This window comes from Lepidochelys kempii, chromosome 20, assembly GCF_965140265.1.
Source record: "Lepidochelys kempii isolate rLepKem1 chromosome 20, rLepKem1.hap2, whole genome shotgun sequence".
In the NCBI taxonomy this organism is placed as follows: Eukaryota; Metazoa; Chordata; order Testudines; family Cheloniidae; genus Lepidochelys; species Lepidochelys kempii.
The window spans coordinates 3,779,558-3,847,384 of record NC_133275.1 but is presented as its reverse complement, the minus strand read 5'-3'; the positions used below and the strand labels follow the sequence as shown (position 1 = coordinate 3,847,384).

Genomic DNA, 67,827 nt, shown 5'->3' with positions numbered 1-67,827 from the left:
GTCCTCGCTCCCACTCCCTTTACCCAGAGGCCTGCCTGACCTCGAGGGCTCCCGGTCCACTCTCCTGTGCGGCTGAGTCCTCGTAACCCCAACAAGTCTGGGCCCAGATTCCTGGGGGACTCGACCCCCAACCTTGTAGTGGTCACTCAGGGCAGGGGCTATGGAGTCCCCACTCCGGGGGGCTCTCGCCGCTCTGGACGCTTCACTGACCCACTGATCATCACACACAGTTCAAAGCAAATACAATTTATTAAACAGCAATCGATTTAAAAAATAAGGGAAAAACAGGAAAGGTGAAAGGAAAATGCGTCACCCCGCTCTGTGGCATGGGGACGTTACACCCAGCGTCTCTGGAACATCAGGGCAGTTCAGTCTGATCCTCACACGTCCCAGCCCCTGCAGGGATGCTGCGGGCCAGATACCTGCCCTGGCGGTGGCCACACGCCCTCAGGCTCTAGGTGGCAGGACCCTTCTTCCCAGCGTCGCCCCTGTCGGGGTTACGATCCCCCTGGCCTGCAGAGCCTCTTGGCTGGGGCATCTCTCTGCGCTGGGCCCGCTGCCCAGGGTCCCCCTCGCTCTCCCCAGCTCACCGCACCCAGCTCCGGACTGCTCCAGCTCCACTCTGCCCCAGCACGGCTACTGCTGGGCTGCTTCTCTGGCCCCCCTGGCTCTGGGGCTACAGCTCTGCTCCCAGCACAGGTCTGCTCCCTGGGCTGCTTCTCTGGCCCCTCTGGCTGGCCCGGCTCTGCTCCCAGCTTAGCTCGGGCCCCTGCTGTCTCCTTAGCTCGGCCCCACCCTGTCTGATCCAGGCAACTCCGGCTCATATGAAGGAGGGGACCCCCCCGCCCCAGCCCCCTGACTCCCTCATTACCCTGCCCGCTCTGTCAATCAGGCTGACCTGGAGCGTTGACCTCTCCCCATTGCCCCTGGGGACAATCTCAGGGGCCTGATTTCCCATCGTTCCTTCCCCTTTCTTTTGGGACTGGGAGCTAGCCAACCGAAACCCCCCACTGAGTGTTAGTAAGGGGACAACAGTCCCCTGACATCGAGATGGGCCCGAACCCCCTTGCCCGGACCCTAAATGTAACCACCTGGCCAGGTGGGTCCAGAGGCAGCCGACGGCAGGGAGAGGTCTGAGCTCCAGACCGGTCCATCCCCCAGACACTCTTCCGCCCCCATCCTGCCGACCGTGGGACCGCGCCTTCCGAAAGCCTGGCATGCGCTGGGTGACATCACAGCTGGTTGCCGCGACAACGGCTGTGATGTCACAAGCAGCGGGGCATCTGACATCATGCGGGGAACTCGGCCGTCGCTGAGCCGGCCAAGCCCTTCGTGGCAAGTTCTGCCCACCCCCCTCCCCCCCGCCTCCTTTCCTGCCCCTCTCCCCACACGCCCCGCCGACGTGTCCCAGATCTCCGGCCCACGCCATGGCCCCTGGCTGGGCTGAACTTTCAGGAGGGGCAGCAAGGCCGCAGCCCAAAGGATCCTGCCGGGGGTCTGGATGGGACCGTGCCGCCGTGTGCATTGCTCGGAGCACCCCGGCCGCAGCGTGTCCTGGGAGGGGCTGGGGGTGCCAAGGCCCCGCTGCGTAAGCAGAACCCGGCCGGGGCCCTCCCGGGCGAGATCTGGGGGGACCTAGCATCCCTCAGCTAGGTCCCGGCCCGCCCCAGCAGGAGGCATCTCAGCAGACTGGCTCCTGCAGCCGGCAGCCCTTTGGGGGACTTGACCCCAGGCTCGGGGTGGGCTCTCAGGCTGGAGGCAGCTGGCCCGCTGGTGCCTCCGGTGCCCGCGGTTTCGGGGAGGCTGTGCAGGGCTCTCGGGAACCAACCCCCAAAGGGGAGCCGCATGCCAGGCACACAGAGCCTGTCTCCCGCGGTGGGGGTCTTGCCAAGTGCCCGCTCTGCCGGGCCCAGGCCCGCCCCTCTCTGCTGAGCCGAGCCCCAGGGACGGGCACCCTGGTGAGCCCCGGCCGGCCCCGCCAGCTGCTCCGCCCATGGCCGGGTCCCCTGTCGCTCGGCCGTGGGCTGGCGCGGGGAGAGGGCGCTCCTTGCCTCTGGCGCTGGGGTGCTCCGACAGATGCCCGGTGCCACGTGGAGGGGGGCATCTCTATGGGCAGCCCGGCCCCGGGATGCCCGAGTCACGGTCCCGGCTGCCCTGGGGCATGCTGGAGACAGGGGGTGAACTCGCCCCCACCCCCCAGCGCAGGCTGCGGTTTGGGGGGGGCGCAGGGGGAACGAGCGGGGATTCAGCAGCAGCACAGGCCGTGGGTGGATCTCCATGGTGATGCACGCAGCTCTGTCACGAGCTGGGGTGGGGGGGCTGCTCCTGGCTCCCCAGAGTCTCCGGGGGCGGGGGGCACCCTGCGCTTTACCACACATGGCCGGCTGCTGCTGCAAGGCAGGGCGCCGGCCCAGCCCCCACCCCCAAAGGCAGAGCCTGGGCTGTAGCATGCTGGCCCAGTGGGGCCACACTGAGCAGCTTTGGGGGGGGCATACCCCAGTTTGCATGGCGGGGGGGGGCACCGTGCATTTCAGAGCATGCCCGCGACCCACTTTCCCCCCGATTTGGGAAGGGTCGGGAGGGATCGGGGGGAGGAAGGGCAATCGTGGGGGGGGGAATCATACCCAATTCTACCCCAGGACATGGATGCAGCAGGGAAGGGCGGGAGTTCAGGGTGGGGGTAGCCGCCCCCCCTCATGCCAGGACTTAGTGCAGTGTGGGGGTTGTGGAATCAGGGTGGGGGGGTCATGCCCCACTCTTCCCCAGACCTTGGATGCAGTGGGGAGGGGGGAGGGGTTTGGCGGGATCTGGGGGCACCATGCCCCATTCTCCCCCAACACTTGGGGTGCAGCGGGGAGGAGGGGGCCCCCTCCTCTCTGGGGACGAGCGCAGCGGGGAGCGGATGGACCCGGGAGAGTCCCCTTTGCTGCAAACACCCTGCCGGGAAGCCAACATCTTATCTCCGCTTCCCCTGTGTAACTGCGGCCCTGCCTCCCCGAAAGCCGCCTACGGACGAGTTTATTATAGCCCTGCCGGGGCATAGGGGGACTACTACTGCTGCCTGGCTGGGTTTGCGGAGTACAAGGCACGGGAGGCTGGGGGCTGGCAAACCGAATGGGGGGCAGGTGGGTGGGTGGGGCTAGCGGTCGGGGTGTTGGTGGGGGAGCAGTGGGGGTGTGGAGGCTGGGGGGGGGCTGAAGGAGGAAGTGGGGTGTTGGCGGGGCTGGTGGGGGTGGCAGTGGGACAGTGGATGAAGCCGCCCCCCCGACTTTGCCGTCTGTTCACTCCCCACGACCCATTGGGGTGGAGAATCCCGGGTGATCTCACGCCAGCGCGAGCTGAGCTTGTGCCCACCCGGCACCACCCCGGGGCGGGCGCTGGGCTCCCATAGTCACAGCTGGGTGAACCCCGTGAGAGCCGGCACCGCACGCCGCTGGCTGAGATCAGAGCCTCCGGGCTTCCCCCCCAGAACCCCCCCGCAGGGTCCTGCCTGCTGCCTTAGCAGCTGGGAAGGGGCTTCGGGCCCAGCCCTGCCCAGACAGCAGCTGTGGGGGACGACTGACCCAGCTCCTGCCACCCATCAGCCCCTGCACGCCCGTCCTGGAGCCTCCGCTGTGCTCGGCTCCACGGTCAAGTTGAGTCACCATCGCCAGGCAGGCCGGGGCTGCGTCAGGGACGGCTGGGAAGAGGCGGGCATGGGGGAAGGCGACCCCCACAGGGTCCGCTATCCCCCAACCCCTCCCCTGCATGCCCGGCGCCCCTGGCTGGCAACGGGCAGACCCCTGCGCAGTCGTAGCAGCTCCTCGCCAGTGTCTGCGGCTCAGGCAGGAGATGCCAGGCGGCTGCCGGTGCCAGACTGGCACCGCTCCCTGGGGGCCCCTGGCTGCTCCCGGCGCTGGGTGTGAGAGGCAGAGACGTGGTCCCAGGTCCCGGGAAGCGGCTCACGCCGTGGCGGTCGCCGCATGGACCCGTTCCGGGCGTGACTGGGGCTTTGTGCTGTAATTCAGTAAATGGGGTCCTGTCTAGCGTGTATCGGGGAGAGCTGCGGCATGAGCCCAGCCCGGCGGGAGTGGGAGGTGGGCAAATTTGTTCCCCATGCTGCTCTGCTGATGCCCCTCAATCCCGACCCACAGCCCCTGCCTGTCCCAGGCATGGCTCCCCGATCCCCCCCAGCTCTGCCAATGCCCCTCAATCCCGACCCACAGCCCCTGGCTGTCCCAGGCATAGCTTCCTGCCCCCCCCAGCTCTACCAATGCCCCCCAATCCCAACCCAGCTGTCCCAGGCATGGCTCCCCGATCCCTCCCCAGTTCTGCCAATGCCCCTCAATCCCGACCCACAGCCCCTGCCTGTCCCAGGCATGGCTCCCCGATCCCCCCCCAGCTCTGCCAATGCCCCTCAATCCCGACCCACAGCCCCTGGCTGTCCCAGGCATAGCTTCCTGCCCCCCCCAGCTCTACCAATGCCCCCCAATCCCAACCCAGCTGTCTCAGGCATGGCTCTCCGATCCCCCCCCAGTTCTGCCAATGCCCCTCAATCCCGACCCACAGCCCCCAGCTGTCCCAGGCATGGCTCCCTGCCTGCCCCCAGCTCTGCCAATACCCCTCAATCCCGATCCACAGCCCCCGGCTGTCCCAGGCATGGCTTCCTGCCCCCCCCAGCTCTACCAATGCCCCCCAATCCCGACCCACAGCCTCCGGCTGTCCCAGCCCTGAGCTCCCCACCTCCAGCCAGGAGCGCCCCCCCTCTACAGCTATCGCTGGCCTAGGCCTGTCTATGGTGAATTGCCGGGCTGCAGCTCTGCCGAGGCCCCACTTTCTCCATGTGGTGGGTTTAAAGAACAAGCAGCTCCCGGCGCTGTCCGCGGCTGGGCTCTCTCTCTGCCAAGGGCCCGCTCCGGGCTGGCAGTTTGGTGAGTCGACTCCAGTGGATCCGCTGAGACTCATTCAGATCCTGGGGCGACTCTTGCCCAGAGCTGTTCCCAGCCCCGGGTGTGTTGTCGGGTGCGGGGCTGGGCTCTCCCGCCGGCCTGCTGGCACCAGAACCGTGGCCCTTTAAGGGGAGCCGGTGTCCTGTGGGGTTTCGCGGGGTTGCGATGCCTCCCCGATCCATTGTGTTCGCTCCCTGCAAGGTCTGCTGTGCCAGCCGGGCACGGGAGGCTGCTGCTATAAATAGCTCCCCAAGGAGGAACAAACCGGCTCGTTAGGAGCAGGGATCAGAGCACGGTCAAAGGCAGAGCTGGGCCTTTCCCTGTGACAGGGACCTGGGTCGTTCTTGTCTCCCGGGTTAAAGAGAGGGAACCGCCGTGTGAAGGGACCCCAGGGCTGGGCGGGCAGGGGGCTGTGGGTCGGGAGTAAGGGGCACCGGCAGAGCTGGGGGGGAGCCCAGGGCTGGGCTGGCAGGGGGCTGTGGGTCAGGAGCGAGGGGCACCAGCAGAGCTGGGGGGGAGCCCAGGGCTGGGCTGGCAGGGGGCTGTGGGTCGGGAGCGAGGGGCACCAGCAGAGCTGGGGGGGAGCCCAGGGCTGGGCTGGCAGGGGGCTGTGGGTCGGGAGCGAGGGGCACCAGCAGAGCTGCGGGGGAGCCCAGGGCTGGGCTGGCAGGGGGCTGTGGGTCAGGAGTGAGGGGCACTGGCAGAGCTGGGGGAGGGGGCCCAGCTGCTCATGGGACAGGCACCCACAGCTCTGCGGCTGGCCCTGACTGGAGCCTTGTCAGCCGCCTTAGTGGAGGGGGCAGGGGGGGCGTGTTTTGTGGGGCTGAGCTTCTTGGGCCCCAGCCTGGGTGGGGTGGAAGAATGCTGCTGGGGGAATGGGGGCAGCTCGCCGTGCACCTCCCGGGGCTGGGCCTGCTCTGGAGTTTCACAGCGGCCACAGCTCACGGGGCCGGGATGCCATCCCCATCCCCCCAGGCTGAATTCATAGGCAGTGTTTTGCAAAGGGGAAATAAACCCTTCTCTGCCCCGCAGCAAACGGCACTGAGTTCGAGGATCAGCCGCTCTCTGCAGGAAAGGAACCGCGCCTGGGGTGGAGGCAGCTCCTCACCATGCTGGCAAATTCAGCCCTGGCCCGAGGGACCCGGATCCCCCGGAGCAGCTGGCTCCGGGCCTCTCCTGGGGGGGGGTCAAGGGGTGGGCGAACCGAGGGAGATGTGCCACTGTCACGTGATGTGCTTCTGATCCACCTGGGCCTGTGAGAGCCCCCCCCGCCGAGCTGGCTGTTCCCGGCTAGAGCCCGGGCATCTGCCAAGATGGCAGTCATGGCCCTGGGCAGCCAGCAGCCATATTGCCCAGCCTGCAGGACCAGGGGGGGCTGGGTTAGTGACACACCCATGCTCCCCGGCTCGACCCTTGGCACTAGGGTTGCCAACCTTCCCGGTGTCGCCGGGAGTCTCCCGGAATCAGGCCCTATCTCCTGGAGGCTAGTGAAGCCAAACCGGGAGATTTGATGTTGCTAAAAGTCTGGCAGCGCAGCGGGGCTAAGGCAGGCTCCCTGCCTGCCCTGGCCCTGCGCCGCTCCCAGAAATGGCTGGCATGTCCCTGTGGCCCCTGGAGAGGGGGCCAGGCGACTCTGCACGCTACCTCCGCCCCCCGCGCTGACTCCAGCCAATGGGAGCTGTGGGTGTGGCACTTGTAGGCGTGGTCTGTGCGCGGAGCCCCCTGCCCCCCCCAGGGGCCTCACGGACGTGCTGGCTGCTTCTGGGATTGGCGTGGGGCCAGGGGATTTAGCTCCGCTGTGCCGTCACCTGGAAGCCGCCTGCAGTAAGCGCGTTCAGGCCGGAGCCTGCATCCCGCACCCTCTCCTGCACCCCCAGCCCCCTGCCCCAGCCCAGTGAAAGTGAATGACGGTGCGGGAGAGCGAGCGACAGAGGGAGGGGGGATGGAGTGAACAGGGGTGGGGCCTTGGAGAAAGGGCAGGGCATGGGGCGTGGCCTCGGGGCAGGGGGCGGGGCAAAGGTGTTTGGTTTTGTGTGATTAGACAGTTGGGAACCCTACTCAGCGCAGGGGCGAGTGCTCCCCCCCGCTCACGGCAAGGCACAGGGGAGCCGGTTTCCCGCAATGGCGCCCCGAGGAGGGCGGGGGCCTAAGGGGGGTTTAAGTGCTAACGTGGCAGAGAGGTACCACGCAGGGCGGCTCGGAGAGGCTGCTGCTGAGAATAACTCCGGCTTGGAGTGGGGAGCGGCTGTTTGCGTCTGGAGCAGAGCAGAGCGCGGGGCGGGGTGGGGATAGAGATTTAGATTTCCTGAAATAACCTGGGGGTTATTCAGCCTGAAAGGCCAGCGGAGAGTGTCCCAGGGCGTCTGCTGGGGACCTCATCGTGGTGCTTCCCACAGCGACCGATTGTGTTGTCACAGACAGGACCTCAGACGGGGTGGGAGGGGCAGGTGGGATGGGGCTTTAGGCCCTCTTGGCACGCCCCATGTTTCAGTGGCAATTACAGCCACCCCGAGGCTGCTCTGCGTTACCCGCTGCTCCCCGCGGGCTCCAGAAGGCGCGCGGCGCCCTCTGGGGAGGGCAGAAGGGGGGCGCAGGGTCTCCCAGGAAAAGCTGCGTGTGGAGGGGGCTATGCAGGGTCAGAGCTCAGGGGGCTGGCAACAGAGCTCGTGTCCTAGGGGTCCTCTGCTTGATCCTGCCTGGGCCACTGCCCTGATCAGCTGTTTGCCCCTTAACATCTCCCCAGGGAAAGCAGGGGGGGGGAACCCCCTCTGAGAACTCACCCTACCCCCCCAGCAGGAGCCCTGTTCTCACAGGAGGGGATGGGGGGCACCCTTCATTTCAGCTCCATGCATTTTTTCCAGTCCACTTCCAGCAGTGGCCCCACGCCCTGAGCTCCCACTGGCCTGTTGCCCCTGACCGGGAGGGGCGTGGGGGGGCACGGCACCCTGTGTCTCCAGCTGATGCCAACTGTCCCGCCTGCGAGAGCGCAGCAGAGAGGGTCGGGCCGGGGTCCTTCTGCAGCCCATCTGGCCTGGTGGAGGAAATGCCATGAGGGGGCCTGGCAGGGCAAAGGAAGGAGGCTGGGGCAGGTGGAGGGGGTAGACAGAGCATACCCCCATACCCTGCCAGACCGGGGCCACGCTGCGGTCTGGAGGGAGCTGACAGCAGGGGTGTGAGTGGCAATGCTGCAGTTAAAGCAACGAATGCAGGGAGTGACTCTTTGGCTTGTGTTTGTACAGCACCTAGCGCCAGGCGGGCCGGCTCCACGCCCAACACCATGGCCCCGCGGCGGGTGCCGATCGACGCCAGGATCCGCCCCCTCCCCGGGGCAGAAAGCTGGGCCAAGCGCAAGCGAAGGTCTAGAGAGAGGGACGTTGGGTCGTCCAGCATTTCAGGCCCTGGCTTTGTGGGGCAGTGTGGCTACCGGGACCCATCTGGATGCAGCCAATGGAGGCTGCGTCCCCGATCCAGCCTTTCTACGCCGCCTGGTTTTGCCTTTGCCTCCTGCTCCCCCCTCTCTCCGCCGCACCCACTCGCTCGTTTCTCTGCCCCCCCCACCCCGAGATGTCTTTCCTGAGGGGCTTTTTAACCATTCCCCTGAACGCTGATTTCCCCCCACTTAGCTTAATTACGCCTGCTGGTTTTGCTGCATTTTCAGGGCTTCCGTTGCCATAACAACCAAATGTGGATTTTTTGGATACATATATTTCTTTTAAATCTCGGAAATTTTTGTTGTCAGCTCTTCTGACTCAGAGCGGCAGCCGGATTGGATCGGATCCTTTTACAGATCTATTCCTGTCGGCTCCGGAGGGGGGGAGGGAGGAAGCATCCAGAATCCAGCAGCAGTGGATGGGGGTTGTTATTTTCTAGCGAAAACTGGGCTTGTCGCTAAGAATCGGGGTCTGTGGTCGGCAGCTTTCTCTCCAGCCGTCTGGTCTCTCCCTCCTGATCCGGCTGGGCAATGGAGCCACGGATTACACTCTGCGGCGGGGACCGAGCTCGCGGTTGGTCTGTGCTGGCAGAATCGGGGTGGCTCTTCGCCGGCCCATTTGTCTCATCCACCTGCTAGGCCTTGGCTTTTGGGCCCCGCTCCTGCTTAACCCAGGGCTACTCACGGAGTGGGAGAGGAAGCCCGTAGGAACACAGAGATTGCCAGAGTGGGTTGGACCCACAGTCCCTCTAGTCCGATGTCCAGCACTAGATGCATCAGAGGAAGAGGATGTCAGCATGGGTGGGATAAACTCCCCTCCCCCAGCATTAGATCTCCCCCGATCTCTAATCGTTAGAGTGGCTTAAAGCATGACACCTGAGGATTAATATCCCTTCCAAACAGTAAGTCAGAGAGGAAGGACGGTCCAGTGGTTAGGGCACCAGGGCTAGGACTTGGGAGACGGGCAATTAGCCTCTCTGTGCCACGGTTCCCCCTTTGGCGAACTGCGGGTAATGAATATCCCTACCTCACAGGGGGAGTTGTGAGGAGAAATACAGGAAAGATGGATGATTTAGTTGGTGTTGGTCCTGCTTTGAGCAGGGGGTTGGACTAGATGACCTCCTGAGGTCCCTTCCAACCCTGATAGTCCATGATTCCATGGTGCAGCGCTTTGCGATCCTTGTGCCACAAGGCAAGGAGAATGGAAGCGCCTGATCTCCCTTCTCTGGACTACTCGATATTTTATAGGTTTCTATCATACCCCCGCTTATGCCTCTCCCAAGGGAAACAACCCTGATCTTTTCAATCTCTCTCCACGGGAGAGTTTTTCCAGGCCCTGGACACAAGCTTCGTGCTTGGGACAACCCTAAATCTCTGACTGCCGGAAGCCAGGAGGGGAAGATGGGTGGATTTCTCAGTACGTGCAAAATAATGAAGATGGCCTCCCGAATCTTTAAAGATACAAACAGGGGTAACAGTCTCTCATTTCCTTCCTGACCTGCAGGAGATAGCATTTGTTAAGCGCAATGGATTCTATTGTTTGGCGGGGGTGTGCGTGGGAGCTCGCTCTGCGTGAAGATCATACGGGAAGGGAGCTGGGGTTTTGTATTTAGCTCTGATCGTGCCAAGGCCTGAGGTTCCTTATCTCTTGTGGCAGCGAGTTCCCCAGGTCCAGCTCCTCAGACAGCTCTGTTTCTCACTTGGACTCCTCCCCCCGCTGTTGGCTGACAGTTTCAGCATCCAGATGATATGGGAGCATGGTCATAATTAAAAATAATAATTAACTTGTCGCCAGTAGCTCTCCAAGCGCTGTGCAAAGGAAGCCAGGATCCACAGACCCATTTGGCAGATGGGGAAACTGAGGCATGAGGCATGAAAATGACTTGCCCAAAGTCATCCAGCAGGCCAGTGGCAGAGCCCAGATCTCTTCAGTCCTGGTCTGGATCTCTGGCCACTAGCCAGACTTCACAGTCACGAGGGGGCTCAGCTGGCCTTTTGGCTCAGTGGAGAGCTAGTGCTCAGATCCAGGCACTGGGGTGGCATGTTGCCAGCGAGCCATGTTCTGCCCCAGCTAGGTCACACAGTGAGATGCACTGGGCACACAGGGAAAGGGGCCACTGTGGCCAGGACTGTGTCCAACGGGGCTTGGGGCGGGGGGGGGGGCAGTCTTCCAGCCAGCTGGAGTTCGGCATGGGTGCCTCTGCTCCTGCAGGACCCCAGGGCGGGAGAGTGAGTTGGCAGGTGGCAGCATTGGTCCAGGGGGATACCAGGGGGTCTGTGAGCTCCCGCTTCCTACTGATCAGTCTGGGCTCAGCGGCTCTGATCCCTGGGGTGTGCGGCAGCTGACACTGGGGGCCGAGAAGGTGCGAGTGGGGTGTCGCCCCCCAGCCCCTGCTGTCTCACCTTTGGCCGTGCTGCAATGGGAATCAGGCCACATGACGAAGCGGGACTGTTCTTAATGTTTCCTCTGAATATTGTAGGGGTGCCTCAGTTTCCCCTAGGCATTTCTTAAGTCTCTAGGTAAGTGAGAATCATAGCCCTAGTAAGAACAGTCCCACTTTGTCACAGGCCACACGTGTGCCTAAGCAGCTGGCTGCTTTTGAGGCCTCTAACTAAGAATTTAAGGGGGCTGATTTTTAGCACTGCCCCCCACCCCCTCAAGATTTGCAGATATTGCCTTTGAGTTTCCTGCCTCGGTTTCTCTATCGGTACATTGGGATGACCATACTGGCCCGCTGTGCCTTTATGAAACACCCTCCGAGCCTTGCCTGGGGCTGTGGCCATTGCAGTGAACCCTGGGCTAATCACCTCCCTGCTCTGTGCCTCGGTTTCCCCATCTGTAACACAGGGCTAACGATCGCTGGGTGGTGTTATTCTGTGACTGCAGAATGCGTTGTTATTACCGGGAATACAAAAGGCTTCATTCAGTCCCTGGATCCACTAATAACAGGGCATCAGCGATTGCTAGGCCCTGCACGGGTGCTTCCCCCAGTGACTGGGGCGCGGGGGGAACACTGGTACCGCTCATATAAGGGCAGGGCAGGGTTAGATCTACTCCCACCCCACCCCTTCAAGGATTGACAGTCACAGGGGGGTGACTCGGAGTGGGGGCGAGGCTGCCCATTGGCAGGAGACAGTGCTGGAAAGGAAGCGGGGTGGGGGGGGGGAGGTGGCTCATGGAGCACCCGGGGTCTGAATGTGAATCATTTGTAACAGCCCCCGTCAGTGGGGATATTCAGGAGCAATTAGCATTAATTAGCCCCTGTCACCGGCAGCCTCGGTGGAGAAGGCTGGGTGGGCCGTGGGGACTGAAAAGCGTGCGTGGGTGTGTGTGGGGGGTGCTTTTACCTCCTCCTGTTCTGTGCCTGTGCTCAGAATAGAGAGAGCCCCCCCACTCCTGTGCTGTCAATCACCCCCCACCCCTTAGGCCGCTGAACCGTGGGGAGAGGTTTCCTCTCATTTAAAAATTGCTTAAGTTCCAATTCCTCTGCCCGCCCCCCCAGTCCCGTGGGATCCCAGGCAGGGCTGGCTGGTTCAAGGCCCTATTCCAGCTGATTTGGCGAAGGGATTCGAACCCGCCGCTCCCCCCATCTGGCTGCACAGTCAGAATCTGTCCTGCCCCAGCGGGTCCATTGGGTACAAAGCATTGAATGGCTGCCAGGCCTGAGGCGGGAGACCCAGCCGTACATCCCTGAGCTGGACTGGAAGCCAGATCTCTTGCTGCACATCAGGCAGAGCAGGGGTTTGAACCCAGGTCTCCCAGCTGAAGGCCTCGGCTCCCGGGGGAGGGTTTCGGGTTTCCAAACTTCCTGCCCAGCTCTGAGCTCAGGGTGGGGGGAGTTGCGGAGCTCACTGCTGGGGCATCTGGGGCCGGGGTGGGTAGGCCCTACTCGAGTGGCGTGCCAGAGACGAGGGCCGCGCAGATGGATGGAGAGAGGGAGGCGTGTTTGGGGACAGACAGATCAGTGAGCACTTTAGAGACTTAAAACACGTCGGTTGTAAGAATTCTTTTGGTTCTGTTTGCACAGCGCCTGGCACTACGGGAGCCATCACTGTAATACAGCTAATAATGTACAGCGCCTGGCACCATGGGAGCCATTACCGTAATACAGCTAATAGTGTACAGCGCCTGGCCCCATGGGAGCCATTACCGTAATACAGCTAATAGTGTACAGCGCCTGGCCCCATGGGAGCCATTACCGTAATACAGCTAATAGTGTACAGCGCCTGGCCCCATGGGAGCCATTACCGTAATACAGCTAATAGTGTACAGCGCCTGGCCCCATGGGAGCCATTACCGTAATACAGCTAATAATGTACAGCACCTGGCACCATGGGAGCCATTACCGTAATACAGCTAATAATGTACAGCGCCTGGCCCCATGGGAGCCATTACCGTAATACAGCTAATAATGTACAGCGCCTGGCACCATGGGAGCCATTAACATAATACAGCTAATAGTGTACAGCGCCTGGCACAACAGGATCCATTACCGTAATACACCTAATAGTGTGCAGCGCCTGGCCCCATGGGAGCCGCTACCGTAATACACCTAATAGTGTGCAGCGCCTGGCCCCATGGGAGCCACTACCATTATACAACTAGCAGTGCACAGCGCCTGGCAGAATGGGGTCCTGGTCTGTGACTGGGGCTCCTGGGAGCTACCGTAATACACCTAATAAATAATGTACAGCCCCTAGCACAGTGGGGTCCTGGCCCATTGGTTACCGTAACGCAAATAAACATTAGTAATAAGAAGAGCAGGCTAACAGGTAGCTGGGTGGGAGGTGCTGGTGGGCTGGACAGCCAGAGCCCGAGACGGGTAGGCAGAGGGGTGGGTGGCTGTTCAGCAGGCAGGCTTCCGATCTGCTAGGGCCGCTCCCCTGGGTGCTACGTCCTGCCCCACAGATTTCCCTTCAGCCCCCCCCCCCCACCCTCCGCCCCGCTCCCCCAGACGCGGTGCCCCCCTCCAGCTGCTCCTCTGAGCTTGGCCCAGCGCTGTCACCCTACTGGGTCACCCCCCTCCCCGGGGGTGCCCTCTTTGCCAGGCTATCACATAGGCGCCCCCACTGACTCCTCGGGGCGGGCGGGGAAGGGGGCCAGGGATTCCCGAGCCGGGGAATCCAGCCCAGGTTTTCCCCGCGCCTCTGCAGCCGGCAGCCTCACGCCTCGGCTGTTGGATTTTCCAAGGTGCCAACTCTCAGATGCTCCTTCGCTTCCCCCGGGTCCCCATCGGCGGCTGGCGGCTCCCTCGGCGGGGGTGGGGGCTTGAGTCTCCGGACCGACGACCCGCGAGGGCGCGGCCGCCCCGCTCCGCCCGGGGGGCCCCCTCCGCTGGCCCCGCGGTTCTGCGGACACCCCCGCCCCCGCCCCCGCGCCCGCCCCCACCCCGCACCCCCGCCGCCTTCTGCAAGCAGCGGGGGACGCGGCATTGGCTCCGACAGCGCGCCCCGAAAGCGCTCCCGCAGGGGGAGGCGGGGGCTGGGTCCTGGCTTCGGCGCCCGGCCGGCGCCATGGCCGATTCCTGACGGGGGGCACCTGCCGCTGCGCGCCGGAGGAGGAGGACGCATGGGGGGGCCCCGGAGCAGCGCCAGAGCCAGGAGCCCCCCGCGGGGTCGGCCGCTCCGAGGCTGCCCGGGCGCCGCTCGCCGGGGGCTGCTCTGAGCCCCGCTGCGCCCCGAGGCGGGGCCGGGCCGCGAGTGGCTGCGGCCGGAGGGGGATGCCCGGACTTGCGCGTCTCTCCTGCGCTCGCCGCCTCCCAGCTCGCCGGGCCGCGCGGAGCGGCCGGGCCCGGGAATCGACGCCCCGCTAGGGGCTCTCGGCGCAGCCGGCCCGGTGGCCGCGAAGGCGAGGAGCGCCGGGCGCAGATGCGCTCCCCCGGGCACCCATGAGCAGAGGGGCCAGCCTGCAGCGGAGAACCACCTACCTCATCTCCCTGACCCTGGTCAAGCTCGAGTCCGTGCAGCCGCCGGAGGAGCAGGCCAAGGCGGGGGCGGGAGATGGAGCCCCCCAGCCCGGCTCCAGCCCGGCCGCCCCCGGCCTCTCCGGGGTGACGGCGCGCCGGGAGGGCGAGGGGCCCCGGGCGGAGGAAAGCGCCAAGAGCAAGCGGCAGGAGCGGAGCTTCCACCGGCAGGATGCGCTTTGGATCAGCACCAGCAGCTCCGGCCCCGGGGACTATTTCCTGCAGCTGTCGCCCAGCAGCCCCCGGACCCCGGTTCCCTCGCCCTCCCCTTCCCCGGAGAGCGCCGGCCGGCTGCTTGCCCTCTGGGCCGGCCCGGGGCTGGCCTCGCCCAGCGCCCCGGGCCCGGGTGCCCCGGCTGAAGACCCCAGAGCTCCGGATCCCAAAGCGGAGGCTCCTCTGACCCTGACGCCACCGGCGGTGCCCCCCAAGCCGGGCACCAGTCTGCACCCAGCAGCCCCAGCTGTGCCCCCCAAGCCGGGCACCAGTCTGCACCCAGCAGCCCCAGCTGTGCCCCCCAAGCCGGGTACCGCTCTGCACGCAACAACCCCAGCTGTGCCCCCCAAGCCGGACACTGCACTGCTCCCAGCGGTGCCCCCTAAGCCGGACACTGCACTGCACCCAGCTGTGCCCCCCAAGCCGGACACTGCACTGCTCCCAGCTCTGCCCTCTAGGCCGGACACTGCAGTGCACCCAGCTGTGCCCCCTAAACCGGAGGCTGCACTGCATCCAGCTGTGCCCCCTAAGCCAGACACTGCACTGCACCCAGCTGTGCCCCCTAAACCGGACGCTGCACTGCATCCAGCTGTGCCCCCTAAGCCAGACACTGCACTGCACCCAGCTCTGCCCCCTAAGCCAGACACTGCACTGCACCCAGCTCTGCCCCCTAAGCCGGATGCTGCACTGCTCCCAGCTGCCCCGGTTGTGCCCCCAAAGCCAGAAGCCATTGTGGCCCCAGAGACTCCGGGGGTGAATGAGACCCTGGAGGTGCCAGGCGAGAGGAGCCAGACCTCCCGGGAAGATCTGCCAGCCCTCACCACCAGCTGCTCCTCCAGTGCGGTGGCTCCAGACCGGAGGCTGCTGCTGAGCCATGCCAGCTGGGGCTGCCCCGAAGTGCGGGCGCCCGGAGCACCCGAGGGCAGCGGTGGCGGGCGAGCCGGGGGCTCCTCGTTGTCCTCCCACCTGGGCTCTGGCGCCTCCTCGCCTCACCCAGCGGCCGGGAGCCGGCGCCTACGGCTGGTCAGCAACAAGCCTTTCAAAACTGTGACCACCAGCGGTGTCAAGATGGGCTCCGAGCCCAAGGCCAGCAAAAGTGCCCACAAGGGGGGCCCAGGCAACCGGCTGTCGTGGCCGGAGAGTGAGGCCAAGGGCCGCATGAAAGGGGCCCCTAAGGGCGGTGGGGAGGCGGCCCCCCGGGCCACCGCCAGGGTGAAGCTGTCCCCGCGCAAAGGCAAGAGCAAGACCCTGGACAACAGCGACCTGCTCCTGGACTCTGAGGGCCCGGCGGCCTCGGGCTTCTGCCCCTCGGAGGCCGGCGTGGGGCTGAAGCGGGGCCGCGAGGGCGGCCGGGCCTCCACCCGGGACCGCAAGATGCTCAAGTTCATCAGCGGCATCTTCACAAAAAGCCCGGCCTCCACCCCCACCCACCCCGGGCCCGGGTTGGGCCTGGGCAGCCGGGAACTGCTGAGCCCCGAGCGAGCCAAGGAGTCCTCGCCCAGTAAGTATGGCTGCAGGCCTGGGGAGGGGGCAGTGGAGGGGAGGGGGTACGGTGAGGAGTTTGGGGGGGATGCCTTGAAAGCCGAGGAGCAGGGAGTGGATCGGGGGGCTGAATTATTTCTGCAGTTGTGGGAGTGGTTGGGATGGGGGTAGGTTTGGAAGCCAGGACTCCTGAGTTCTATTCTGAGCTCTGGGAGAGGAGGTGGGGGGGGGGTCTAGTGGTTAGAGCAGGAGGGGCTGGGAAGCCAGGGTTCTGTCACATTTCCCTAATGAGCGCAGGTGAGTCACATCCCTCCATTGTGCCTCAGTTTCCTTTTTGGTAAAATGGGGGTGACAGTCCCCACTTGGGGAGGTGCCACTGATGAGGGTTCGGCACTCGGAGATCCATGGCGAAGGAGGCTCTTGATGGGCAAAGTAAAACCACAGCTCCGCCGAGAATGACGCAGACCCGTCCCTTAGGCAATGGGGTAGGGGGGCTACCGGAAAATCTGTGTTATGGAACTTTGCGTGTCCAGTCCCAAATGCGAGCCTGGGCACGGACCCCCAGAAGCTCCGCTCTGGGGTGTGATGGAGCCCGGAGCCTTCACTCTGGGTGTGTCAGTCATGGAGATGGGGGGTTCTGGTTAAGGATGCACCCCCTTAGAAAGCCTGGTCCTCCCACAGTTTCTCCAGGGGAATCTGCCTAGAAGAGGAGGACGCTTTGACCGGTATCATGCAGGCGGGTTTCTGAGACTGTGGAAATCCAAGAGCCACCACATTAGGTGTCTCAGGGGGTCACCAAGCGGGGACGTGAACTCAGAAACTGCCGCTTACGGGGGCCTTTGGAGTCAAGGCACTGCTGCTAAAGGGTTAATAAAGGCCAATGTGGGGCGAGTCTTGCAGCTGCGAGACCAGGGCCCCGCTGTGCAGGGCGCTGCACAAACACATGCCAACGAGCTGGTCCCTACGTGGTTAGCATGAGCAGCGCGGGTTAGGGGTGGTGAGACACCCAGCAGGGCGGATTCTAGGTGGGCCTTTGACCCAGTGGACTCTACGACAATGGATTAGCCATTTATTGAAACATCTGCTCAGCATTTATTAACCCTTGATTAATGCAACTGTCCCAGACAGTGGGACCTGCTGCTTTTTGACGAATATGTGACCCTCCCCAGGGTTTTAGCCTGTGGCTGTGCTGTCCCCCCGGAGACTCTGGTGCTAGGATTTCGGGGTATGGAACGGCTTCCGTATGAGGAGAAATGAATAGAACTGGGACTTTTCAGCTTGGAAAAGAGGTGACTAAGGGGGGATGTGATAGAGGTCTATAAAATCATGACTGGAGTGGAGAAAGTGAAGAAGGAAGTGTTATTTACTCCCTCTCATAACACGAGAACAAGGGGCCACCAAATGAAATAAATAGGCAACAGGTTTACAACAAACACAAGAAAGTATTTTTTCACGCAATGCACTGTCAACCTCTGGAACGCCTTGCCAGAGGGTGTTGCGAAGGCCAAGACTATCACGGAGTTCAAAAGGGAGCTAGATAAATTCGTGGAGGATTGGTCCATCAATGGCTATGAGCCAGGATGGGCAGGGATGGTGTCCCTAGCCTCTGTTTGCCAGCAGCTGGGATTGGGTGACAGGGCATGGATCACTTGATGATAACCTGTCTGTCCATTCCCTTTGGGGCACCTGCCATTGGCCACTGTCAGAGGACAGGATACTGGGCTTGATGGACCTTTGGTCTGACCCAGTATGGCCGTTCTTATGATTTTGCGGCTTTGATTGCTCAGAGATGCTTCTCAAAACCAGGAGCGTTCTCCCCACATCCTCCACCGCCCCCCCTCCCCCCCCGTCCGTGTTTGCCACTGAAAATTTCCACGGTGAAATGGCGAGGGATCACCTAGGAAACGCTCCGTTGGCAGGGAGGTGGGTACCGAGCATCCGTTCCCCTTGCCGAGCGTCTCCCGTGGGAAAGGGACGCAGAATCAGCTCCCAGGAGCAAGGTGGGAATTGCCAGGGCTGGAAGGGGCAGCCTGGATTGACCCTCTGAACGTCTGTGATGGGAGCCAAGTGGGGTCCTAGCCCGGCCTGTATGACATGGGATACGGCCGGAGGCAGAGGGCAGGGAAAGGACTTTCCAGCGGCGAGGCGGGGCTGCGCTTGTAATGATCCTTTTTGCAACATGAAGGATGAATCCGGCCAGGAAGCTGATTGGCGGGTGCGTTTTAGCAACCGGGAATCGCGGGCCGCTCTGCCGGGTGAGCCCAAGGCCACTCCTGCCGCATCAGGGTTAGAGTGCTACAGAGCCGCAGGGCCTTGGGGTAGCACAAAGGGTTAACCAGCACGCAACCGTTTCTCTGTTGTGGAGGAGCAAAGGGTTAATACACACACACACACTCATCCTCCAGGCAACAACCCAGTTGGCCGCAGGTCGCTCAAGCAGCACAGGGATGCGGCATGTCCGTGTGGGCCTCCTTGCTAGACTTTAATTCCACAACCCAGCCCTACATCCGTAAAGGAGAAGCCCCAGCGCAGGGCAGCACTGGTCCAGAGCTTGTCTTGTACTTAGTTCCTTTCCTCTGATGATGCAGCCCCGCCGGCTCCTGGATCTCTGACCGCTAGGCCCCACTCCTCTCCCAGAACTGGGGACAGAACCCAGGCGTCCTGATTCCCTGTCCCTTGGACAGCCTGCCTGAAACACTGAAAAAAACCCTATAAAACAGCTTTATAAAACGTGTATTTGCAAATTTTGTTTTTCAAATATTTCAGGAGCCTTTATCTGTGGGGTAGAGAGATGGGCTTGGCTGGGAAGAACCGCAGTGTGGAAGAGGAACAGAAAAGCCTGTTTTCCAGGACAGCAAGCTGGGATATAGAAAGGGGGAGGAAAAGCTAAACAGAGATGTAATTTCATTAAAATATTCCCTATGTCTGTGGTTCTGGTGGGATAAAGGAGGCCCCTTGTCAGACTCAGAGGCCAGGGTGATGGGCATGGGCTGGCATATGGACCGAATAGAATGATTTTCTATTATTATGAGCTTCTGAAGTGGAGCACTTACTCCAGATTAAAGCCACTGTCGAGGGTTCACACGGGGAGTTATGCCGGCAGAGTTGGAGCAGCCCATGGCTCCTTGTAGACAAGCCCTGAGTCTTTCTGGCTCAGATCCCGAAAGGTCGGAGAACTCCATGCCTTAGAAACACGTGAGAGATCTAGAACAGATCCCCAGTCTCTGGTGTGTAACAGACAGGAGCTCAGGTAGGAAATGACCGAGCTGCTGGTGCCCGGGAGAAGGAATTGCATGAACGGACGCTGGCAGGAGCGGGTCCCAGACATCTCCATTTTCCCTCCGGCTGCAATGGCTGAATCAGCCTGGCTCTGATGGAGCCAGATCCCTCCTCTGGGGAGCTGTCTTGAAGACTTGTTCATCCTCTGGAATTGCAAAGCCGTTCCCGGAGGATTGTACCCACCCCCCGCCCCTGCCCTGGCAGTGAGCTGGAAAAGCCCAGCGGCCTGGGGCTGCCCAGAGCGGGGAATGCCCTCCCCTCCGAGGACTGGAGGGGCTGTGGTTCTCAGCCAAATGCCAAGTGCCATGTCAAGGCTCATGCATCCCGCCTCCGCCCCGCCGTCGGGCAGGCCGGGAGGTGAGCCAGGTTGGGACGTGGGCCTGATCTAGCCCTGCCGGAGAGCATGTTCTCCGCCATGGATCAGGGGTGTGTGTGTGTGTGAGGGGGTGTCACCGAAGGCAGCAGCAGGCAAAGCGCTAGGTAGCTGCAAAGCTGTCTTGGCTGGCAGCCAGGCTCTGAGCAAATGTGAGATGCTCATGTAATGCTGGTTTCTGCGAACACGCACCCCTGGCTGTAACGGGGGTTCTGCACCTTCTCACTCCCTTTGTTCCCCGTTTTCCTGGATCCCCCAACGTGGCCCCCTCCCTCGCTGCGTTCTCTGGGCGATTAGCAGAAGTGGGAGGTGGGCACGGGGCCAGCGGAGCCGTCACACAATTTGCTGAGCTCCTCGCGTGCGAACACAGTAGTCTCAGACCAGGGTTCGAGTCCCGGGAGGGCAGCCGGACTGCTCCCTGGAGAGCATCCCTAGGGAGCAGGGAAATACCTAACACTGAAATGGGTAGAAGCCGAGATAGCTTCTTCCTCCTCCCAAGGTGACACTGTGGAGTGGCGGCCGCCATCTGGGAGGTGGGTTGGGAATTTTCCAACGGAATGTCTTTCCAGCGGAAAATACCTTTGTAGATTCCCAGATTCCAAGGCCTCCTGGATGCCACAGGCCATGGCCCATCCCTAGAAGAATTCCTAGAGCCAATATTATACTTGGTTCCTGTCTGCCGATAATGCAGCCCCCCTACCTCTGGATCTCTGACCACTAGGCCCCACTCTCCTCCCAGAGCTGGGGACAGAACCCAGGCGTCCTGACTCCCTGTCCCTTGGACAGTCTTCCCGAAACACTGAAAAAAACCTCCACAAAACAGCTTTATAAAAAGCATATTTGTAAATTTGCAAAGACATCCCGCCTTGGTTTTAAAATCGCCGCTCACGGCAAATCCACCAGGAGCGAGCCCTGGTGAATTGTTCTAACAGCTATTTGCCCTCCCTCTTCGAAAGGAATGGGGTCCCTCCCACCTGAGTTTGGCTCCTGACGGCTTCCGAGCAGAACGGTCGGCGATGAAACGTTGCACAGAAACGTGTCGATTTCCTTGGCGGGGGAGGAAAGGGCAAACCTGCCGTTTGACGAGATCGGAACATTTTGTTTCGACGTTTTTCGGACGGGCGGGTTGGAATTTTCCCTTCCAAATGGCTCGGTGCTGTGGAGAGATTTCTTTTGCCTTGTAAACATTTGAGCAGGAAGCTTTCCCGTGATGATGTCGAAATGAAACATTTTGATTCGAGTGGGATGTTTTGCTCGGCCCAAAACACAGGGTTTGGGGGGTTGGTGTTTTGGGATTGTCTTACAGAAGGAATTTCTGAATGGTTTTGCTTTCCCGGAGTGGAATTTCCCCCCCCCCAAAGCCGTGGAATTTAATTCAACCCCCTGGCTATTTCTCCGTGACCCCTGGGGCGGCGTCCCGGGGCGGCTTAGTGCCCACCGCTCTGGAGTGTCGAAGACAGCTGTTTGCAGCAACAGGAGCTGTGGATGGCTGTAGCCCCCTCAGCCCTCGCAGTTGTGGGGACCCCCTTTGCGGGGACCCGTCGCTGGGTAAGGAGCTGGGTTGTCAGACCAGAGACCAGGCTCCTTGGCTGGATGGGGTTAAATTGGGGAAGCTTTGGTGGAAGCCGGGAGAGCCATGGCCGGCCTCAATCCAGCATCTCTGACAGCTGCCTTGCCCGAGCGCCAGCCGAAGCAGGGGAACCTGCTGCTGAGCCGCATCTGTAACGTGTGAAGCGCCCCGGGGGCATTTTCCATGGGCGTCGCGGGCTCTCGAGGAGGTTGGGCTTGAGGAGGAAGCCGCTTGGCAGCTCACGGGAGCTGAGCCAAGCTCTTGGCATGAAATCTGGCACCAGACAGAACCGAGCACCCTTTGTGGGTGGCGCACCTCAACTGCAGGGGGAACCAGGGGCAGCGTGCCCCGATGGCAGGGGAGAGCCCAGGGTGGCACACCACTATTGCAAGGGGAACCTGGGCAACGTGCCCTGATTGCAGGGGTGGGGGGGAGGACACAAGTTGCGACATGCCCCGATTTTCAGGGGGCACCTGGGGTTGGACCCTCCCCCATTTTTGCAGGGGGTGGGATCTAGTCCACTGACCTCAGTGGGGTGATGTCAGTTTACACCAGCCAGGATCTGGCCCATAGAAGCCAGGTCTGGGAAGTACCGTGTAGTTTCCATTGACGCCCTCTCCTGGGGCCCGCACTGGATTGCCCCTGCAGGGCGTTCCCCAGGGCTTTGGCCTGGCTTGGGTCGCTGCCCCTTCCCTGGCCTTTACCTCCCAGCTGGAGATGGCTTGCTGCTAGGAAACTTCACCTGAAATTCAGTTTCCCCTCTCGCTGGCTGCCCCTCAGTATCTGTCTGTGATGCCCAGCAGGGCTGGAGCAGCCTTGGGGCGGGGGGCAGTTGAGGGGCGGGCGCGGGCAGCAGCTGAGCAGGGCGGGTGGAGGGGCAGGACTAGGGGTGGGAACTCTGCTAGGGGAGTAAAGTTCCCAGGCAGTGAAATGACCCATGATTAACCTTGATCTCCCCGGCCGTGCGTTCTGCGTCGGCCTCTTCTGTGGGGCCGCAGGGACAGGCGGCGGGATGGGGGAGCCAAGGGAGGTGAAGGGAAGCGCCTTGATGTTCCCGAGCCCGATGGTTTGGTCTCAGATCCGTTGCTCTGTGTGGTTATTCTGCGGTAACGCCAAGCAGCCTCAAGTGAGCTCAGGGCCTTGTTGCGCCAGGCACTGCGCATATCTAGTGAGAGATAGTCCATGTCCCAGAGAGATCACAGTTTAAATAGACAAAGGGTGGGAGGGGAAACTGAGGTGCTCAGCGGTGATGGGACTTAGAACTGCCCCAGCCTCTGCAGTGAAATAACAGCAAGGCCTGGGTTCTGGTCCTGGGCATGTCCTCCCCACACACCCCTTGCCTCAGTTTCCCCTCCCACCCCTTTGTGGCTGCTTTGCTTGTCGTGAGCAGCAGGCCAGACCTCCCCCAGCGGCAGGGATGCCTGCTCCTGTTCCCAGAGCTGTCATGGGCGTCCTTGGGCTCCCTTTCGATTTGTTCCTTCACAATTTGGGTTTTGAGTCTAATTTGACATGATGCTGGTTGTTTTTTTTCCCCCCGTCAGAAAGTATAATGGCTTGTGAAAGGCTCCATGCCTGGCTAGGGGGTGCTTCTGTCCTATCCGCTGCGCCAGGGCATGCTGGCACCCCGCTGGTGACACAGTGTGGGGGGGGGGGGAGGTGAAGCAGGAAGGGTGTGGAGAAAGCAGGGTGGGCCATGATCTGGGTGTGAGTCAGTGAGGACCCGAGGACGGGGGATAGAGGACCCAAGGATGCTGGAGGATGATGGCTTTCCTTAGCGCTCCAAAGATCCAGCCACGTGATGAGAACGGGGGGGGGGGGGCGGGGGGGTAGATGCCACGGTGAAGGGCAGCATGGAAGTGTGGCACAAGCCGGCTGGACGAGGAAGAGGAGTGGGCACCGCAGCTCATCTGCAGCCAAGCGAGGGCCCAGAGAGGCCATGAAAGCAGGGCAGGAGTTTCGATCTGCTTTGGCCTGTGCCGGGGTCCCCATGGTCCGTCACGCTCCGGCCCTTGCCAGCTGCTCACCCGCCGTCTCAGGAAACTGGCTCAGCCCCTGCGAGGGGCGTCCATGCAGCAGGCTTGGCTTGAGTTGGCAGGGTCTGGTCTCCGAGACCCGCCCTGATGGGAACCTTGATGCTGGAGCCAGTCAGATAAACTCAGGGGCTGGGGAGAGGGAGTGGATTTGTGCCCCTTGGGGAGGGGCGTTGCTTCCTTGGTTAGGTTCACAGTCACTCTGGTAACGAGGCCGTAATTAGCGACGCCAGCCTTGGGTACTGACGCAGTCATTCCCGCCCACCCCCCGACCTGGGGCCTTGCTGTGGGCTCGGATAACCCACGTGCCTCCTGATGAGAGAGACAGTCCCAGCCCTGAAACGCTCCCAGTCTGAATAGAGAAGGTGTGGGAGGGGAAACTGAGGCATGGGGCGGGGAAGCAGGGGGCTCTGGGTCAGAATAGAGGGTCATGAGCCCAGATGTGTATATGTGGGCAGCCCAGGGCTGGGATAGCAGGGGCCTGGGGGTTGGGATTGAGGGGTACCAGCGGAGCTGGGGGTGTGGGGAGCCCAGGGCCTGGCTGCAGAACAGGAGTCATGCCCCTTGGCAGAGGGGGGGTGGGAAGCTTGCATGTCACCTGCCTATGCCAGCCCTGCTCTCAGCCTTCCCGCTCCTGAGACCTTTCTGCAGAGGCCCTGAGCCGCCCGGGTCCTGTGCTCACTGTGCTGCTACCTGGTGCATTACGGTAGCACCTAGAGGCCCCAAACCAAGATTTGGGGCCCCATTGATCAAGGCTGCACAGACATAGGGCGAGAGGCAGCCCCTCCCCTGCAGAGCTCACAGTCTAAATAGATGAAGGGCGGGAGGGGAAACTGAGGCACGGAGCCAGGAAGGGACTTGCCCCAGGTCACCCAGGAAGGGCAAACTGGGACTTACAGAACCCAGGAGTCCTGAGGCCTTGCTGCTTTTCCAGGTGCCTTTCTCCACAGCGTTTATCGGAGTCCAAGCACCAGGTTACGGGGCGTCTCCTTTCCAGATGAGTTCCTGGCGCCTGGGGCCGGGAGACAATGCTGGGAAACTGCCTCCAACCTCAGTGGGCAATCGGGTGTGTTTGTGGTCTCGCCGCTTGGCAGATCCCGGCGTCTTCATGAGCTGCCTGACTGGTGATTCAGCGTGGGAAGCCCATTATTATTTCTCATCTCTGAAACGAGCCATCATCACCTGGCTTTGTGTCTCGGAAGTGCCTTTCTCCGCCCAGAGACAGGCAGCTTATGGGGCCAGTTCACAAATACCCCCCCACCCACCTGAGCTGGATGTTGAAACCTCACCCCCACAATCCCATTGAGAAGTTGGGGGGCCGGGGAGCCAGACTTTTACCCCATTTGCTCCTATGGAGCAGGGCCTTAGCCCACAAGCTGGCCCACTGAAATCAGTGAGGCTCCCAAATGCTGATCTCTCTGGGCACAGGGATCAGAGTCCAGCTCCGCCCTGCACCCCTGCCTCGCATTTAGCGTGCGTAGTACGGTAGCACCCAAAGGTCCCACCCGAGAGCAGGGCCCCGCTCGTGACAGTCCGAGCCCTGAAGGGCTCACAGTCTGAATAGACAAGGCGTGAGAAGGGAAACTGAGACAGAGAACCGACTTGCCACAGGTCACCCAGCAGGGGCGTGGCAGGGCCAGGAATGGACCCAGCCACTTGCTGTTGTGTTAGGTTGCAGGTTGTGAGGTTTCACTGCCAAAAACCCAAGACACCTCGTTTCTGCTGTGGCCCAAGGCTCCTCTCGTCCCTGGCGTGGCTCCGATGCCCACAGCTGCCGGTGGTGGGGCGGGGGGGCGAGCTGAGCACCCTCCAAACTCAGCTCAGGTGTGGGGCCGAGTCTTGGCCTGGCTGAGCTAACAGGACTCTTCCCTCTCCAGCCCCATCTGCAGGGAGGCTGGTCCCTGAGCCCCGATCGGAGCAACTCATTAGCAATCACGGAGAACTCTTGGTGTTTATTAAACACCTTCCTATCAGCCCTCTGGCCATCCTGGGCGGCGCGGTCCCTGAATTCCTGGCCGAGGGGGTTATTGTCGGTGGCTTTCCGCAGTCCATTCTCCATTGCAGCAGCCTCCGTGGGGCGGACTGCAAAGGGCTGTAGAGGCAGTACAGGCTAGTGGCTAGAGCAGCAGACTGGGAGTCGGGGGCTCTGTCCCTCGTGAGAGCTGGGATGAGGCAATTGGGCTCACCTGTGAAGCAGGACCAGCAGCGTTAGCCCTTTGGCCTGAGCCGTGCAGCCAATTGCTGGGCCTGGCCGATGCTCCAAGTCAGGACAGAGTCCCCTGTCCCTGAACGCAGCGGGACAAACCACAGCAAGCCGTTTCCTTGCTCAGAAATCCCCAGGTCTGCTCTCCGGCAGGCTCTGTGCCCAAGGAGAGCTGTCTCTCTGCGACTTGCTCACAACTCCTGCTCCTGGCTTCCTTTGCCTCCTTGCCCCACGGAGACCCCTCAGCCCACACGGCTCTGCTATGACCTGCCCCGGGGCTACTGCCTTGGCTGGAATTGCTCCTTCTCATGGCCACCCGTCAGCTTTAATGGCTTTGGATCTAAGGTGACTCAGCTGAGGGCAGCTTCTAAGCACCTCCCAGCACCATGGTGATAAACAGGGAGCACCTAGGCTGGAAGGAACCAAGGCCTTGTTTAGGGCTAAAGAAGGCCACCCTCCCTTCCCGTGACGAGCAAATGCAGGAAAAGTCCAGGGCAGCTCAGCTGGGCTTTTTGGTGAAAACGCCTGAGCATGGAAGTGCTCCTCTAGCGTTATTTAGATGTGTTACGGTAACAGCTAGTGGAGGGGGGGAGCATTGTGCTAGGTGCTGTACAAACACAGACTGAGAGATATTCCCTGATCCCAAGAGCTCATGGTTTAGATGGCTAAGAGTGGGAGGGGAAACTGAGGCACGGGGCAGGTTTTTTTTTCACTTTACAAAAGAGCTAAATATCATTACCCCCATTAGTACAGGCAGGTAAACTGGGGCACAGAGCAGCGTCGTGACCTGCCCAAAGGCAGTGGGAAGGCTGGGAACAGAACCCAAGTGTCCTTAGACCCCGGGGAGAGCCTCTACCCACTAGACCTCACTGCCCCTTGGTTCCCTGCAGCGACGGGTTAATAAGACGTACAGTGCCCCTTCCAGCCCAAACGGGTCGTATCAGTAGCCGCCTGCCCGGCCCCGGGGAGCTGTTCCTGAGGCTGAGGAACGAGAGGGAATCAGAAGCACAGAAGCATGAGGCGGGCGACCCGGCTGGGTGAACAAGGGGGCAGAGCAGAGCCAGGCCTTGGTCTCCGGAAGGCTTTCTGCGGCACAACCTACCTGCTGGCAGAGGGGGACACTGGCCTGTCCTGAAGGCAGGGAGCCAGGGGGTTCGTGCCATGTCCCGGCGGGCACACAGCATGCGGCGACAGGGACCTGGCCATCCCTGCCTGGCAGATCCAGCATATAGACATGAACGCCCAGGCATCCCTGCGCCAGTCCCTTTGATGCCCTGCGTCGGCTCCCCCTCCACGCAGCGGGGGTGCTAATCAGGGACGGCGTCCCCGTGGCACGCCGGTTCTGTAACAGCCAGGCTTGCCTTTGATCTCCGCTGACTGGCATTTCAAACGCCGCAGCCTGGGAGAAGCGACCGGCAGGAGGCCTAGACAGACAGAGCGCGCGGCGGGGAAGGGATTGCAGAGGGGGATTAAAAAGGTGTTTTGTCTGGGCACCGTGGCACCGAGGGAGCTGTTGGCTTCCATCAGCCACAGAGCCACACACACATCGCATGGCGGTGCCCCTCCTCCTCCCGGCACAGGGGAGCTCAGCTCCAGCATTTGGGGCGTAATGGGGCGCTGGCTGCCTGCCCGTGGGGGCACAGCGGGGAGACACACAACAGGTCTGGGCTGTCAGGTGCTCATTCCCTTGTTTCTCTCGCCTCAGCACCGTGCGTCTGCTGGAACGAGGGCTCTGGGAGGAGCTAGGTAGGGCTGGGATTTTGGAAATCTCTGGGTGTTGGAGCCAAGGGGTGTCAGCAGGTACCCGACCTGCTTTTGGAGAATCTCAGCCTCGGTGGGAACATGTTCTAGCTCACCCACCAGATATGGGCTGGACGTAGGAATCCCAGGGGAAGAGCCTCTGGCAGGTCAGCCTAGATGCCCACACTGGTTCCTTCTGGTCTCAACTCAGTGCCAGCCTGGCCACCTTGGAGGGCCAAAGCCCAGATCCTCATTAGGCACCTCAATACCTTGTTAGGATCTGGGCCCAAGCCCCCACTATGGGACGCCCCGGGCAGCGCCAGTGTAAGTTACCCAAACCGCCCACGGCCGATATCCCTCAGCCCTGGGGAACCCTCTCCGGGCTCCAGAGGGGAGCTCGCTCTGTGCTCCCTGCTGAAGCAGCTGACAAGCCCAATGCCCAGCGTGGCAATGGGTTTTGTGAGGTGGGCACTGTACCACAGCCAACAGTCATTATCTCTCTGAACTGTGGTTGTGCCAGGAGACCCTAGTCGGGGATTGGGGCCGTTACCCTGGGTGCAGTATGGTTCTTTCCCCAAAGAGACAGCAGGCAGGCCCGACAGAAAGAGAGAGCCCAAGCTGGAACCGTTGGCACGGATCATCCTCCAGCCACGGCGGCGTCTCCCCAGCCCTGCCCGTGGCTGGTGGTTCCGTGCCCTTGTGCCAAGCCCCTGCCCTCCATCCCAAGGGGCGTAGATTGCGAGTGGCTAGGACGGCCTTCTTTCCCGGCTATCCCAGAGCAATAGAGATGAAGGCCTAGATCCTCAATGGTATGTAAGTGCCTAACTCCCATTGGTTTCAGTGGGAGTTAGGTGCCTAAATTCCATGGCCGTATCTCAGGCTTTAGCATCCTCCGGAGAGCAAGAGCCCTGCTTTGCCCTCAGCCCTCGGCTCCCGCCCGTGACCACTGCTCTGAATCCCTCCTTAGGACTGTCACAGGGTGAGCTGGCCCTTTAAGGGGAGGCGGGCTCAGCCACACCTGGGCCAGGTGTCGCCTGATCCCTGCAGGCCCTCTGGCCCTAAAGGGACTGACCTGAGCCCCTCCCCTCACTTGGGAAGGGGGATAAATCCCTGCTCCCCTTAAAGGGCCAGCTCGCCCTGTGATGAGGACCTGGAGCTGGGGGCGGGGGCTTTCAAAGCCAGCTGGCTAATTCCTTTCCTGCTAATCAGATTTGTCTTGCAGCCCTGGCAGCCGGGGGCTGGGGCAGTCAGCTCTCACGTTCCAGGGCCTACGCTGATCTCTCGGCCCCCGGGGGTCAGGAAGGAATCCCAGCCCCCGCCCCACGTGCAGCAGTGCCCCGCTGGCCAGGTGCATGCTGGGCTTTTCTTCCCACCGCGCAGCAGATATTGGCGGCTGCTGGGAGCAAGATGCCGAACCTGCCGGGCCAATCGCGGCGGCTGAGTTTGCCCCAGTCGCGGGAGCTGACTTGCTGCTTGAGCGGTTCCGCACCAATCAGGCTGGGGGAGGGGTGATGTCATAGCCGGGGAGGGTTGTTACTAGGGCCGAGGCAGGATGTGCCCAGCCATACGGTGGCTGAGCCTTGCTCCAATAGCTTACGAAAGGCCTGCCGGGGCGGGAGGGGGGGGGTCAGCAGCCCCTTTGCTCCCTGTCGCGGATAAAGGTGCACACGCCTCTTTGCACGACTTTGAAGTGCTGCACGGACACTTTGCACGCGCGCTGCCCAGCCCGGTACGTGCACGCCCGGCTTCCAGGGCGGGGCCCCGATCGAGCATCCTTCAGGGCAAAGGGAGACCGAATCCACCAAGCAGCGATTTGCCCCGACCGGGGGCAAAGGAGAATTAGGTCCCGTCTGGCTGCCACGGGTCCAGGTGGCGGCATGCCGCTGAGCCAAAGGGCATCAGGGAAAGTCCTGGCTGGCGGGACCCATCCGGCTGTGACGTAGTTCTCCAGCACTTCATCTGGGGCCAGGCTTTCAAAAGAGCTCAGGTCCTTTCGAGGCACCTGAATAGCCCGGGGTGACCCCCCCCCCACGGCTGGATTATCAGAAGAGCCCAGCAAATGTTGGGTGCTTCTCTCTGGGGGGGCTGTCGAGACAAGGGAGCAAACAGACGGTGGCTGAAGTGGTGCAAAAGGAAGCGGGGCGGTTGTAGCTCTCCAACCCAAAGTGATGTACAGCCCCGGGATCAACCCCAGGCAGCCTGCCCTGCACTGGTTTCCTCCGAGCCCCGGCAAAGCTGCATGGCAGAAACCTCGAAGGGCGTTCACTGTGCTGTTGCCCATGGTCCTGCTCTAATTGGTGCTGGGATTCTCCTTCGTTAACACTAAGGGTGGGGGGCGGGTTGTGTCAGGGGAAAGCTCAGTGACACTTGTCAGGCGCCCAGCCAAGCGCGACCGATCCAGTGGCTGCCTGCAGGTGCCAGACTGTGGCTTCTCCCAGCCCGTTTGATGCTGTCACCCAAGGGCCATGTGCCAGGGAGGAGGGGGAGGGGGGCTGCCTGCCCTCCCTCCACCTCCCTCCCCCCCACCTGCAAGCTTGGCGTTGTGTTTGCCATCTGGGCACGGCCGGGGGGGGCAGCGTCTGAGGCTCAGTCCCGAGCTCCCTGCTCTGCTGCAGGCGGTCCCTGCTGCTGCCCCGGCCCAGTCCTTATCGCAGGCCGCAATCCCTCACATGTGACTGTGTCCCCAGCAGGGGGCAGCGTCTCCCGTGAGGCCTGGGCAAGGGGGCAGGGTGCAGAGCTGGTGCCATGTGCCCGTAGGGAGCAGTGTGGGTCTGAGTGGGGGGCATCAGGAGCTACCCAAGAGCATGATTTCTTTGAGGATTGGCCTGGCCGCTTCCCGGGATCCAGGCTTCCCGTCCAGCCCCTAACTGAGAGGTCGGGGCATCTGCCTCGTTCAGGGCTGGTGGTTCCTGAATACTCGGAGCCCAGGGGTTCCCCGCCTCTGCTCTGAACCCCAGTAGCTTCCCAGCTTCGGGGCAGGCCATGAGCAATCCAGATTTTGCATCCTTGCCAGCGTGGGGCATCCAAGGAGGCCCACGCTGGTTGTGTCTGCTCAGTTTTGGGCTAGAGTCCCGTCGTCGGTGTGTTCGGGGGGCCATGGCAAGCGACCTCCTTTGGTGGCTGTTCGAGCTGCACTTACATAACAATCCGAGATGATGGCACCAGTCCGGGGCAGAGAGAGCCAAGCCTGTCGCTGTGACTCACGGCACCAGGCAATCACTGAGTCAAGGCAGCCGCGGGGGGAGAGGAGGGCGGATGGCAGAGACAGCCTCGCTGGATTCTTCGGCTAACCCAGACCTTTGCCCCTGCTTTCTGGTGTCTCCCTGATACGATGGATGGGGGGCAGTTTACTGGTCTCCTGCCCGCCCTCCCCATCTGTCCCTGTGTCCCTGCAGCACTGGGATAGTCAGAGGTTCCTAAGGAAGTTAGGCACACAACTGGCTTTCACTGGGGCTTGGTCTGCTCTTCCTCCTGAGTGCCTTTGAAAAAGTCCTCCCTGGAGAAGAGGGCCGGCCCAGTGGTGAGGGCGCTTCGGAGAGCCGGATTTGATGCCCTTTGCTCTACCACCTCGGGCAAGTCACTTAGCTATTCTGTGCCTCAGTTTCCCCATCTTAAAAACAGGGATAACACTCCCCATACCTCACCGGGGGGGGGGGGAGAACGGGACTGGATGGAGGGTTTGAAGAGCGTGAGGTGTTCAGATCAGGTGGTGCTGGGAACCATATGGGAACCCGACAAGATAGCCACGGACGTGCCTGACCAGGAGGTTAGGAGGGTCGGGTAGCATCCTCCATCAGGGGCCAGGGCATGAGTGAGAGACGCCCCTAGGTGGGGGTGGCGGGGCTCTCAGCTGGTTGGAGTGGGGTGGCACCAGCTGGAAGCCGTCCAACGTGGGGCCAGCGGCCAGCGTGGCTGCACCCACGGGAATCTGGCTGTCAGGCAACACCCTCAGCTCCAGGAATCCAGAGCCAGCGGGCCTGTAGCCTTGGCCCTTGTCTCTCTGGGTCGCTCGGCAACGCGCTGGGCACTGTTGCTTAGCAACAGTTCCATGGTAACAGAGAGACGGAGCGAGTTCCGCCGTGCGGTGCCGTGGAGCCCGGCTGGGCGCAGCCCGTGGCAGGGCCTGTCCCACCGGCGGCCGCCTGGGCCCAGAGTCGCCCCAGAGTCACCTGCCCTGGAGCCCAGACCCTGGGCTGGGGCAAACCGGCAGAGAAAGGACATTAACACCCCCCCCTGCCCCCCAGCTGTCTGCTTCGCAGGCAAGACCCCGTCACTGGGAGTCAAATCCAGCCAGACACAGCACCGGGTGGATGCCGCCCTCGCTTTCCACAGGGGCGGCATCCATGCTGGTCTACATGGGGAGGGGTGCCGTATATATGGGGCTAGTACATATAGTGAGACTGGGTCCTGGATCCATGCTGGGCTATACGGGGCAGTGGGGTATATATGGGGCTGGTATCTGTCGTGTTTGTGATGCACAGCAGTGTATATGGGGCAGTATGCACAGTGTAGCCCAGGACCACGTCCACGCTGTTGCGTCCGGAGCCGGGGGGGTCTGTGGGGTGGTGCCGTGGTGGCAGATCCCGGGGCCGTGGGGACCCCTCATGTAAATGCCGCGATGGAGTTTTGCTCCGGTCGCTTTCCCGCGCCGCTCTCCAGCCGCTGATCCGTGCCTCTGTCATCCAGGGCTCAATAACCCAGTGTCTCCCCGAGCAGCCAGGCCTGTGTGTAAATAGCCTCTCTGTGCCGCGGCTCCGCGTCCGGGCGCCCCGTGGCTCCATTCAGCTTCCAATGTAAAGACCCAGGCTCCAGGCCCTGCCGTCCCCAGGCTGGCACAGCCCTCTCCCCTGCCTCCGTTCCCCCCTCCCCAGCGGTGGGGGGTAATACTGACCGCAGCACGGGGGAACTGCTCCCGAAGCAGAGCGGCGTGCCCCGTTGGCCAGGGCAGCACTGGATGACGGCAGCTGGGTACGCACCGAGGGGGCCTGATCCGGACCCCCGGCGCCTGCCTCAAGGCCCCTTTGCACCAGTCTGGCTGGTGTAAAGACGCCAGAGTGCAGTGTTGGGCCCAAGGTTAGAGGCAGGGGAGGATCGGGCCCCGGGTGCCAACAACGCTCAGATCCTCGATGTAAATGCCCCTGCTCCCGTCCCTGTCTCTCTCCGTGTCACTCCAGCCCCGAGTGAACCCGGAGCCGCGTCCTGGCCTGCTCGGGGAGGCGCTGCTGTTCAGGTCGGCAGGGTGGTCTTGAGTGGCTGCTCATGCATCCGTCCCTGGCCCGCCCCCGCAGACCTGGCACCCACCAGCTGCCCAAGGCGCCGTGAAACATCAAGCGGAGCCAGCCTCCCCCAGGCGCAGCGCAATGCATCAGCAGCAGGGGAAGTGGGGCCCGTCGGTCTGTCAGCGGCACAGAGCCAACCGCGAGCCACGGCCTGCGTCCGCGGCCCAGCCGGCCGGGGAGCGGGACTGGGCGGGAAGGAGCCAGCGGATCCGTCTCGGGGCAGCTCTGCGGGAAACGGGGCTCAGGCCACAGTAATAAGCGTTAATGGAACGATCAGCCCGGCAGAGCAAGGGCATTCGGGAGACGTGCAGCATGGAAAGGGTTAAACACACACACACACACCCCCCATTCCTCCACTCCTCCATCTATCTATCCCCATACACCCCATCTGTCTCTCTCTCAGACGTGCCCATCACTCCGGGCTCAAGGCCTTTGCACTAGGAATGCACGGTGCCCGCCTGGCTCCGTGGAAGAACTGGCACCTGGCTGGGACCCACGCACTCGCCCAGGCCTGCCGTTGGCTCATGCCAGCCCTTTGTGCTCCCACCGTCACCTCCTCTTCCGTCCCCTTGCGACGCTCGCTCCCTCAGGCCCCGTCCTTCTCCTCCGGGGTGGCGTTGCCCCCGCGCGGCTCCTGCCAGGGCCGGTTGGCAGCTGCCCGCCCTACCGCAAGGGCGCACAGAGCTGCCTTTTGTTCTGGTGCGCGTGGCTGGGAGACTGGCCCTGATGACCGTCGCCTCTCTGCCCGGGGGACCCGGTGCCATGGCGGGATCCGAGCCCTCTGCCCCAAACTCCCTGGTGGTTCAGAGCCGGGTCCGTCCCTTTATCACAGCGGGCTGGGGCTCTGTAGCCGGGGGGAGCGGGAGCCAGCACTGAGCTGCCTGGCCCACCGGGCATCTCCGTGGGTCTCATGCCCCCTTTCTTTCTCTCCTCAGAGGCCATAGCAAACAGCCAGGAATGGACCCTCAGCCGCTCCATCCCGGAGCTCAGACTGGTAGGTGTCTCGTCGCCCCCCCCAGCCACCGAGCAGCGGGACGTACGGAAACATGGGATTTATGGCAGTGAGACCTGACCCCGAGGCCTGGGTCCCCCCCACACCACCGTTCTGCTGGTGCCCCTCAATCCCGACCCCCAGCCCTGGCTCCCTCCCCCGCCGCCCACTGGGTGCCCCTCAATCCCAACCCCCAGCCCTGGCTCCCTCCCCCGCCGCCCACTGGGTGCCCCTCAATCACGACCCACAGCCCTGGCTCCCTCCCCCCCCCGCCCACCGGGTGCCCCTCAATCATGACCCCCAGCCCTGGCTCCCTCCCCGCCATCTGCCCACCATTCTGCCAGTGCCCCTCAATCCCATCCCCCAGCCCTGGCTTCCTCCCCCCCCGCCCACTGGGTGCCCCTCAGTCCTGACCTGCAGCCCTGGGGTCCCCCCCACAGCTCTGCTGGTGCCCCTCAATCACAACCTGCAGCCCCCTGCTAGCCCAGCCCTTTGCTCCCCCTCCCAGCTCTGCGGTGCCCCTCGATCCCGACCCGCAGCCCCCAGTCCTGGGCTCCCCCCAGCTCTGCGGTGCCCCTCAATCCCGACCCGCAGCCGCCAGTCCTGGGCTCCCCCCCAGCTCTGCCGGTGCCCCTCAATCCCTACCCATAGCCCCCAGTCTTGGGATCCTGCCCCCCCCAGCTCTGCTGGTGCCCCTCAGTCCCCACCCGCAGCCCCCTGCTAGCCCATTTCACCCTTAATGCCTCATGGCACCGAGCCTGGCAGCTCACATTTGGCCTTGGTTCAGGTGCCCGAGCTCAGAGGCCCCGTGACTTGTGCTGTGGGTTGCGCCCGGGTGGGCTGTGGAGTCGGATGCCACCCCAGGCCTGCTCCAGGACACGTGGCGCTCCCAGCCCAGCCACAGGGGGCAGCAGAGAGCCCTGGGCCCCCCCCCCGCCCCATGGGGGCTGGGGGAGGGATTGGGGGTGCATGGGGCCCCCGGACACAGAGGAGCTCCTTCCCCCTAGGGGGGCGGGCTGGGCACTGGCTCAACACTTTGGCCAGTGACCCCTGGGGGCTGTGCTTGTGGGGGAGTGGGCGTGACTGGAGTGGGGGGGACGGGGGGGACGGGGGGGCACTGTCTAGCACAGGACTGAGCATGGCCTGCCATGACCTCTGCCCTTTGGCCTCCCAGGGCGTCCTGGGCAGCATGAAGAGCGGGAAGTCGGCCCTCGTCCATCGCTTCCTCACCGGCTCCTACCTGGGCCTGGAGCCAGCCGAGAGTGAGTGCCAGGGCGGGGAGGGGGGCCCACCCTGGTCTGGCCCTGCCTCGGGCTGCTCCGCTCCTTTAGGGCCCTGCAGAGACCATCAGGGGCATGTCGGGGGCGGTAAATCCAACTCTTCCCTCGGGCCTGGGCATCCAGCCAGCAGAGCGGAGAACGTGCCGGTTCCGTGGCCAGGTCCTGGCGGTTCCGTGGCCAGATCTTGGTGCTTCCATGGCCAAACTGTGCCGGTTCCGTGGCCAGGTCCTGGCGGTTCCGTGGCCAGATCTTGGTGCTTCCACGGCCAAACTGTGCCGGTTCCGTGGCCAGGCCCTGGCGGTTCCGTGGCCAGATCTTGGTGCTTCCATGGCCAAACTGTGCCGATTCCGTGGCCAGGCCCTGGCGGTTCCACGGCCAAACTGTGCCGGTTCCATGGCCAGATCCTGCCAGTTCCATGGCCAGATTGTGCTGGTTCTGCGGCCAGATCCTGCCACTATGACCAGACCGTGCCCATTTCGGAGTCTGAATGTGCCCGTCAGCCTAATTTTTGCCATACCTGGATTTTCTCCTAACTGGGCATGTCCCAGCTGGGCACCCTGACCTCTCCCCTCCTCCCCCGCTAGCCCCAGGTGAGAGGGCCCCATCAGGTACATTGTGGGAAGCACCCAGCCTTGGCTCTGTCCCACCTGGGCCCCCCTGGCTGGCTCGGTGGATCCCCATCTCCCACCCCTCCGTTCTCCCAATGGGAAGCTGCTGCCAGCCCCCCAGGCCCGGGGGTGGGGTGGGGGCAGGGCACTGGGCCAGCTGCTGGCACCGAGGGAGCTGCAGACAATGGCCCCGATTGAATCCCGCACAGCTGACAGGCTGGGCACGAAGAGCTGGTGGCAGCTTCCCCCCGGCCATTGCCCAGAGCCCGAATGTGCCCAGATTAGACACAGAGGCTAAGTCACCAGGGCCAGCAACTGGGCAGTTGCAGCCATGAGCCCCCGGCCCGTCCACACACGGGGCCTGGGTCCAGGAGGCTTCAGCCTCCAATGTCCTCTTTGCTTCCGTAGTCCACAGACCCGACCCTGCTGGGGGGTGCATGGCACTGGCAGCTCTGCCGGCGCCCCTCACTGCCAACCCACAGCCCCCTGCTACCCAGCCCTGGGCTCCCCACAGCTCTGCCGGTGCCCCTCACTCCCGACCCGCAGCCCCCTGCTAGGACTTCTGAGCAGAGGCCAGTGACTTGAGCTTTATGTCACCTCGGGGGCTGATTTTGTGACCCAAACAAACGCCTCCCCCGAGCACTGGGATGAGGCTGCCTGTGCTTGGGAGGGAGCTAAGCCTGGTGTCACGAAGTCCCCGGGCGATGCTCTGGGACTGCTCCCTACGAAGCCAGGCAGGACTCTGGGGAAGTCTCCTCTCTGGGAGCAGCCTGTCTGCAGGACACACAGCTCCCCCGGCTCCACCTTCCTGGGGCTGACCCCAGAGCCGCCAGCCTCCCCTGCCCCTCTCTGTGCTTCCGACAGCGAGTCTGCCCAGGCGGACTCCGCAGTCAGACGTGACTCTCAGCCAGCCAATAAAACAGAAGGTTTATTAGACGACAGGCACATGGTCTAACACAGAGCTTGTAGGTGCAGAGAACGGGACCCCTCAGCTGGGTCCATTTTGGGGGGCAGTGAGCCAGACAACCACGTCTGCCCTTCACTCCATGTAGTCAGCCCCAAACTGAAACTCTCTCCAGCCCCTCCTCCTCTGGGCTTTGTCCCTTTCCCAGGCCATGAGGGCACCTGATTCCTTTGTTCTCCAACCCTTTAGCTCTCACCTTGCAGGGGAGAAGGGCCCAGGCCATCAGTTGCCAGGAAACAGGGTGTCGGCCATTCTCTGTGTCCAGACCCCTGCACACACCTGCCCTCTAGGGCTCTGCAATGATCATACACCCTTACCCCACTCCCTAGATACTTAAGAACTGCCTAGGGGAAACTGAGGCACCCCCACACTATTCGGAAGAAACATTAAGAACGGTCCCACTTCATCACACCTGGCGCGGGCAGGCAGGGGCCATCGGGCACAGGGGCCGTGCTCAGCGCTTGCTCTCTCCCCCTCTCTCTGGATCCAGGCGGACAGTTCAAGAAGGAACTGGTGGTGGACGGGCAGAGTCACCTGTTACTGATCCGAGAGGAAGGGGGTGCCCCGGATGCCAAGGTAACCACTGGGGGAGGACCAGGGGGGGGATCAGCCACAGCTGGGGGGGGTGGGGTAACGCAGGGCACTGGATGCTCCCGCGGCTGATCCCTGGCTCCCGGTGTCTCCACTCCCGAGACGCCCCCGCGGGTCTGGCATCAAGGCGGGGGCGGGCGGGGGTTCCCTGGTGCTGTGTTGGGGATTCCTGCCCCCGGCACAGAGAGCCAACCCCCTTTCCCGCTCTCTCTCCCCCCCACACACACAGTTTGCCAGCTGGGTGGATGCCGTGGTCTTTGTGTTCAGCCTGGAGAACGAAGCCAGCTTCCAGGAGGTCTCGCAGTACTACAGCCTCCTGACTGGCTACCGCAGCCCCTCGGAGGTGGCCGTGGCCCTGGTGGGCACGCAGGGTGAGTGGGGTGTGGGCAGGGCTGGGGCCCCGGGGAGGGGCAGGGAAGGGGACATGCCCAGAGTGGGCGCTTGCTGCAGGCCATCACGCGGTAGGTGGTGGCTATCTGAGCCAATCCCAGGGGCTGCAATGAGGAAGGGGGCTCAGCAGGGGGCGCTGCGCTGCGGGGAGCGGGGAGGGGGTCATTAGGAGGCTCTGTACACAGGGAGTGGGGTGGGGGTCACTAGGGGGCGCTGTGCTGCGGGGAGCGGGGCGGGGGTCACTAGGGGGCGCTGTGCTGCAGGGAGCGGGGCGGGGGTCACTAGGGGGCTCTGTACAGAGGAGCGGGGTGGGGGTCACTAGGGGGCCCTGCGCTGCGGGGAGCGGGGCGGGGTCACTAGGGGGCCCTGCGCTGCGGGGAGAGGGGCGGGGGTCACTAGGGGGCTCTGTACACAGGGAGTGGGGCGGGGGGTCACTAGGGGGCGCTGCGCTGCGGGGAGCGGGGTGGGGGTCACTAGGGGGCTCTGTACACAGGGAGCGGGTGGGGGTCACTAGGGGGCTCTGTACACAGGGAGCAGGGCAGGGGGTCACTAGGGGGCGCTGTGCTGCAGGGAGCGGGGCGGGGGTCACTAGGGGGCTCTGTACACAGGGAGCAGGGCAGGGGGTCACTAGGGGGCGCTGCGCTGCGGGGAGCGGGGCGGGGTCACTAGGGGGCTCTGTACACAGGGAGCAGGGCAGGGGGTCACTAGGGGGCGCTGCGCTGCGGGGAGCGGGGCGGGGTCACTAGGGGGCTCTGTACAGAGGGAGCGGGGTGGGGGTCACTAGGGGGCGCTGCACTGCGGGGAGCGGGGCGGGGGGTCACTAGGGGGCTCTGTACACAGGGAGCAGGGCAGGGGGTCACTAGGGGGCCCTGCGCTGCGGGGAGCGGGGTGGGGGTCACTAGAGGGCTCTGTACACAGGGAGCGGGGCGGGGGGTCACTAGGGGGCTCTGTACAGAGGGAGCGGGGTGGGGGTCACTAGGGGGCGCTGCGCTGCGGGGAGCGGGGCGGGGGGTCACTAGGGGGCTCTGTACACAGGGAGCGGGGCGGGGGGTCACTAGGGGGCCCTGCGCTGCGGGGAGCGGGGCGGGGTCACTAGGGGGCCCTGCGCTGCACGGAGCGGGGCGGGGTCACTAGGGGGCTCTGTACACAGGGAGCGGGGATGGGGGTCACTGGGGGGCCCTGCGCTGCGGGGAGCGGGGCGGGGGTCACTAGGGGGCTCTGTACACAGGGAGCGGGGATGGGGGTCACTGGGGGGCCCTGCGCTGCGGGGAGCGGGGCGGGGGTCACTAGGGGGCCCTGCGCTGCACGGAGCGGGGCGGGGTCACTAGGGGGCTCTGTACACAGGGAGCGGGGATGGGGGTCACTGGGGGGCCCTGCGCTGCGGGGAGCGGGGCGGGGGTCACTAGGGGGCTCTGTACACAGGGAGCGGGGATGGGGGTCACTAGTGGGCCCTGCGCTGCGGGGAGCGGGGCGGGGGTCACTAGGGGGCTCTGTACACAGGGAGCGGGGATGGGGGTCACTGGGGGGCCCTGCGCTGCGGGGAGCGGGGATGGGGGTCACTAGGGGGCCCTGCGCTGCGGGGAGCGGGGCGGGGTCACTAGGGGGCTCTGTACAGAGGGAGCGGGGTGGGGGTCACTAGGGGGCGCTGCACTGCGGGGAGCGGGGCGGGGGGTCACTAGGGGGCTCTGTACACAGGGAGCAGGGCAGGGGGTCACTAGGGGGCCCTGCGCTGCGGGGAGCGGGGTGGGGGTCACTAGAGGGCTCTGTACACAGGGAGCGGGGCGGGGGGTCACTAGGGGGCTCTGTACAGAGGGAGCGGGGTGGGGGTCACTAGGGGGCGCTGCGCTGCGGGGAGCGGGGCGGGGGGTCACTAGGGGGCTCTGTACACAGGGAGCGGGGCGGGGGGTCACTAGGGGGCCCTGCGCTGCGGGGAGCGGGGCGGGGTCACTAGGGGGCCCTGCGCTGCACGGAGCGGGGCGGGGTCACTAGGGGGCTCTGTACACAGGGAGCGGGGATGGGGGTCACTGGGGGGCCCTGCGCTGCGGGGAGCGGGGCGGGGGTCACTAGGGGGCCCTGCGCTGCACGGAGCGGGGCGGGGTCACTAGGGGGCTCTGTACACAGGGAGCGGGGATGGGGGTCACTGGGGGGCCCTGCGCTGCGGGGAGCGGGGCGGGGGTCACTAGGGGGCTCTGTACACAGGGAGCGGGGATGGGGGTCACTGGGGGGCCCTGCGCTGCGGGGAGCGGGGATGGGGGTCACTAGGGGGCCCTGCGCTGCGGGGAGCGGGGCGGGGGTCACTAGGGGGCTCTGTACACAGGGAGCGGGGATGGGGGTCACTAGGGGGCGCTGCGGGGAGCGGGGCGTGGTCACTAGGGGGCGCTCTCCCCTCGCAGCCAGCCCTGGCTCCGGTGGCCCCCAGGATCCAGACCCGAGAGCTGTGTCTGGTGTGTGGGGCGTTAACCCTCCACGCGCCGCGCGTCTTTCCCCCTCCCTGACTTGATCCCAGCCCCGAGGCCCCTCGCGGGGGGTGGCGCCCGGCCGCCAGAGGGGGGCGGTGGTGCGGAGCTGGGTGGTGCCTGTCCACCCCGGCGTCCCTCGGTCCGTCCGTCCGGGTGAGAAGGGGCCGTTCTTTCTCCCGCCCCCCAGACAAGATCAGCTCCACCAACCCCCGGGTGATCGAGGACCCGCAGGCCCGGGCGCTCTGCGGCGACATGAGACGCTGTCTCTACTACGAGACCTGCGCCACCTACGGCCTCAACGTCGACCGGGTCTTCAGTGAGGGTAACCGCTGGCCAGGGGGGTCTGCCCCACGGGGCCCCCGCTGCTCCTTCCCTTTCACCCAAGGGCTGGGCCGGGACCCGAGGCGGGGTCTAGGTGGCCGGGGCTGGGGTGGTTTGTTCCCCCATGGATCCCTGTGGCCGTGGCTGGGGTGGGCTCTCCCCCTGGGGGGTCCCCCTGGCTTTAGCTGGGATGGGAGGGGGGTGGTCCCTGTGGCTGTGGCTGGGATGGTCTGTCTCCCTGGGGGTCCCCCTGGCAGTGGCTGGGGCTGTGTGTCCCCTGGGGGTCCCCCTGGCTTTAGCTGGGATGGGAGGGGGGTGGTCCCTGTGGCTGTGGCTGGGATGGTCTGTCTCCCTGGGGGTCCCCCTGGCTTTAGCTGGGATGGGAGGGGGGTGGTCCCTGTGGCTGTGGCTGGGATGGTCTGTCTCCCTGGGGGTCCCCCTGGCAGTGGCTGGGGCTGTGTGTCCCCTGGGGGGTCCCCCTGGCTTTAGCTGGGATGGGAGGGGGGTGGTCCCTGTGGCTGTGGCTGGGATGGTCTGACTCCCTGGGGGTCCCCCTGGCTTTAGCTGGGATGGGAGGGGGGTGGTCCCTGTGGCTGTGGCTGGGATGGTCTGTCTCCCTGGGGGTCCCCCTGGCAGTGGCTGGGGCTGTGTGTCCCCTGGGGGGTCCCCCTGGCTTTAGCTGGGATGGGAGGGGGGTGGTCCCTGTGGCCGTGGCTGGGATGGTCTGTCTCCCTGGGGGTCCCCCTGGCAGTGGCTGGGGCTGTGTGTCCCCTGGGGGTCCCTCTAACCGTGGCTGGGGTGGGCTCTCCCTCGGGGGGGTCCCTGTGGCCGTGGCTGGGATGGTCTGTCTCCCTGGGGGTCCCCATGGCCATGGCTGGGGCCGTGTGTCCCCTGGGGATCCCTCTAACCGTGGCTGGGGGGGCTCTCCCTCGGGGGGCGGGGTCCGCGTGGCTCCCTGTCTCTCACGGGACTTTCCTTCCCCTCCCAGTGGCCCAAAAGGTCGTCACTCTGAAGAAGCAGCAGCAGCTCCTGGCCTCCTGCAAGTCCCTGCCCAGCACCCCCAGCCACTCGGCAGCCTCCACGCCCGTGGGCGGGATCCACCCTGGGCAGGTACGGCCAGCGGCAGCAGCCAGTGCCTCCCTTAGCCAGCGGGGGGCACCGCAGCACCAGGGGCACCCCCTCCCCAGCCTCAGCCGCCTCCAGGCCTGCAGCCCCTTTCATGGAGCCGGCGGCTGGGCCAGTTCCAGCCCCAAGGGCACCACAGTGCCCAGCTGGGCCCCATCTCCCCGCTGAACCAGGGCAACTGGGACAAGCATGCCGTGGGCGGGGGGGCAATAGGAAAAGCTGTCACTGCCCTGGCCCTGGGGGACTGTGGGGGGGGGGGGGGCGAGGTTATAGGCAGAGAATAAAACCCTAACTCCCAGGCCCTACTGCTTTAACCACTAGACCCTACTCCCCTCCCAGAGCTGGGGACAGAACCCAGGAGTCCCGCCCCCGCCCCTCTAACCCCTAAACCCCCACATACTCACTGCGCTCCCTGGGCCCCAGCCCGTCGGGGAGAAGGAGCCGTCAGAGGGGGGCATTTCCGTGGCCCAGGGGAAAAGGGGCCCATGGACAGCAGGTGGCTCCGGGCCGGGGGATGCTGACGCCAGGTGCCCGGGGCTCTTTTCCAGGCCAGTAATGGAGGCCACACGAGCGATTACTCCTCCTCCTTGCCGTCTACGCCCAACATCAGCCACCGCGAGCTGCGGAGCGAAGGCTCGGTCGGGATCGGCACCCCCAGCTCCCTGCACCGCGGGGCCAAGCGCCGCACCAGCCTCTTCACGGTGAGCCTCGCCCCATCTCCGGAGCTCCCGCCCGGGCGCGTCTGACGGTGCCGTTCCCCTGAGCCCCGTGCCGCTCTGGCCACACACCGCTGTGGGCTACAGCCATGCACCACAGCCGCCCGGGGTTGGGAACCCATGGGAAGGTGGGGCATGGGCATGTGGGTTTGGCTCCCAGCCAGCTCAGTGGCGCCCCCTGGGGCTGGGACAGGACAGCGGCGTGTCCTGGGGCCGGCTCAGTGGTGCCCCCTGGGGGCGGGACAGCGACGTGCCCTGGGACCAGCTCAGTGGTGCCCCCTGGGGACGGCTCAATGGTGCCCCCGGGGGTGGGACAGCGACGTGCCCTGGGGCAGGCTCAGTGGAGCCCCCGGGGGTGGGACAGCGACGTGCCCTGGGGACGGCTCAGTGGTACCCCCTGGGGGGCGGGACAGCGACACGCCCTGGGGACGGTTCAGTGGTACCCCCTGGGGGCGGGACAGCGACACGCCCTGGGGATGGTTCAGTGGTGCCCCCTGGGGGCGGGACAGCGACGCGCCCTGGGGCCGGCTCAGTGGTGCCCCTGGGGGCCACATTCCTTTAGCTGAGGGCTCCTTGTCACGTTGCAGAACCGCCGGGGGAGCGATTCGGAGAAGAGGAGCCTGGAGAGCAGAGGGGACAGCACAGGCAGCGGCCGCGCCATCCCAATCAAACAGGTGAGAGCCGCGGGCACAGCCGGGCCCCCTCGCCACCTGGCAGCTGGCATCCCCCCAGTGCCCGAGAGGTGCACCCAGGACTTTCCTTCGCCACAGCGACACCCTCAAGCACACACCCAGCAAACGCACACACACACACAGAGAGCAAACGCACCCAGCAAACGCACACACACACACAACCCCAACAAACACACACCCAGCCAACACACACGTACAGAGCAAACACACCCCCAGCAAACACACACACGCACACAGAGCAACACACACCCAGCAAACACACAGAGCAAACGCACACACACACAACCCCAGCAAACACACACCCAGCCAACACACACATACAGAGCAAACACACCCCCAGCAAACACACACACGCACACAGAGCAAACACACACCCAGCAAACACACAGAGCAAACGCACACACAGAACCCCAGCCAACACACACATACAGAGCAAACACACTCCCAGAAAACACACACACCCCGAGCAAACACACAGAGCAAACAGCCCCCCAGCAGACACACCCCACAAATGCACACACACACAACCCCAGAAAACACACACCCAGCCAACAACCCCCCAGCAAACACACAAACACACACCGAGCAAACACCCCCAGCAAACACACACCCGCACACCCCCCCAGCAAACACACACCCGCACACACACACCCCCAGCAAACACACACCCAACAAACACACGCACGCACAGCAAACACACACCCGCACACACACCCCCAGCAAACACACACCCGCACACACCCCCCAGCAAACACACACCCAACAAACACACACACACACAGAGCAAACACACACACCCTGCGTGCACACAAACACCCCCGGCACACGCATGCCCACCCAGGAACACAACACCTGGGGATGCACACAGATCTCATGGCTTCAGCTCAGCCTCCCTGGCATTTGTGCACCCAGCCAGCCCACTGCACACATGGGCAAACGCTGTCTCCACCTCCCTGGCCCTCCCGGAGCGGGATACCGGCCGCGGGGGTCCCTGGGAGAAGGTGGTGGCCTGGTGAACAGAACACTGGACCGGGACCCAGGCGACCTGGGTTTTATTCCCAGCTCAGCCACCGGCTGGCTGGGTGACCCGGCATAGCCTCAGTCTGTGCCTCAGTTTCCCCTTCTGTAAAATGGGGGGGGCCCTCCTTGGCAGGGATAACACACTCTGCGAGCCGCCGGCAGGCAGCCCCGGGAAGGGCACGGGGTCCGTGCCGAGGCCGGCGGGAGGAGGTGCCTCAGGGCTGGACGGGCTCCATAAATGACCAGCAGTCCCCCACCTCCCGGCCTTGGCTAACCTGCCTCACTCCCCCCAGAGCTTCCTGCTGAAACGCAGTGGCAATTCCCTCAACAAGGAGTGGAAGAAGAAATACGTGACCCTGTCCAGCAACGGCCTCCTCTTCTACCACCCCAGCATCAACGTAAGTGCCTGGCCACGCCCCCCGCGCCAGGGCTCTGCCCAGCTGAGCCGACTGCCATGAGCAGGGGGCCGGGGGTGCCAGCTGCTTCCTGGCTCCGAGATCAGCAGCCCCCCGGCCAGATGTTGCTCACTCAGCGGCTCTCCTGGTTCCCCCATCTCCCCCGGGCCCGCTGAGCTCCAGCACTCGGGACCAGGGGCCAATCTGCACCGTCCCGCCAGGGGAGAGGGGATACCACCCCGCCGTAGTGGGCTGGGGCCAGGCCAGGCGCCGTGGGGATGGGCACACAGGGCGGAGAGCCGGGTGGAGTTAGATCCGCGGCTGCCCGGGGGCTTTGCGGTGACTCCCTGTCTCCCCCCAGGATTACATTCACAGCACCCACGGGAAGGGGATGGACCTCCTGCGCACCACCGTCAAGGTGCCCGGCAAGCGCCCACCCAGGGCCATCTCCGCCTGCAGCCCCTCCTCCAGCATCAACGGCCTGCTGCGGGACGTGAGCGGGGGACCGACGCCCGAGGGTGGCGGTAAGTGACCGCAGGGCCCAGCTCTGTGCGGGGACCCAGCCCATGCCACCTCCCAGCCGGGGCATCAGTGCCTGGACCGTGGGTGGAGGGTGGCCTGGGCGTCTCCCTGCTGCCGAGCCCACAGGGAAGTGAGGGAGGCGGGGGGAGGGGGGGCGGCCTGATGCTCGTGTGTGTAGGGAAGGCTGGCACAACGGGGGGGGCAGCTGGGAGGGGGGCTGGCTCTTGCTGGGGCACTTGGGGCTGTTGCGACAGAGAGGGAGGCTGGGCTGGGTGCCCCAGGAGGGTCTGGCATTCTGGGGTGACTCCAGGCCCCCCCAGCCCGAGCCCTGTGCCCAGCCATCGAACACAGCTCAACGGTGACACCTAGTGGCCCAGTGGGTTGCTTCTTAGCTGTGCTCACTGGTGCACGGTGGGTCCATATGTCATCATACGAGCCCAGCGCGCTGTCTCGGCTGGATCCAGGGTCCTCCGCTTTGGGGAGACCCCTCAGCTCCCCTTCTCTCCCCACAGCTAGCCTCTCCCCGGCGGCGCTGACCATCCCGACAGAACGAGCAGCCAAGGCCTCAGGGAAGACGGACCGGCCACTCCAGCGTTGCGCTTCGGCAGCCAGCACCAAGACCTCCGGCGGGGGTAGGTTCGGCGCTGCCCCCTGAAGCGCCCGGCATCCCTCGCCAACGGCCGGCGAGCGGCAAGGGGGCAGGGAAGGCCACTGGGGGGTACGTGGCGGCTGTGGGGCACTCTGGGCTCCCAGCAGGACCTCTGGTGATGGAGGCGCTAATGTTTCAGGTAAACCCCGGCTGTTTGCTGCCCAAGGACCCCAGAGATTGGCTGATACCTAGAACCTGGAGCCCCGATTGCGCCCAGGGGCCCGCAGAAATCCCTCTCCAGAGCCTGAGGCGGTGGCTGGCTCCCAATCCCTGAGAATGCCAGTGGGGTTCTCCAGGCACCGGGGGGGGGCGGGGAGGGTCGGAAGATGGGAGAGACGTGGGGTGACTTCTCCCGCCCCTGTCTCTCTGCAGAGGGGTCCCTGGCCGGAGAAGGGGTGTCCAGCTCCAGCCCCAGCGGCAAAGACCCGCCTCCTTCACCCATGATTGACAGGAAGAAGCACCGCCGGAAGAAGCTGATGACCCCCTCAAAAACCGAGGGGTCGACGGGACAGGCGGAAGGTGAGGGAGGCTGTCAGCGCGGTAACGCAGGGAGCCGCCCCTTGGCAGCCTTGTGAGCAGCACCCCTGGCTCGGGGGCCCTAGAGCATCCTGGGAACGGCCTCGGAGAAAGTGCCCGGAGCTGAGCAGGGGGGGCAAGGGGGAGTCCGGGGGCCCTCGAGGGAGAGGACAAAGAGAGTCAGCCCGTGGGATTCTTGGACACCTTCGGCGGGCTCCCAGGGCATCTACACTGCAAAGCAACAGGGTCCCGGCTTGACTCCGGTTTGGACCCTCCGCCCCTGGGGGGTCCGGAGCCGGGGTCCAAGCCCTGGGCTAGCACGATTTGTGTGTAGACAGGAGTGGGTTCGGCTTGAGCCCAAGTTCGAACCCTGCAGGGTAGGCATACCCATGGAGACCCGCCCTGGCGGGGAAGGACTGCCACGGAGACTGGGGGGCAGGGCGACTCTGACCCAGAGCAGCGTGGCATGGGGCACGCCCAGCCCAGGGTGGCACGCTCAGCACAACTCCTCCTGGCCCGGTCCAGGCGATACCGGTCCATTCTGACAGCCAGACCCTGCACCGGGCAACATGCTGGCCCCTCCACCGGATGCTAGAAAGCGTTTCATTCCCGCTCTGCGAATGGCTTCCCAGCACGCGTGCCCCCCCCATCCAGCTCTCCCCACCTCTCCGGGGGGGCGGGGGGGGGTGGCTGACACTGCTCACAGCTTCCTCCCTCCCCTGCCAGCGCTTTGCCCCCCTCCGGGTGGGATCCCCGTCTTCTGGCTTTTTCTCTTGACTGTCTCCCTTTATTCTCTCCTGCCTCCCGCTGCCCCCCCTCCCCCGGACGCTCCGCAGCCAAGCGCAAAATGTGGAAATTAAAAACCTTTGGTAGTTTAAGAAATATTTATAAAACAGGTAACGGGCAGCGGCCGTCACGCGGTGCTGGTGTCACTCATGCATGTCGATGTGCTTCCATCGTGTGGTGCCGACGGCCGCCCGGGGCGGGGAGGAGCCCGGCCGTGCCTAGGGCAAGGGGCAGGGCAGACAGCCGGGTGCTGAGCTCCATGCCGATCCCGCAAGTGCTGGCTGGCACCGGATGAAGGCGGGGCACTGCTCTGACGACTTGCCATTGGCCCCTGCCCCGCCCAGCTAGCTACGTGCCCGCATGCTCCCAGTACGCTCCTCCCAGCCGGGTTCCCCCGCGTCGCAGCCACCCTCTGGCCAGCAGTAAGGGGGGAGCTGGGGACCGAGCTGCCAGCTTCCTCCTGACACTACCCAGCTGGCCCCAGCTCCTTTAAAGGGGTATTTTGTGTCCTCCCTACAAATAAACCTGTAAGCAAGGGGGGTGTTCGGCCAGCCTTACCGCCCCCTGTCCGGCAGACAGACCTCCCCCAGCCTGACCGTGCAGAGCCATTGGGTCGCTCCGGTGGGGTGCCCAGGTGGTGACGCTCCCTCCCCACCCCCCCTTTCCCTTCTGCAGAGGAGGAGAACTTCGAGTTCATCATCGTGTCGAGCACGGGCCAGACGTGGCACTTCGAGGCCAGCAGCTTCGAGGAGAGGGACGCCTGGGTCCAGGCGATCGAGAGCCAGATCCTTGCCAGCTTGCAGTGCTGTGAGAGCAGCAAAAACAAGGTATGGCGGCCCCAGCTGCTCCCCAGGGCCAGTCGCCTCCTGGGGCATTTCCCCAGAGTCCTCTCTCTGCCGTCCGGCTGCGGAGCCGCCAGGACAGCATGGGAACTCCCTGCAGAGCCCTGCCCTGCCCTGCCACCTGGGCGGGGCCCTGCCTGCCCTGAGTCAGTCCCTTCAGAGAGGGAAATGCAGCCACTTCTGGGGGACAGCAGCCAAAGTGTACAGCTCCCGGCATAATCATGTATTGGGGGTGGAACAGGGTCAAACCCCTTTCTCTGGGGTCTAAGCAATTCACCCCTGAGCAGCGGGGGAGCCCAAGGTGGGTGCCACTTATGTCCCACAAGGCAGAGGAGAGACTGCCAGGACTAGAACTGGGGGCGTTTCAGCTCGGATGTGGCTCACCTTGAGCCCCACGGCCAGAGCTGGGGTACACCTCAGGGCGCGGGTCTATGTCCTGGCTCCGGGATCTCCTGGAGCACCTGTGCCCAGCTCCCCGGCTGCTTGGCCAACTGCCCCCCCTTTGCTCCCTGCAGGCCCGGATGGACAGCCAGAGCGAGGCGGTGGCCATCCAGGCCATCCGCAATGCCAGAGGCAATTCCCTGTGTGTGGACTGCGGGGCACCAAGTGAGTCTCACTCCTGGGGGGCGGGCGGCACCGAGGCTCGCGCCGGGGGTCTCTCCCTGGGTGGCTGGTTCCCAGGCCGTGGTGCTGATGGGGACCTGTCCTCCCCCCCTTCCTCCAGACCCCACCTGGGCCAGCCTGAACCTGGGGGCGCTGATCTGCATCGAGTGCTCGGGCATCCACCGGAACCTGGGCACCCACCTGTCGCGGGTGCGCTCGCTGGACCTCGACGACTGGCCCCTGGAGCTCACCCTGGTGCTGACGTCCATTGGCAACGAGACTGCCAACAGCATCTGGGAGAAGAACACCCAGGGACGCCGGAAGCCCACCTGCGAGTCGTCCCGGTGAGCCCCTGCCCCAGGTGGCAGCCCCATGCCCAGCCCCCGGGGGCTGGGCGGGAGCTGCTGGGGAAAGAGGCAGAGAAGGAAGAATGCAGCCTCCCTGTGGGGTTTGCCACTCAGCTGGCCGGTGTTTCCTGGGGGCAATAGCTAATGGCTCAGGAAGGGGCGGGGGGGGGGAGGGGGACGATGCTGAAAGGCCCCTGGAAATAACAGTCCTCTCTCACCTAGCTGGACCCTGTGGGCACCAGGCTGTGGGCATTGCCAGACTTCTGCAGGGTGGAGGTTGCAGGTGTCATGAGCTGGGCACTGCCAGGCCCCTGGGGAGGTACCCAGCTCTGGGCACTGCAGGTTCCTGGGGGTACCTGGCTCTGGACTTTGTCGTGGGGGGGGTACCCAACTCCGGGCACTGCAGTTTCCTGGGGGTGCCTGGCTCTGGACACTGCAGAACCCTGGGGGGTACCCGACTCCGGGCACTGCAGGCCCCTGGGGGTACCTGTTTCCAGACTTTGCCCAGGTCCCTGCAGGATACCTGGCTTCAAGCACTGCATGATCCTGGGGGGTACCTGGCTCCAGGCACTGCAGGCCCCTGGGGGTCCCCAGCTCTGAGCTCTGCGTCTCTGCCCAGTCTGTCTGCATCGCCGGGCACTCATCTCCGCCCGGGTGCATCTCTCGCTGCAGGGAGGAGCGGGAGTCGTGGATCCGGGCGAAGTACGAGCAGCGGGTGTTCCTGGCCCCGTTCCCGAGCCCCGAGATCCCGCTGGGGCAGCAGCTGTTCCGGGCCGTGCAGGAGAAGGACCTGGGCACCCTGCTTCTGTTGCTGGCACACAGCACCAAGGAGCTGATCAACACCTGCTCCGGGGACAAGGACCGGCGCACGGCCCTGCACTTGGCCTGCGACCTGCCCCATGTGGTCATCACCCAGCTGTTGGTCTGGGTACGTCCGGCTGCCTGGCGCACCCCGGGGCATGGGGAGTTGGGGGATCCGTTCCCTCCCCCCCGGCACAGGGGAGGCTGCTGCCCTCGCTCATAGCGAGCGGGGGACAGATGGGGAAGGGGGAGCCACAGAGCCTTTGCCTGGGGCTCCCCCTGAGCTTGGCAGGGCCCATGGGGTGCCAGCTGCAGGGCGAAGGAGGGCGTTCCGGCAGCGAGTTTATGGCAGAGCTCCGCCCAGGCCTGCGGTGAATGTCATAAACCTGGGCATTGTGACATCACCGCCTGTTGCTCCGGAAATGTCTGTGACATCACCAGTTGTACGGGTACCTGGAGACCTATACGCGGCGGCCAATCAGAGCCAGCGAGGGCTCCTGCCCTGCCAGGTAGAGCCCAGTGCACCCCCCGGAGCTGGACAGATGGGATCCTCCTTACCCCGCACTGGGGGTGACGAGCCCAGATCGCCCAGCCTGGGGATCCCCCGAACCAGTGGCACACCCCGGTGCCCCTGGCTGCTTGTTTCACTTGCCGGAGGGGCGATCCTCCTGGCTCCGGGACCCCCCCGGGGCGGGTTGGTGCCCAGTTGGGGGGCAGGCTCGCTCTGGTCCGGAGCCGCACCCCCTCATCCCCTCATGCCTCTCTGTCCGCAGTACGGCATCGAAGTGAAGGCCCGCGACGCGCTGGGCCACACGGCCCTTTTCTACGCCAGGCGAGCCGGGAGCCAGGAGTGCGCCGAGATCCTCCTGCAGCACGGCTGCCCCGGCGAGGGCCACTGCACCATCGCCACGCCCAGCCTGCGCCGGAAAAGCAGCACCGCCAGCATGGGACGGTGTGACACTCGGACCGCCCTGGTATAGCCAGCCCAGCCCCGCCGGACTGCCCCGTGCAGGGCCTCGGGGCTCAGCCCAGAGCCGGGGGGAGACTGTCAATGCCTGGGCCCCCTGCAGAGCCCTCCCCAGCAGGCTCCGGGCCTGCCTCCAGCCACCTGGACCGGGTGCGACGGAGCCTGAGCCCGACGCAGGGCTGGAGGGGAAGGACGCGGGGGGTGGTCAGGGGACAACTTCATCCCATGTGGGCCGCGCCTGCCGGACGCCGAAGGGACGTTCGGCCCAACGGACCCAGCTTTTCCAGGCACGGCTGGCGAGGCGGGTGCCCAGGTGAGGCCGCCCCTGGGTGCTGGCTGGGCAGGACGCTGGGCGTCCCCATCCTCCAGGATGGTCAGTGTCGGACAATTTGTATTTTTGATGCTCTATTTATTACTCAGCCCCTGCTGGTGCGGCTCGTTATGTCCCTGTCTCCCCTGATGGGAACATGCAGGACAAAGAGAGACAGTTTTGTCAGAGCACAGGGCCGGGAGCCAGGACTCCTGGGTCCTGTTCCCGGCTCTGGGAGGGAAATGGGGGTCTAGTGGTCAGAGCACAGAGGTGAGAGACAGGACTCCAGGGTCCTGTTCCTGGCTTTGGGAGGGGAGTAGGGGTCTAGCGGTCAGAGCACAAGGTTGAGAGCCAGGACTCCTGGGTTCTGTTCCTAGCTCTGGAAAGAGAGTGGGGGTCTAGTGGTCAGAGTACAGGGCCGAGAGCCAGGACTCCTGGGTCCTGTTCTCAGCTCTGGCACTGACTTGCCCTGTGATCCCCGCCGGCCGCACCCTCACGTCCTTCCCGTGGGGTTTAAGGACACGGCCGGGGTGGGGAGGGGGGGTCGTTCGTTCCTGTCCGTAATGAGCTTTGACGGTGAAACATGTTCAGTGTCGTTCCAAGGTGTTTGGGTTCCCGGCCTGCAGCCTCTGCGCCCCCCGCTCTCCCCCCAGGGACAGAGAGGGACCCGCAGCACGGGGAGAGGGCTGACTTACCGGGGGTGGGGGTGATGGGCCAAGTGGGGCCTGCAGCTGCCTCTGAGCTGGTGAACCCCCCCCCCATCCATCTGATCCAGCTGCCATAGCCCTGAACCTCCAATCCCTGCGCCCCCCCATTAGTGCCCCTCCCATTCCATGAAGGCGGGGGAAGGGAAGCAGCTTGCCCTGTTCCCCTGCTCTCCGTCTCCACCATGGAAACCATTGGCGGTCGGCGGGGGGGCGGGGGGAGGGAACAGCTGTGCCCCCACCCCATGCGGCTGGGGGCTCCCAACTGGGTGCACTGGCCCTGCGCAAACACCAGAGGGTGACAGTCTCCTTGCTACTATTTGTGAGTCGAGCGGCAGTCGATGTCTCAGCCAGCCCCTTAGCCCCGGACTCCTGGGTTCCACTGGGGTTTCTGGGAGGAGAGTGGGGGCTTATGGGTTAAAGCAGGGGGGGCTGGGAGTCAGGACCCCTGGGTTGTATCATGGCTCTGGGAGGGGAGTGAGGTCCAATGAGTAGAGTGGGGGTGGGGTGTGGGGAGAGGGCTGGGAGCCAGGACTCCTGGGTTCTATCAGGCGTGGGGTCTGGTGGGATAGAGCCAGGCGGGGGCTGGGAGTCAGGATGCCTGGGTTCTCGCTGCTGTAGAAAAGGTGGTTCCCTGGATGGCTCAGGCAGAGAGGCGGGGAGGGGGGGAGCAGGTATCTCCTCGCTGCTTACCAGCAGGGTCACCTCCCCCTCCCCACCCGAGGCAGAGGTGCCAACCCCCCCCCTTGCCAGCCTACGCCCACTGACCCAGGCTCCCAACCCAGCCAGAGGCGCTGGGCTGCCCCTCGCCCACCCCTCCCAGTCAGCACCTCTCTGAAAAGCAGCACCCCCTTCCCAGGCCTGGGCGAGGGGGCCGCCTGGCACGGGGCATTGTGGGCATTGACACCCCCTTGGCTCACACCTGCAGAAGCTGGCACAGTGCCTCCTTAGAGCCAGATCCAGCTTTCAACCCGTTCCTGTTGTGCAAAGCCCCCGCCCCGTCCCTTTCCCCACTGACTGGCCTTTCCAGCCTCCTCTCGGGACCCTGTTTTAATTTATTTGCTTCGCCGAGCATTGAGGCTCGTGCCAGAAATCGCCCTCCCACTGCCTCTTCCCAGAGGCTGGGTGGGCAGCTCCCCCCGGCACAATGTTTACAGGGCACGTGTGACCCTTTGGTGTTTTGTGGCCCCCGGCCGAGGCCTCCGAACGTGGCTGTTGTGAGTGACGTGGTTTCAGGCTTTAGCTCGATACGTGATCAGGGTAATACCGACCCACCCCGCACACCAATCGCCCATCCCTGCAGCTGCCTGAGGCGCTGGCTGGCACGTTACCCCCCCCAATGCTGAGTTGAAAGCCACTCCCGCCGGTCCTTGCTTTAAGTCCAGGCGTGGGCAGGGGTTGATCCGGGGGGTCCAGGCCGAGTGGCTGGGCCCGACCTTGAGCTTAGTGGCCCGAGAGCTCCATGGCTCTCTGTGGGGCCCGCAGCCAGTCCCCAGCTCCCCCCCGAGCCCCGGCCCCGTTCTTCCAAACCAGTTGGGTGGCTCAGTTCATGAATGTATCGGCTACCGTGTTGCACAAAGAAAGCCTTGCCCTCCCTCTCTGTGGCGGCCCCAGGACGCCAGAAGCAGGCCAGAGCCAGGCCTAGGGGGCAGGGACGCTGCCCCGTCCCTCCAACCGCCAGCGCTGCCGTGGGCTCCAGAGGACGGGGCCACCGGTCTGAACCGGGGGGGGGTGGGGGGCACGTAACTGACCGGCAGCGGGTGTCGGCAGCGAAGGGGGGTCTGGGAGGCTGGGGGAGGAAGCAGCCTTCTGCAGGGGCCACGCCGGCCCCAGGCGTGGCTGGAAAGTAGCGGGGGGGCGCGTGTGTATGTGGGGGGGGGGGTGCGGGCATGGCCAGCCAGCACTGAGATCCGTGGCTGTGTACAGTGTTTTAATCTCTTGGATTGTAACTGTAAGTACGTAACAATGTCAGATTCAGAGCTGTAGCGTGTACCTGGTTCCTTCTGCTGGGAGCGACCCGTCCTGCAGAGCAAGCTGGGGCTGGGGCTGGGGGGGGGATCAAACAGGGGAGATGGGGGGGAACAGGACGCCTGTAGCTCACTCTGCTTCAGCAGTTTTGGTGCCCACAGGAAAGTGGCCCAGCGAAGCCGGGGTGGGGGATGAGGGAGGGGAGGGGGGCGTCAGGCAGCAAAGGCCAGACTGGCAGGAACAGGATGGGGGCTGACGGGAAATGGAGCCTTCCCATTACCAGCACCTGCTCCCTTGGGGACTGGGTCAGCAGAGACCCCATGGCCCGAACGGGCCCCATAGCCTGGCACCCCCTAAGGGAGGCCTGGGGATACACAGGGGATTTGTCCGCCAGCTGGCCTGCTCCCCCAACGCCGAGAGGCCACGGGTGCCCAGTGCCCACACCCGCCTCCAGTGATTAGTGCAGTGGGCTCCCCCACGGACAAACCCTCCTTTCACCCGGAGGTAGCTAAAAAGAAAGGAGGTTTGCAATGACGATAGGACACCTTATACGTAGACAAGATCTGCCCCCCCCCTTAGCTGGGGGCCCCCCAAACTCCCTCAGAGGTTGTGCCCAAGAATACCCCCCAAACCCACTGGGGTGCCCTGCCTGCGAGCCCCCTCCCCGAACCACATCTCTGCTCTGAGCTCGCGCTCCGCACCCATAGAGGCTAACCCGGCACGTGATGTCCGGTCCTGGCATCTTCCAGACAAGGGGCTAATCAGGCTCTGCTCCGTCCCACTGTGACCACGCCCCCGTCCTACACGCAGCCCTCCAGCGTCAAATGCCCCCTCCCTCCCCTCGGTCGCTTTTATACAGCCCCCGGCACCGTGGGTCCAGCCTCACGCCTCACACTGGTTCTGAAGCCCCATTGGGGTAACCCCGGCCCTTGGGATTTCGCGCCCTTCACTGGCGTCCCGCCACGGAGCCCCCGACAGTCACCCCTCCCTGGGCTCTGTGCGGTTCCAGGTCCTCGGCGCCGGCTGGTAGCGGGGCCGGTATCCGTACGGACGCAGGTGTTGGCTCAAGTATTCCAACATGTACATCTCCTCCGGGCTGACGTAGTGGAAGGAGATGGATAAATCCGAGCAGCTCTGGGCACCCTGTGGGGACGAGAGCCAGCCGAGCTCAGGGGCCTGCAGCCCACCCCAGCCTGAGCTGCCTTGGACCCAACACAGCTATACCCCGAGGGCAGCAATTGACGCCACCCTGCCCCAAGCCGCTGCCAGTCACAGTTCCACCCCCCCCCACCACCACCTTTGTGCCCCGATGCGCAGCCATCGGCCCCAGGATTGCGGCACCGTGCGGGGAGAGGCCGGCTGTGCGGCACATGGGGAAAAAGGGGGGGGGGGTCTTTACAGGTGAACCCCCACACACCCATGTCACTTGGAAGCCCAGCACAGAGTCTGGTGCCTGGGGATGGATCACGTGATGAGTCCCTGCTCTGTTCATTCCCTCTGGGGCACCTGGCCTTGGCCACGGGCGGAAGACAGGACACTGGGCTAGATGAGCCATTGATCTGACCCAGTGTGGCCGCTCTTATGTTTAATACGCTCGCAGCCCGGTCTGGAGAGAGCCCAGCATGGCAGAAAACTTTTACCCTAGCGAGCCGGTGACTAAGAGGCACCATTACTCACGCTAATGGCTCCTACGGCCTTTTAAGGGTCTGGCTATCAAGGGGTCAGTTATGTTGGAACCAGGTTGCTGCCGGGCATCACGGGTGGTTAGAAGCTCATCAGCAGACAGGGCCTTGAAGCGTCACGAGACGCGTGTTGGTGGCGTTAAAACTGGCCTAGCGACTTATTCAAAGCCCTGCTCAGCGCAGCCCAGGCAAGGCCCTGATGGCGAGACGGCGGCTCGGCCCTGCTGGAGACCGGGACTAGGTGAATTCAGCCCACCGTGCTAGGAAAGAAACCTGCCCCGTGGGGGGTCGGAGCTCCTATAACTGCCTCCTGGGGGCGGGTTTCATGGGGGACACAGCTGATCTGGACCACAGGAAGAGACAGAATCCGGCCCCAAATGGCCTGCGTGACTGAGCCGGGCAGGCAGGCAGCTCAGCCATGTGCAAAGGGGACCTCAACCCCTGGACAACATTCACCGGCCTGGGTTAGACAGAGGGTCAGCATGTGGCTCGTGAGAGTCCCCGCTGGCCTTGAAACGGACCAAGAGCCGACTGGCTGGGTCATGGGGATCGAACCCAGGACCACTGGATCTAAGCGCATGAACCAGCAGACGCAGATCTGTTGGCCCAGGCTGTAGCAGGCTCATGTGGCCCAGCTCATGTGGGGGGAGTCAGGGGGACAGAGCAGCACATCAAGCCCCATGGCATCGGCACCATCTGTAGTGAGTGGGCGGAGCTGGGAGGGTGGGCGGAGCCTGTTTTGTGGGCAGAACTGGGTTGATGGGCAGAGCCAAGAACAGTGCCAGGAATCACGGGACCATGATGGTCTGGTCTTAAGAGATACGAGGCCCAGTATTCCTCGGCCCGGGGCACCCACCTCCTAGCTGCCCCGAGCCGGGACTCCCTTACACTCACCACCAGGACGGGGTAGAAGGAGTAGCTGGGATAAAAGCGATCAATCCGGAGATTCTCCATCAAGTGCTTCTCTGGGGGGAAGGGGTGGAAAGTCTCCCGCCCCTCGGTGTCCCGGGAGTCCCCCGCCTGCACCCCCACCTTCTCCATGCACTGGCCCAGCGCCAGGTCCTCCACCGAGGTGGTGTGGCTGCACACCTGGGTCCTGAAGCCCTCCACGAAGCGCCTCAGGGCCTCCTTGCTGAGGACGTAGCCGGCCCCGCCGCTCATGTAGCCCTGCTTGGCGAAGGGCTTGAAGCGCTTCCCGAAGTAGACGGGCGCCTCGGGCGTGTGGTTGGCCAGCAGCCAGCGCAGGTTGTCCAGCACCACGAAGGTGTCGTCGTCCGCCTTGAGGAACCAGTCGGCCTGCTCCAGGTGGTGCTGGTGGACATACTGGAAGGCCCGGATGGTTTTCCAGTACAGCTGGTCCCGGCCTTCCTTGGTGTCCAGCCCCACGGCGGGGAAGCCGTCGTCCCGCACCGAGCTCATGAAGAGCACCACGTTGCAGTGCCGCGCCCACGTGGCCTGGACGTGCCGGGCCTTGGTCTCCAGGTTGCTGGGGCCCGTCATGACCCAGCACAGGATCCGCACCTTGCTGTACAGCTCGGCCGCGATCGCGTTGTCCTCCTCTGGGAACAGAAGGGCAATGCCTTATTTCAAGGGCCCTACCAAATTCACGGTCAATTTCACAGCCATGGGATTTTAAAATTGTTAAGTTCATTTTTTCAGCTATTTAAATCGGAAATTTCCTGGTGTTCTAACTGTAGGGGTTGTGTTGGGGGCGCAGCGAGCGGGGTGAAATACACACCTGCTGTGTGTGTTGGACTGAGCAAGATTTGCACTTCACACACTGGTGTAAAGATTTTTACATGAGCCTTTAAGTGTGGTGGCTAAGGAGAGTCAGGAGTTGGCTACCGGTTTGTTATTTTCTGGTTGCTTATTTCGGGAAAGGGACGAAGGGACAGAAAAGCCGGAAAATGAGTGAAAGCGGTAAAGCCATTGCGAAGTTGGAGCTTTTAAGACTGCAGGTTGCAGAAAAAGAGAGAGTGCACCAGAGACTATTACAACTGAAAGAACTGGAGATAAAGGAGAAGGAAAAAGAAAGAGAGTGAAAACACCAACCAGAACCCACCGACCCCAGCGATTCCCGTCACTCCAAAAATCCACAACTGGGACCACTTATGTCCTGCATACAATGAGGCAGACGAGATTGCTGAATATCTGCGCACTGTTGAAAGGCTGTGTGCAGTGCCTGAAATCCCTGATGATCAGTGAGTTCCTACCCAGATTGCGAAATTAACTGGTGAAGTGCTGAATGTATTCAATGAAATGCAAATCCAAAACCACTGTTTTGCAAAGGTTTCCGATTCCCCCTGAAACGTATCGAGTTAAATTTAGGAATCTTAAGAGGGATATTGGTATGAGTAATGGGGAGCATGAGAACAAAATGAAAGACTTGATGGGAAAGTGGGTGAGGGGCAAAGGTGTTGCAAGCTTTGAGGGGATGTTTGCTCTTGTTACTCAAGAGCATTTCCTAGGCATGTGTCGGGCGGATGTAAAGCAGAGTCTCTGGGACAAAGAAGTAAAGTCTGCGGAGGAAACGGCATCTCCTGCTGATGTCTTTGAACAGACCCAGGTGTCTACTGGAAGCAAACCACCAAAAGAGGGGTTTAAACCCGGTGGGAAGGGAAGATCCTGTTTTATCTCTAGCAAGAAGGAGAGTGGCTGGGAGGCTGGGCCCTCACCTCCCCAAAACCATTCCTCTAACCCTCCTCCCAAAGCTCCTGTAAAAACAGAAGAGCCCAAAAGGTGTGAGCCGTGACATTCCTCTGAGGAATAGATGCTCTGTGCTAGGAGGAAGCAGGCAACCAATAGTGAACGTTAGCTCTGCTCACAGGCGCCTGTCAAAGTCAGATTCAGGACTCACATAATTTGTCAGACCACTCTGTTTATTAGCAAAGCGCTTTGCCAATGCACCCAGATATGTGAGCCCCATGCAAAAGCTCAAGCTAACTTATTTATACAGATAAGCCAAAGCCAATTTAACATAAGAGACAAAAGAAAGAGAAACTGACAAATATACATACATATCTTATTTGCATACTAACATTTACCAATCTCCTAGCTCAATAGGAACTCTAAGTTAATTAGTTTGAGGACCCATTGTCTCACACTCCTTAATGTTTCTCTTCCTGACAACTATATTTCAACAAACCTTTCAAGCAGCATTTCTTTAATTCATTCTATTAATTCATATAATTCATTCTACTTTCACACGCTGACTTTCCAAAGTGCCCACGAGTGCTCAGCCCCCCAGGCCCTGCCCCCACTCCACCCCTCACCCCAAGGCTCCATCCCCACCCCGCTTCTTCCTGCCCAGTTCGGCCCCCTCCCCGCAAGCACTCCACATCCTCGCTCTTCCCCCCAGATCCTCCTGCCCGCATGCCGCAAAACAGCTGATCATGGCGGGTGGCAGGCACTGGGGGAGGGGAGAGGCACTGATCTGCGGGGCCCGCCAGCAGGCGGGAGGTGCTGGGGGGGAGGGGCTGATAGGGGGGCTGCCAGTGGGTGCTCAGTGCCCCCCCAGTTTTTCTCCGTGGGTGCTCCAGCCCCGGAGCACCCTCAGAGTTGGCGCCTATGGTTCTGCTGTCCTCAACCCAGAAAACCCCCATGGGATGGTGTGAGGATGTGACTCAGCAGGGAGGGGGGAGTGTTGACCTGGGAATGTGCCCTGGGGATGGGAGACCTGAGAGCCTGTCACCTGAGCCAGGAGGGGGAGGGGGAGGGGGAGGTAACACCTCTGCCCATGAATGTGAAGACAGGCTGCAGAAGGGAACCTGCGGGGGGGGGGGGTTAGTTTCAGTTTGGTGCTGGGTGGAGGAACACAGGGGACCCCAGGGCTGGGGTCTAAGCTCCCTGCTCCCCCAGAAGGACTTGACTGAGGGGTCCTGGTTGTACCCACAAGCTCTGTTGTGGACTGTGTTCCTGTTGTCCAATAAACCTTCTGTTTTACTGGCTGGCTGAGAGTCTCAGTGAATCCCAGGAAGAGGGGTGCAGGGCCCGGACTCCCCCACACTCCGTGACAGATGGAAACCTGACGTATTGGTTTTGTGAGCTTAGCCTCTGCAGAACCAGATACGGAGCATGTAAAGGTTGTCAGCATTAACATCAGGGAGTACTTGGGGCAGAGGGATGCAGGGGCCCAGAGCCCTCTGGTTAAGCAGAGCGTGGTCCCAAAGGCTGGTGTATTACCTGGCCAAACGGCAGAGATTGTGGGGGTGGGCGAAAGCAGATTCCTCATACCACTAGCTAAAATCCATGTGGTGTGGGACGGTTTGGAAAGTGTTTTGACCATGGGGGTAATGGAACATCTCCTTGTCGACCTGCTGCTTGGTAAGGATTTTTTCCGTGTCGCTCAGGTTAAAGTATTTGCCCGCAGCAAGGAGGAGTTTTATGCTGGGACCCCCAAGGGAAAGGGTAAGGTCTCAGGAACCACTGAGAGAATGGGAGAGAGTCTCCTTGATTCCTCTGCAGCAGGGGGAAGCCACATGCTTCCAGGTGGGAGGGTGGATGAGACCAAATCCTACTCTGCAGTTAGAGGCAGCACCACCTCAGGAAGGGAGGGGGGTGTAATGCCTGCCAGGGAGAGAACTGTCCAGGTTGTTAGCTGCCAGCAGGTTGCAGATGAACCAGAGGCAGACCCCGCTTCAGGGAGCAGAGAGCAATGTGGCCCAGAGGAGAGCCCAGAGAAGGCGCAGGGGATCTCAGAAACCACATTGAAGTGGGTGAGGATTCCTGTGACCCTGTAACACAGGGAAGCAGGGTGCTTCCAAGTATGGAAGGGGCTGAGACTAGCTCCTTTCCAGCAGAAGGCAAAATGCCCCAGGATCGGGGGGCAGGAGAGGGGTTGTCAGTGACCAAGAAAACTGTGCCAGTTGTTAGCTGGCAGAGTTTTGCAGGTGAGCAAGTGATAGATCCCTTCTTAAGGAGCACAGAGAGATGTGTCTTAGAAGGGGTCCCAGAGGAGGGAACTGGGGAAGGCATAGTGGGGCTACAGGAATGTCTCCACAGTGATCACTTGGGAGAGGATGCCCAGGACTGAATGGCTGGGTCAACATCCGTGCACCCAGGCACTCACAGCCTGTGCCCCAGGTTTTAAGAGGGAACTGTGTAACCGACGTCCTGGAGGGGAGCCGTCACACAGCTGACTTCTCAGGGACAGAGAAAGGGGTGGAGGAGGACACCCCAATCCAGGGCCCAGTTTGTCAGGATGCTATTTCTGGTACATTTTTGGAAGGTAACTGGGTCCCTTTACATCAAGATGCAGCTCCAATGCCTGGGACAGCAGAGGAGTTGGAACCACGAAATTGCCAGGTGGTCGCTGTCAAAAAGTGACGGGGAGTCACGGCCCTGCACCCCCCACTTCCTGCGATTCACCGTGACTCTCAGCCAGCCAGTAACACAGAAGGTTTATTAGACGACAGGAACCAAGTCCAAAACAGAGCTTGTAGGTACAGAGAACAGGACCCCTCAGTCAGGTCCATCTTGGGGGGTAGGGAGCCAGACCCCGGTTCTGTGCCTCCCTCCATTTCCCCAGCTAGCTCCAAAACTGAAACCCCCTCCAGCTATCTCCCCCAGCCACACTCCCGGCTCCTCCTCCAGCCTTTGTCCAGTTTCCAGGGCAGAAGGTGTCACCTGGCCCCCAACCCCTTCCTGGGTTCAGGTTACATGCCTCATCCCTCAAGTGAAGTCACCCCCTGATATCCCACCACCATCCAGCACCAATGCAGATCGTATCAGTAAAACTCCCAGGTCAAAACTCCCCAATCCCTACTCCATCACAATAGTTTGCCAGAATACAAATGACCCAACTGACAGAGAGGGGGATGTTTTCCCCCAGGCTGGTGAGAGACAGGGAAAAGTTATGGGACAGCTGCTGGAAAAAGGTAAATCTGATGAAAGGGTAAACACACCTAGCCCAGAGAGCACAGATAAAAGCCCTCTTGGGAAAGGGGGCAGGGAAGGACCCAGTGCTGGGAGGCAGGAAAAACAGGTTAATCTCAAAAAGGAAGCTGAATATTTTTGCATATGTACAGTCCTGGGGTTGGAAGACAGCGCCCCAAGGGGCCAGTCAATGTGCAGGATCCCTGTCTTGCCAGACCCTGAGATCCCAAAATCCCAGAAACATGATTAAACTAAGAACCCAGGCAGACGGGAACACTGGAGGGAGGGAAAGAAAAGCCAATGACTGATTACACTGGAGGGAGGCAAAGGACACCATGGGTAATAAACAAACCAACCTCAAACCAGACTGTCTGAACAGAGGGCATGGGATCATAAAGATACTTCTAAACGCCCAGCTGTGACAAAAATTTTGATATTAATGTTAAGTCTTGGGATAAGAATTTTGATACCAATGTTAAACCTTGTGATAAGATACATTATGCACAATTTTTGGGACAAGCCTTGGGACACAGTAGAAATGGTAATTGAAGACACCTGTCATATTAAGAAAGCTTCTGATAACGCTGCTTCTCAGTTAATACCTGTAAACAGATTTAAAGCTCACCACAGCAGAGAAACCATAACAAATCTGGTTTGCTGTGTGAAGGGGGAAACCGAGGCACGCCACCTCATGGCCTTGATGGCTGGATGCCAAAAGAACCATAACACAAACTGCCTTCGGGCTAGTCAGTGACTAACCCTCTTGCAATAAACGAAGCGGGGTGGTGTGACATTCTATACCTCGGGGGAGCACCCTGTAGCCCTCATATTCCTCAAGTATAGCTAATTGCGATATTCCATGTAAGGCATGTCATGTGAGGTTTTGGGGGAAAGGTTATGATCTGCTGAAAGCCACTGTTCTCTCTAAACAGCTGTATCATTAGTGCATATGCAGTTATCGGATTGTGTTACATGCGATTGTGTTACATGGCTGTCAGTAAAATGTGCTGTAAATTGGGGAATCAGCCAGATTTTAGCTCTCCAGAGACAACAGCCAGGATAGTCACCAACGCCCGGGCAGGTGTCAACCAACCATCAACAGCCATTGACTTGCAAGTGAGCTACAATTCAATGACTCGCCTCCATAAGGCCATAGGGGATTTCCCTGACCCAGGTCTGGGGGCAGGGGTCAGCTCTGGCATTAGAAAGACTATGTCCATCCCTCACCTGGGCGACGATAGTAGTGGGTTCTTTGCACCAACGCAGACGTGCTCTGTTCTGTCCTGAAGGCGTAGATGAAAGTAAATCCCATGGCAAGCCCCACAGCCATGCCGAGGCAAAGCCACAGCTCTTGTCTCCTGGGGAGCAGCTTCATGGCGAGGCGGCACGTCCGATCTGTATGAGGTGACCCAGAATAAGCTGCCTGCCCATGATGCAGGAGCAAGGGGCTCATGCAGAGCTGGCTCCCACCCCCACAGAGCTCTCTGCACAGCCAAGGGAATACTTATTGTAGATGACATGTGGTTGGACTGCGGAACTCCTTGCCACATGACTGTCTGAGGCCAAGCATTCAAAGCAGGATTGGACATTGCAATCGGTAACAAGTATTAGGCTAGTTAATGCTGGCAAATTCTGGAAGAGACATGAAACCACCTGCTTTAATCTCTATTAGACAAGAGAGAGAGAGACAGATTTTGGGGTGGGGGCAGGTTTATCCCATATCTGCTGACTGGGGGGGGTCTCGCAAATTCCTCGGAAGTGTCTGGTGGAGGCACTGTCAGACAGGCCCCTGGGTTCAATGGACCTCAGTTCTGAGCCAGTCTGGCCATTGCTTTGTTCCTGTGGGTCGGTATCCACCTGGTTCATGGAGAAGTGGGCTGCTGGGGGCCGGCGGGGAACTGGGGGGCAACAGAACAGGTAAGTTTGGAGCTGGGCAGGAATTTTTGCTGATTCGACAAAACTGAAACATTTCGCGGAACCACCTTGGGTTCAATGAATTTTCAGCCAGTCACAGGCAGGGCTTTGATGGCACCTGCCTGGTTTCTGGAAGGGCTGTGGGGGGTCCCCGGTTTTCCAGGGTCTGTGGTTGCATCCAGGGCTTTCGGGGTCCCTGTCACAGAACTGGAGCCCCAAGAGAACCCCAGTCCAAGCCAGGGCTTCTGGGTTCATTGCTCCTGGCCCTCTGGCTTCCCCGGTCTGCCCAAGTCCTGAGCCTGGGGAGTATGCATGGCAGGGCTGTCCCAAAGCCAGAGGGCTCTGGGAGCCCTGGATTGCAGATATGAAACTGACAAGGATCCCATCAGTTTCAGGCTGCCCAGTCCAGGGGAACACCATTCCCCTTAAATTGGTCTGGGTCCAAATCGGAACCAAACAAAACATAGAAACTCCCCTCGATCCAGGACCCTGCGTTTTATCCACTTCTTGGGGGGGTAGAGGGGACACTTAGGACACATGCTGGGTCAAGATGCTACCTGGATACTGAGTCCCCCACAGCTGCTCCTGTGCTCAGCCCCGATCCCCTCCCTAGGGTGACCAGATGTCCCGGTAAAGTCGGGACTGTCCCGATTTTTAGGTCTTTGTCCTGCATCCCGACATTGCGGCTTTGGCCGCTCCGGCGTTTTGTTTTTTGCTTCAACTTCCCCCATGTGTCCCGGTATTTTCTCCGTTAAATCTGGTCACCCTACCCCTCCCACATCTCATCTGAGCACCCAGTTCCCTTCCCTCAGCCCAGCCCCGCTTTGTCTCTATCACCTGACAGGTTTTGCCTTGAGCCTGGCCTATGCTATGAAGTTTTGCCGGTTAATTTTGCCTGCATTGGCATTGATCCCCTGTAGCAGCACACACAGACCTCCTGCAACAATCCCACAATGCCCCAACCTCATCTGAGAGCGGGCTGGGTCTCTAAGTCACCCACTGGGGGGAGGGGTAGCTCAGGGGTTTAAGCATTGGCCTGCTAACCTCAGGGTTGTGAGTTCAATTCTTGAGGGGGCCATATAGGGATCGGGGGCAAAAATTGGGGTTTGGTCCTGCTTTGAGCAGGGGGGTTGGACTAGATGACCTCCTGAGGTCCCTTTCAACCCTGATATTCTATGATTCTATGTTGCAGCCCAGGGGAGAAATCCCACCCTGCCTGACCCCTCTTGAGACCGGTGGGCAACCCAGAGCCTGATCAGGCATCCGCAAGGAGAGATTCATCAGAGACTTCCTCCCGCCGGGCACAGCTCACAGAGAGCGACTCGGCCCCCACAGGGACTAGGTGCCAAGGTCCTAGAATACACGCTGCTTCCTGCCCAGAACCCACCAACCATGTCTGGTGGCCACCCACGGCATGAAACCTGCACCCTCCGCCAGGCTGTAGCCCGGCAGGTGAGAGGGGTCCGTCTTCTAGGGACCACTGATCTCACTCCCCTCCTCCTCTGTGGGGAGCCACCGTCCCCTCCCCAGCCCCAGAGCCAGGTCAGGAGAATTGGGGTCCTGGGGTGCTGCTTGGCTCCGTGATCCCTGTCGGAGGGGAGGGAATACCGGCTACCTTCATTAACCCCTGGTGCTGCCATATCATCGGGGCCTGGGTCAGTGCGAAGGCAGCCAAGTGTGTCTGTCCCCGTCACCTCCTGCACGGGGCAGACTTTTGCTCACCTTTATCCTCCTGCGCATCAGCCCAAGGGATCGGCTCCCCCTGCTCAGGCTGCAGCTCAAGCTCCTGCAGAGGGCTAGGCCGGCTTGCCCCAAGCCAGCCACCACTCCCTGAGCTCCAAGGATCCAGCTCTCGCTGGAGGCTGCAGCTTCGCCTCCCCGGGGAGCAGCAAAGAGACTGTCCTGGCCCCGGAAATGTGCACACAGAAGAGCAGCAGGTCACGGTGACTATACCCAAGCCCCACCCCGGAGTCTCTCCCATGTACTGCGGCACCCCAGTCGGGGCCTGACACCAAGCACCTGCCCTGGACAGATCCTGCTTTAATGCACCTCCACGTCATGGGAACCCAAGAGCAGAGGGACAAGGCCAGGGGCTCCCGGGGCTTTCTCCAGGGGTGAACGCGGTTCCACTAGGATCTTCGCTCTCAGCTGGATGTTGGTCCATTGGTCCAGCTGGCCTGGTCTCCCACCGTGACCAACTCACGATGCCTCATGGGCCAGCAAGGCCTCCATGCAACCCAGGGGAGAAATCCCACCCTGCCTGACCCCTCTAGAGACCGGTGGGCAACCCAGAGCCTGAGTCCTGGATGCCTGATGCAAAGCTCAGTGCCGCCCTGAGCCAGGGGCTCCTGACGGGCGACCCGCAGAGCTCTGGCGGGGGGACAGTGGGAGGCAGGGGAGGGGGCATGGCTGGGCACATGGCTGGGCACATGGCACCAGATCCTTTGCAGCCTTTCCAGCTGCTAAAAGTACTTTGAACCGTTTCCTTATTTCCCTTCCCCACGTCAGCAAGCGCTGGACGGGAGGGGCCAGGCTGGGGCCTGAGGAGTGCCGGGGTGAGGGGGAAGGTGGGGCCAGGTGATGTGGGAAGAAGAGTGCAAAGGGCGGAGGCGGTGTGGCAGGGGTTTGGGGAGGAAGAGGAGGCCAGGTGGAGGGATAGCTCAGTGGTTTGAGTATTGGCCTGCTAAACCCAGGGTTGTGAGCTCAATCCTTGAGGGGGCTGTCATGGAGTCCCCAGGCAATGCTCTGGAACTGCTCCCCACGAAGACAGGCAGGACTCTGGGGAAGTCTCCTCTCTGAGCAGCCTGTCCCCAGGTCAAGAAGCTCACCCGGCTTCCACCTTCCTGGGTCTGACCTCGGAGCATTCAGCATCCTCTGAATCCCCTCTGTGCGCTTCCCACAGCGAGTCCGCCCAGGCGGGGTGCTGGGGAAGCCAGAGGGTCCTGCCCCCCAACTTTGCAGCCAGACGGGACTCTCAGCCAGCCAGTAAAACAGAGGTTTATTAGATGACAGGAACATGGTCTAAAGCAGACCTTGTAGGTGCAGAGAACAGGACCCCTCAGCTGGGTCCATTTTGGGGGGCAGGGAGCCAGACAACCACGTCTGCACTTCACTCCTCATCCCCAGCCAGCCCCAAACTGAAACTCCCTCCGGCCCCTCCTCCTCCGGGCTTTGTTCCTTTCCCGGGCCAGGAGGGCACCGGATTCCTTTGTTCTCCCACCCTTCAGCTCTCACCTTGCAGGGGGGAAGGGCCCAGGCCATCAGTGGCCAGGAAACAGGGTGTTGGCCATTCCCTGTGTCCAGACCCCTGCACACACCTGCCCTCAAGGACTCTGCAATGATCACACCCCCTTATCCCACCCCCTAGAGACTTAAGAACTGCAGGGATGGGGGGGGTGAAGAACGGAGCAAAGTGCCAGCAGCTCCCTCCCACGGAGGCACGTGTCCTTACCCAGCCGTTCCCCCACTGAACCTTCCAGCCGGCACAGCCATAGTTAACTGTGAACCACCACCTCTTCCCCTCCGGCTGGCAGCACAGATCTCACCCCCTGGCGTCCCTTCACCTCCCAGCCCTGCCGTGCAGCCGCCGCCCTCCACCCCAGAGCCAGCTGCATTTGGGCCATGACGTCTTTCCCACATTGCAAAGCGTAGGCGGACTCAACTCTGGGGGGGAAGGGGTTAATGTCTCCACACCTCCGGGGCTAAGGCTGCCCTGCTCCGGTTGGGACCCAGGCCCAGGCCCCTGGACAAGAAGCGTCCAGCTCAGGCCCTGTTGCGCAAACACCTCAGCTGGGGTGGGGGGGAGTCGGAGGAAGCACCCGGAGCCACAGCCTGGAGTCTGACCCCAGCCACAAAGTGGGTGCAGGGAACCTGTCCCGCATGGCGCTGATCAGCCTTAGGGCCCCAGCTGGCTGGTCCCCTGCACCCACCCTGCCAGCCAAGTTCCCCTGCCCTGTCTGCAGCCCCAACCCCACCCCCAGCAAGATGCCAGCAGCTGCCTGCTCTGACCCTGCCAGGCCAAGGAGTCACCCCTGGCTGGCGCACGCAGGTGCCTCCGGGCTGGGCTCAACCCACCCATTGAGGCTGGGCGTAGCTGGGCCCTGTGGGCACCGCGGTCAGCACCCGCTCAGCCCTGGGTGCTGCCATAGACAGAGCCCAGACACAGCGGTGGGAGCCAGGATGGGGAAGCTCAAACCAGGTCACGGCTCTTCTCTTTAAAAAAACCAAAGCAGTGTTTATTCACCCCACAGCCCACTCAGCCCCTCAGGACAGTGAGGAGACCCCCCTGCTCCAGTCCACCACGTGGCGGTGGGGGGCTGCCACACCGGCATTTCACAAAACAAAGGGAAGCCACAAGTGAGGCTGTGAAGTGGTACCATCTGCTGCGGGGTTCCTGCTCACCCCGCAGTGGTGCAATCCACTGCCGAGCTCCTGCTTGCCGTGCAGTGGTATGATCCGTGGCAGGGCTCCAGCTCAGCCTGTGGCCCCCTCAACCTGCCATGGTCTGATCCGTGGCCAGCACTCCAGCTTAGTCGGCAGTGGTATCACCCATAGCTCCCCTTACCACGCAGTGGTATGATCCGTGGCCTGCTCACCTGTACTGGTATGATCTCTGGCAGGGCTCCAGCTCACGCCGCAGTGGTATTGCCCGTGGCCCCTTCACCATGCAGTAGACTGATCCGTGGCAGGGCTCCAGCCAAATCTGGAGGCGGCGGTATCACCCGTGGCCTCCTCACCATGTAGTGGTATTGCCCGTGGCTTGCCACGGGGTCTCTCTCTGCCCACAATTTGCGATTGGTCGGGCCCAGGCACCTCTGCGTCGGGGACCTCCAGCCAAGGGCAGCGCTTCTGCCTCTAGCATGCCTGCCCGCCTCGGCGTCCCCACTGCCAAGGGCCTCTCTCCCGGCACCCTCTCCAGCCCAGCCAGACCCTGCCCCCAGAACTCCTTGCCACCCCCATCACATGCCACCCCATGTGCCCCCATCATGGCATCCCAGCTCCTCCTCCTCCCCCCCACAAGGGGGAAATGTGCCCTCCTCAGACCTCACACCCTCCAGGCCCCTCTGCGGGGTAAGGGGGGAGAGATGGCTACTCCCAGCCCCCTCACTCCTTGGCACAGTGCCTACCACCTCCCCATTATAAAGCCCCCAAGGCCCATGGACTGAGCCTCCCCCTGCCCTGGAGGGGACCCTCTATGTGGGATCCCTCCGCCCCTCTACCAGCAAGGGGCTCAGTCAGTGCCAACTGGGACGGGAGCTAGACCGAGACACCCCGCGCCCTCATCCAGTCCAGGGGCTGCC

The 67,827-nt window shown here is 62.7% G+C and overlaps 3 protein-coding genes across 7 annotated transcripts in view; 1 reads left to right on the top strand and 2 right to left on the bottom strand.

Moving 5' to 3' along the window:
• The first annotated feature begins 13,482 nt into the window (after positions 1-13,482).
• Positions 13,483-53,068, top strand: AGAP2 (ArfGAP with GTPase domain, ankyrin repeat and PH domain 2). 4 transcript variants are annotated; one of them, XM_073318625.1, is made up of 19 exons: positions 13,483-16,035; positions 33,426-33,484; positions 34,656-34,743; positions 36,824-36,909; positions 37,154-37,295; positions 39,961-40,095; positions 41,083-41,204; positions 41,768-41,920; positions 42,523-42,609; positions 43,941-44,045; positions 44,404-44,566; positions 45,077-45,196; positions 45,586-45,732; positions 46,566-46,598; positions 47,191-47,342; positions 47,873-47,963; positions 48,082-48,304; positions 48,980-49,235; positions 49,882-53,068. In XM_073318625.1, exons 1-19 carry the CDS (start codon positions 14,247-14,249, stop codon positions 50,086-50,088), a joined length of 4,158 nt encoding a protein of 1,385 aa, XP_073174726.1. In that variant the 5' UTR covers positions 13,483-14,246; the 3' UTR covers positions 50,089-53,068. The 4 variants fall into 4 exon arrangements, with proteins under 4 accessions (XP_073174726.1, XP_073174727.1, XP_073174725.1 ...); XM_073318624.1 differs by having other exon boundaries at positions 13,485-16,035; positions 46,566-46,625; XM_073318627.1 differs by lacking the exon at positions 13,483-16,035 and adding an exon at positions 33,293-33,303 and having other exon boundaries at positions 46,566-46,625.
• An 857-nt stretch (positions 53,069-53,925) lies between these two features.
• Positions 53,926-61,943, bottom strand: LOC140901034 (glycoprotein-N-acetylgalactosamine 3-beta-galactosyltransferase 1-B-like). Its single transcript, XM_073319201.1, has 3 exons — positions 61,841-61,943; positions 55,634-56,298; positions 53,926-54,200 (listed from the first exon to the last, which is right to left on the bottom strand). Exons 1-3 carry the CDS (start codon positions 61,941-61,943, stop codon positions 54,036-54,038), a joined length of 933 nt encoding a protein of 310 aa, XP_073175302.1. The 3' UTR covers positions 53,926-54,035.
• A 4,792-nt stretch (positions 61,944-66,735) lies between these two features.
• The window catches only part of LOC140900888 (glycoprotein-N-acetylgalactosamine 3-beta-galactosyltransferase 1-B-like), a 6,249-nt gene continuing 5,157 nt past the window's right edge, over positions 66,736-67,827 (bottom strand). For both annotated transcript variants that reach the window (XM_073318819.1, XM_073318820.1), the window contains exon 4: positions 66,736-67,827. This exon is cut by the window's right edge and continues 319 nt beyond it. The gene's annotated coding sequence lies outside the window, so the exon portion shown is untranslated.

Coding starts and splice junctions, on each gene's coding strand:
- LOC140901034 (XM_073319201.1), bottom strand. CDS start 61,943: ATGGCTGTGGGGCTTGCCATGGGATTTACTTTCATCTACGCCTTCAGG. Junction 56,299..61,840: donor CCACTACTATCGTCGCCCAG/GTGAGGGATGGA, acceptor TTCTGTTCCCAG/AGGAGGACAACGCGATCGCG. Junction 54,201..55,633: donor CCTTCTACCCCGTCCTGGTG/GTGAGTGTAAGG, acceptor TCGTCCCCACAG/GGTGCCCAGAGCTGCTCGGA.
- AGAP2 (XM_073318624.1), top strand. CDS start 14,247: ATGAGCAGAGGGGCCAGCCTGCAGCGGAGAACCACCTACCTCATCTCC. Junction 44,567..45,076: donor ACCGACGCCCGAGGGTGGCG/GTAAGTGACCGC, acceptor CTCTCCCCACAG/CTAGCCTCTCCCCGGCGGCG. Junction 45,197..45,585: donor CACCAAGACCTCCGGCGGGG/GTAGGTTCGGCG, acceptor GTCTCTCTGCAG/AGGGGTCCCTGGCCGGAGAA.